This window comes from Pseudophryne corroboree, chromosome 8 (genome assembly GCF_028390025.1).
Source record: "Pseudophryne corroboree isolate aPseCor3 chromosome 8, aPseCor3.hap2, whole genome shotgun sequence".
NCBI lineage: Eukaryota > Metazoa > Chordata > Amphibia > Anura > Myobatrachidae > Pseudophryne > Pseudophryne corroboree.
The window spans coordinates 29636696-29708784 of record NC_086451.1 but is presented as its reverse complement, the minus strand read 5'-3'; the positions used below and the strand labels follow the sequence as shown (position 1 = coordinate 29708784).

The 72089-nt window shown below is 47.8% G+C and overlaps 1 protein-coding gene across 3 annotated transcripts; it reads left to right on the top strand.

The window, feature by feature from the left end:
- Positions 1 to 33218: 33218 nt before the first annotated feature.
- On the top strand, positions 33219 to 62644 carry RNF208 (ring finger protein 208). Of its 3 annotated transcripts, none has more exons than XM_063936161.1 (2): positions 33219 to 33349; positions 60069 to 62644. In XM_063936161.1, the coding sequence occupies exon 2, from the start codon at positions 60828 to 60830 to the stop codon at positions 61623 to 61625; it is 798 nt and encodes a 265-aa protein (XP_063792231.1). In that variant the 5' UTR covers positions 33219 to 33349; positions 60069 to 60827; the 3' UTR covers positions 61626 to 62644. The 3 variants fall into 3 exon arrangements, with proteins under 3 accessions (XP_063792231.1, XP_063792233.1, XP_063792232.1); XM_063936163.1 differs by having other exon boundaries at positions 33219 to 33383; XM_063936162.1 differs by lacking the exon at positions 33219 to 33349 and adding an exon at positions 33487 to 33826.
- The last annotated feature ends 9445 nt before the right edge of the window (positions 62645 to 72089 follow it).

Sequence of the window (72089 nt, the reverse complement as noted above, 5' to 3'; positions counted from 1 at the left end):
ACTGGATGCACTGCAGGGGAGCTCTACTGAGTTTCTCTGAAAAAGCTTTTGTTAGGTTTATTATTTTCAGGGAGCACTGCTGGCAACAGGCTCCCTGCTTCGTGGGACTGAGGGGAGAGAAGCAGACCTACTTAAATGATAGGCTCTGCTTCTTAGGCTACTGGACACCATTAGCTCCAGAGGGAGTCGGAACGCAGGTCTCACCCTCGCCGTTCGTCCCGGAGCCGCGCCGCCGTCCTCCTCACAGAGCCAGAAGATAGAAGCCGGGTGAGTATAAGAAGAAAGAAGACTTAAAAGGCGGCAGAAGACTTCAGATCTTCATGAGGTAACGCGCAGTGGTAACGCTGCGCGCCATTGCTCCCAGCTCACACACACAGGCGCCACAGTAAGGGTGCAGGGCGCAGGGGGGGCGCCCTGTGCAGCATAAATATACCTCAAATAAGACTGGCACAGAGTACTTATATATACTGGGAAGGCTGTATAATTCCAAATCCCCTGCCAGTATAAAGATTTAGAGCGGGACCGAAGCCCGCCGTCGGGGGGCGGAGCTTGATTCTCCAGCACTAACCAGCGCAATTTTTCTCCTCAGCATGCTGCAGAGAAGCTGCCCCGGACTCTCCCCTGCTGTTTGCTAGTACAGAGGGCCAAAACGAGGGGGGGGGGGGGGGCACATTATTTGGCGATAAGTTTGGTGTTTTACACATATATATATCTACAAAGAGCGCTGACAGACTGGGATTTTTTGTCTCAGTGTATAGTGGCGCTGGGTGGGTGCTGGCATTCTCTCTCTCTGTCTCTCCTAAGGGCCTTATTGTGGGTCAGTCCCCATAATATTAGGTATCCCAGTGTGTGTGGGGGTGTCAGTACGTGTGTGTCGACATGTCTGAGGTGGAAGGCTCATCTAGGGAGGAGGCAGAGCAGATGATTGTGGTGTCTCCGTCGGCGCCGCCGACACCTGATTGGATGGATATGTGGAATGTTTAAAATGCCAATGTGACTTATTACACAAAAAGCAGGAAGTCAATCCATAGCTTGACTGTGTCACAGGGCCCTTCGGGGTCTCAGAAACGTCCCCTTTCCCAGGTAGTAGACACTGATTCCGACACGGATTCCGACTCCAGTGTCGACTATGATGATGCTAGGTTGCACCCAAGGGTGGCCAAGAGTATTAAATATATATTGTTGCAATAAAAGATGTTTTGCATATCACTGAGGACCCCTCTGTCTCTGACACGAGGGTCTGCATGTTAGGGAAAGAAACCTGAGGTAACTTTTCCCCCATCTCACGAAGTGAACGCCCTATTTGAAATAGCTTGGGAAACTCCAGACAAGAGACTGCAGGTTCCCAAGAGAATTATTATGGCGTATCCTTTCCCCTCCCAGGACAGGTTACGATGGGAATCCTCACCCACGGTGGACAAGGCTTTGACGCGCTTGTCAAAAAAGGTGGCGCTACCATCCCCTGATACGGCAGCCCTCACTGGTGCCCTACTAAGGCCGGCAGTAACGTCGGCAGGGGTGGGTAGCGCAGTTGCAGCGTGGGCAGATATCTTGTCATCTGACTTTGACACCCTAGATAAAGATGCCATTTTGTCGACCTTGGGTCACATTAAGACGCGGCGTTATATATGGGAGAAGCTGCGAGAGATATTGGGATGTTGGGTTCAAGAGCCAATGCCATGGCAATTTCTGCTAGACGGTCCCTGTGGACCCGCCAATGCACAGATGATGCTGATTCAAAAATATGGAGACTTTGCCTTACAAAGGTGAAGTTTTATTTGGGGAGGGCCTCGTGGTTCTGGTTACCACAGCTACAGCGGGTAAATCTTCTTTTTTGCCTTATGTTCCCCCACAGCAAAAGAAAACACCTCAATATCAGATGCAGTCCTTTCGGTCGCATAAGTTCAGAAAGGGTCGGGGCTCTTCCTTCCTCGCTAGAGGTAGAGGTAGAGGGAAAAGAGCGCCTGCTACGGCTAGTTCCCAGGAACAAAAGTCCTCTCCATCCTCTACAAAATCCACTGCATGACGCTGACGCTCCACTGAGGGAGTCCGCCACGGTGGGAGCACGTCTTCGACTCTTCAGCCAAGTCTGGGTTCAGTCAGACTTAAATCCTTGGATGGTAGAAATTGTGTCCCAGGGATACAAACTGGAATTCGAAGATGTGCCTCCTCACCGATTTTTCAAATCGGCCTTGCCAGTTTTCTCCCCAGAGAGGGAAATAGTGGCAGCTGCCATACAGCAGCTGTAGCATCAGCAAGTGATTATCAAGGTTCCCCTGCTACACCAGCGGAAGGGTTTTTATTAAAGCCTCTTTGTGGTCCCGAAACCGGATGGCTCGGTCAGACCCATTCTGAATCTAAAATCCCTGAACCTGTATCTGAAAAGGTTCAAATTCAAGAGGGAATCTCTCCGGGCAATGATTTCCAGCCTGGAAGTGGGGGATTTTATGGTGTCGCTAGACATAAAGGATGCATACCTTCATGTTCCCATATATCCTCCTCATCAGGAGTACCTGAGATTCGCTGTACAGGATTGTCATTACCAATTTCAGACGTTGCCGTTTGGGCCTTCCACGGCCCCGAGGATTTTCACCAAGGTAATGGCGGAAAGGATGGTGCTCCTGCGCAAGCAAGGGTCACAATTATCCCGTACTTGGACGATCTCCTGATAAAGGCGAGTTAAAAAAAAAAAAAAAATTGTTACAAAGCGTATCTCTCTCCCGGAGAATACTACAACAACACGGCTAGATCCTAAATCTACCAAAGTCACAGTTGGTTCCAACAACTCGACTGTCGTTTTTGGGCATGATTCTGGACATAGAAAACAAAAGGTCTTTCTCCCAGAGGAAAAAGCCCAAGTACTCCAGAACATGAGCAGAGACCTGTTAAAGCCAAAAAGAGTGTCAGTGCATCAATGCACTCGGGTATTAGGAAAGATGGTGACGGCCTACGAGGCCATTCCATTCGGCAGGTTCCATGCAAGGACTTTTCAGTGGGACCTTCTGGACAAGTGGTCAGGGTCCCACCTGCACATGCATCGGAAGATTGCCCTATTCCCCTGGGCCAGGGTCTATCTCCTGTGGTGGCTCCAGAGTACTCACCTTCTAGAGGGTCGCAGATTCGGCATACAAGATTGGGTTCTTGTGACCACGGACGCGAGCCTCCGAGGATGGGGAGCGGTCACACAGGGAAATGGTTTTCAGAGAATATGGTCAAGCCAAAAGGCTTGTCTACACATCAATGTGCTGGAATTGAGGGCCATTTACAACGGCCTCAAACAGGCGGAGAATCTTCTTCACAACCTACCTGTTCTGATACAGTCAGACAACGTCACAGCCGTGGCGCATGTAAACCGCCAAGGCGGGACAGGGAGCTGAGCAGCAATGGCAGAAGCCACCAGGATTCTTCGCTGTGCGGAAAATCAGGTAAGCGCTCTGACAGCGGTCTTCGTTCCAGGAGTGGACAACTGGAAAGCAGACTTCCTTAGCAGACACGATCTCCATCCAGGAGAGTGGGGACTTCATCAGGAAGTCTTTGCAGAGGTGACAAGTCGTTGGGGACTTCCTCAAATAGACATGATGGCTTCACGCCTCAACAGGAAGATTCGGACGTATTGTTACAGGTCGAGGGACCCTCAGGCAGCGGCGGGGGACGCCCTGGTGATGCCGTGGGTGTTTCAGTCGGTCTATGTGTTCCCTCCACTTCCTCTCATCTCAAAATATTGAGAATCATTAGACGAACAGGAGTGCAGACAATACTCATTGTTCCAGATGGGCCTCTAAGGGGCCTAGTATGCAGATCTTCAGGGACGGCTCTCAGAAGATCCGTGGCCCCTTTCCTCTCAAGGAGGACCTGCTTCTACAGGGGCTCTGCGTGTTCCAAGACTTACCGCGGTTACGTTTGACGGCATGGCGGTTGAACACCAAATCCTAGCTAAAAAGGGTGTTCTAGAGGAGGTCATCCCTACTCTTATTAAAGCTAAGAAAAAAAAAAAGATGTTACGGCGAAACACTATCACCGTATCTGGAGAAAATATGTGTCTTGGTGTGAAGTCAAGGATGCTCCTACGGAGGGTTTCCAACTAGGACGTTTTCTCCATTTTCTACAGTCAGGTGTGGATATGGGCCTGAAGTTAGGCTCCATAAAGGTGCAGTTTTCTGCCTTATCCGTATTCTTTCAGAAGGAATTGGCTTCTCTCCCAGAAGTCCAGACTTTTGTAGAAGGAGTGTTGCACATCCAACCTCTTTTTGTGCCCCCAGTGGCACCATGGGACCTTAACGTGGTGTTACGGTTCCTTGAGTCACACTGGTTTGAACCGCTTCACACAGTTGAATTGAAGTTTCTCACTTGGAAAGTGCTGATGCTATTGGCCTTGGCATCTGCGAGGCGGGTGTCCGAATTGACGGCCTTGTCTTACAAGAGCCTATATCTGATTTTCCATGCGGATCTAGCGGAGTTGAGAACTCGTCCTCAATTTCTGCCTAAAGTGGTTTCGTCATTTCATATGAACCAACCCTTTGTGGTGCCTGTGGCTACGGGGGCCTTGGAGAATTCCAAGTTCCTTGATGTAGTCAGGGCCTTAAAGATTTATTTAGCCAGAACGGCTAGGGTTAGGAAAACAGAGGCACTGTTTATCCTGTATGCAGCCAACAAGGTTGGCACTCCTGCATCTAAGCAGACTATTGCTCGCTGGATCTGTAACACGATTCAGCAGGCTCATTCTACGGCTGGATTGCCGGTACCAAATTCAAAAGGCCCATTCCACTAGGAAGGTGGGCTCTTCTGGGGCGGCTGCCTGAGGCGTCTCAGCATTACAGCTTTGCCGAGCAGCTACTTGGTCGGGGTCAAACACCTTTGCTAAGTTCTACAAGTTTGATACCCTGGCTGATGAGGACCTCGTGTTTGCTCAGTCGGTGCTGCAGAGTCATCCGCACTCTCCCGGCCGTTCTGGAGCTTTGGTATAAACCCCATGGTCCTCACGGAGTCCCCAGCATCCTCTAGGACGTAAGAGAAAATAAGATTTTAAACCTACCGGTAAATCTTTTTCTCCTAGTCCGTAGAGGATGCTGGGCGCTCGTCCCAGTGCGGACAATTTCTGCAAGACTGGTATATAGTTATTGCATACTTAAGGGTTAAGTTACAGTTGAGATCGGCCTATGGCTGATGCTGTTTTGTTCATGCTGTTAACTGGTGATTGTATACCATGTTCTATGGTGTGTATGGTGTGGGCTGGTGTGTATCTCGCCCTTAGATAACAAAATCCTTTTCCTCGTACTGTCAGTCTCCTCTGGGCACAGTCCTAACTGAGGTCTGGAGGAGGGGCATAGAGGGAGGAGCCAGTGCACACCCATTCTAAAGCTTTACAGTGCCCATGTTTCCTGCGGAGCCGTCTATACCCCATGGTCCTTACAGAGTCCCCAGCATCCTCTATGGACTAGGAGAAAAAGATTTACCGGTAGGTTTAAAATCTTATTTTCTCTGCGCTCACTCCCTGCTCCGCTGCCCGCCACTCCTCCGTCTGCTTTCTCATCCCCTTCTCCCTTTTCCTCGCCGCCGCGGCCACTGTGTTCTCTGATCGCTGCGCTCCCCCTGGCCGTTTGGCGCATGCGCATCCGGGTTCTGCTTTTCCGGGCATGCGCACACTGGTTCATCAATAAGTCAGTCAGCGCATGCCCGGAAAAGCAGAACCCGGATGCGCATGCGCCAAACGGCCAGGGGGAGCGCAGCGATCAGAGAACACAGTGGCCGCGGCGGTGAGGAAGGGAAGATGAGAAAGCAGACGGGGGGGCAGCGGAGCGGGGAGTGAGCACAGAGAAAAGTGCAGTTATCGTGATGGCGGAGGTTAGTACATCCCGCCCTGTGTTTGAAAAATGACAGTTAGGAGCTGATTGGTTGGTGCCATGCAATTTATCACTCTCCAAGGCTTAATAAATCTGGTCCCATGATCTATTAAGCTTAGTATCATTTAATTGCACCAGGACCATGTACTGAGGTAGTGTCATACTTGCCGATATTTTAACTCTCCTCTCCGGGAGATGACCGGAGAGGAGAAGCAGGTGGGCGTTGATGAGGGAGGAGCCAAGCTGATTACATCTGCAGGCCCCGCCCACCCACCAGGAAAAGACGGTAATTGGATGAAATTTGGTTAGGGGTGGGGCTAAAATGACGCGATTAGCATCTGATCGCGTCATTAGGCTCTGCCCCCCCGCCGGGTCCGTGATTTTATGGTGTTATTCTCCCTATTCTGCCCACTTCACTAGGAAGTGGGCAGAATGCGGGAGGGGTGCCCACTCTTCCGGGGGCTGCGGGGGACTACCCGAAAACCGGGTGTCTCCCGCAGAATCCGGGAGAGTAGGTAAGTATGGGTAGTGTGGGTATTATTGCTTCACACTACTGTACTTCATACAGCAATCTGAAACCAACCTGCCCCTTAGTGTTCAGCTTTCATTAGTTCCCCACCACACATTTTTCTCATATACTCCTCCAAAACATTCCTAGACGGGCAAGAGGTAACAGTGCCTTATTTACAGACTCAGATATCAATAAAGTGAGGAATGTTTGGGAGGACAGATGCGAAACGCAGTATATGAGCCCCTCCCGGTTGCCGGAGACGTGTCAGCCCCCTCAGTAAGCGGAGCTACATTTTGCATTGACAAAAAATTCTGCACATGCAGATAAACGCACAGTACAAAGGAATATTGGTGGTCATTCCGAGTTGATCGCTAGCTGCTTTCGTACGCTGTGCAGCGATCAGGCAAAAAAATGGCACTTCTGCGCATGCGTATGCGGCGCAATGCGCACGCGCAAAGTAATATTACAATGAACGATGTAGTTTCACACAAGGTCTAGCGAAGCTTTTCAGTTGCACTGCTGGCCGCAGAGTGATTGACATGAAGTGGGCGTTTCTGGGTGTCAACAGACTGTTTTCAGGGAGTGTTCGAAAAAACGCAGGCGCGCCAGGAAAACGCTGGCGTGGCTGGGCGAGCGCAGGGCGTGTTCATGACGTCAAAACAGGAACTGAACAGTCTGAAGTAGGTATTGAGCTACTCTAAAACTGGGGTAAATGTAATAGAGTCCGAGTTGCCAGAGGTGCGGGACTTCCAGCGAGAATCCCTGTATTTTTAAAGTGGCAATCATTTTCAATGCAAAACCAAGCCGTGGTCCCACCTCCAACTATGCTAATTCTAATATCAGCCCTTGCCCCGGTGTATAGCTGTGCGTCTGACTGTTCAGGGACTGGGACGCCCACTTTGTGCACCTTTAGCTGCAACAATCCCGGTTGGTGCGTCTGACACAGCCGTCGGGTGCACCATCGAAACTCGTTCCTGCCACGTGCTACAGTAGCTGCAGCATCTCCATCTGAGTTTGCAACCAGTTCTGGGACACTCCCATACACTCAGAGAACACGGAACGCCTGAAAAGCTTCCTCCCAGTCACCACCCAGCCATGCCCCACTCATTTCTGAGACCATGGGGCATATGTAATAGGGTCTGAATTTGCCGGAGGTTTATAAGGCATGTTTTGCCAAGTGACATTCACCATTTGCGCGACATCTGCATTCCTCTTGTCTCAGAATCAGACCCTCACTCTGCATGGAGGAACTATATGCATAAAAAAAGAGTTTCCTCAGCATACTGTAGTAAATCTGGCTGCACTGGCGGCCATGTTGGGCCGATGTAGAATCACTCCCAGAATCCTTTTCTTTATCCTGCTGCATGGAGTATACATTGCTTGCACTTTGGGAAGAGTGCTTGGTGGACCCTCATAGGCTTGGGAAAACTCACAACGGCAGCCATAGATCCTGCATACCAGTGTCCCAAGGATTGGTGTGACTCTTCTCTGCAGTGGCTGGGGTATGACAGATGCCGCACACTGGGGCTAGGCTGTGTCCTATTAGGGATGTTAGGTAATGACAGATATGAATATTCTCCATCACAGTTTCATGCACAGCACCTTGTATTGCAATGGTCACGTGTCACCAAGTCTGATGTAACTCCGGTTTCCCCGAGACACAATGGTACATTGTGAATTAAATATTTACAGGACACAACAAAGCGAGGGATTCCCTGAAAGAGCTGCTTAATATGCCCCTCCAGCCATACTGTGCAAGAAACAAAGAAGGTGTTTATATGAGAGCCCCATCTACGCAGGGACAATCCGCAGACCGTACACCAAGCGTCAGCATTTGGGATTCCCTGAAAAAAGCTGTTTAACATGTCACCTCCAGCCATACTGCATAATGATCATAGATTGTGTTTACTGGAGATCCTCATCTATTCAGAGACAACATTGTCTATTATGCTGGCAACGGGGGAGGCCAAGCTGGCGCTCTGCACGTGAACTGAGCGTCAGATCTTGGGATTCCCCCGAAATACCTGTTCAATAAGTTTCCTTCAGGGATTCTGCGTAATGAACTAAGGTGAGTTTATCTCAGTCAGGGCGGTATGTACTAAGCACCAAAGTGCAGTCAAACCTCCGAAAATTGCCGCTGTCAGAGGTTTGATGCAATCCCCATTTGTATTAGAGTGGTCGGCGGTGGATATCGGATTTATCTGCTGCGGACCGCCAAAACGGCAATTCCCTTATAAATCTATGGGGCTGCAATGTGCCCGTATGTACAAAGCTCTGGATATTGGTAGTCATTCCGAGTTGTTAGCTCGTTGCCGTTTTTCGCAACGGAGCGATTAGGTGGAAAATGCGCATGCGCATGGTACGCAGCGTGCATGCGTTAAGTAATTTAACACAAAACTTTGGAGATTTACACAAGCTCGAGCAACGTTTTTTCTACGCTCGAGTGATCGTAGTGTGGTTGACAGGAAGTGGGTGTGCCTGGGCGGAAACTGTCCGTTTTAGGGAGTGTGCTAAAAAACGCAGGCGTGCCAGGTAAAAACGCAGGAGTGGCAGGAGAAACGGGGGAGTGGCTGGCCGAACGCAGGGCGTGTTTGTGACGTCAAACCAGAAACTAAACGGACTGAGGTGATCGCAGTCTAGGAGTAGGTCTGGAGCTACTCAGAAACTGCAAGGAATTATTTATTAGCAGTTCTGCTAATCTTTCGTTCGCTATTCTGCTAAGCTAAGATACACTCCCAGAGGGCGGCGGCCTAGCGTTTGCAATGCTGCTAAAAGCAGCTAGCGAGCGAACAATTCGGAATGAGGGCCAGGAGCTTGTGTATGATATGCAATGCCAACTATAGGTGCCTATGGGCTTGTTTTCACAGAAATCCCCGGAGAGGGATCGGATCCTTTTCCATGTCTCCTTGGCTTGAGCATTCGCAATGTGATTCCTGGATAATAACCCTGGAAGTCCTCACATTGCAAGGATCAGCTCTTATCGGAAGAGCTGCCCCAGAATAATTACTCATGCATATGGTGTTAATAAGTACCTCAGTCACCTCAGTCACAGGAAACGGCATTAGGGTATGTTTAAAAAAATATATTTTAGCAGTGAATGATGCAGGATAATGCATAATACATGACACATAGGTTGTCATTCAGGTGCGGTTGGATTAGCTATCGCTTCCAGTGATAGCGCTGTATGGTGACGCAGCAGGAGGCGTCTATCCTACTGCAGTAGTGAGCCGACCTGGATCCTACAGAACATACAAGAGAGAGATACCAGGATGCATGATACCCCTCAGCAGGGATGTACATCCATGGGTGCAAATCATTGATAGTTCCCCATGGATGGTTTCATGACATCGATGTCAAGCACCAGAGGCACCATCGATGGTTATCCCACTGACGACTATCCCTAGCTACAGCCACGGCCCGTAACCAGGGGGAGGTGGGAAATTGTCTGCTATGAGATTAGATTATGAGACTATTAATACATTTATATGTGTGCATGTGCGTGTGTAATAAATAGATTTCTCTATCGTCCTAAGTGGATGCTGGGGTTCCTGAAAGGACCATGGGGAATAGCGGCTCCGCAGGAGACAGGGCACAAAAAAGTAAAGCTTTACTAGGTCAGGTGGTGTGCACTGGCTCCTCCCCCTATGACCCTCCTCCAGACTCCAGTTAGATTTTGTGCCCGAACGAGAAGGGTGCAATCTAGGTGGCTCTCCTAAAGAGCTGCTTAGAGAAAGTTTAGTTTAGGTTTTTTTCTTTACAGTGAGTCCTGCTGGCAACAGGATCACTGCAACGTGGGACTTAGGGGGAAAGTAGTAAACTCACCTGCATGCAGAGTGGATTTGCTGCTTGGCTACTGGACACCATTAGCTCCAGAGGGATCGAACACAGGCCCAGCCGTGGAGTCCGGTCCCGGAGCCGCGCCGCCGACCCCCTTGCAGATGCTGAAGCGTGAAGAGGTCCGGAAACCGGCGGCTGAAGACTCCTCAGTCTTCATAAGGTAGCGCACAGCACTGCAGCTGTGCGCCATTTTCCTCTCAGCACACTTCACTGGGCAGTCACTGAGGGTGCAGAGCGCTGGGGGGGGGCGCTCTGAGAGGCAAATATAAACCTTATACAAGGCTAAAAATACCTCACATATAGCCCATAGGGGCTATATGGAGATATTTAACCCCTGCCTGACTGGAAAAATAGCGGGAGAAGAACCCGCCGAAAAAGGGGCGGGGCCTATCTCCTCAGCACACGGCGCCATTTTCTGTCACAGCTCCGCTGGTCAGAACGGCTCCCAGGTCTCTCCCCTGCACTGCACTACAGAAACAGGGTAAAACAGAGAGGGGGGGCACATTAATGGCTATATATATATATATTAAAGCAGCTATAAGGGAGCACTTAATATAAGGATATCCCTTGTATATATAGCGCTTTGTGGTGTGTGCTGGCAGACTCTCCCTCTGTCTCCCCAAAAGGGCTAGTGGGTCCTGTCTTCATTAGAGCATTCCCTGTGAGTTTGCGGTGTGTGTCGGTACGTGGTGTCGACATGTATGAGGACGATATTGGTGTGGAGGCGGAGCAATTGCCAAATATGCAGATGTCACCCCCCAGGGGGTCGACACCAGAATGGATGCCTTTATTTGTGGAATTACGTGATGGTTTATCTTCCCTTAAACAGTCAGTTGAGGACATGAGGCGGCCGGACAATCAATTAATGCCTGTCCAGGCGCCTCAAACACCGTCAGGGGCTGTAAAACGCCCTTTGCCTCAGTCGGTCGACACAGACCCAGACACGGGCACTGATTCCAGTGACGACGGTAGAAATTCAAACGTATTTTCCAGTAGGGCCACACGTTATATGATTTTGGCAATGAAGGAGACGTTACATTTAGCTGATACTACAGATACCGTAAAACAGGGTATTATGTATGGTGTGAAAAAACTACAAACAGTTTTTCCTGAATCAGAAGAATTAAATGACGTGTGTGATGAAGCGTGGGTTGCTCCTGATAAAAAGTTGATAATTTCAAAAAAGTTATTGGCATTATACCCTTTCCCGCCAGAGGTTAGGGCGCGCTGGGAAACACCCCCTAAGGTGGACAAGGCGCTCACACGCTTATCCAAACAAGTGGCGTTACCCTCTCCTGAGACGGCCGCACTTAAGGATCCATCAGATAGAAAGATGGAAGTTATTCAAAAGAATATATACACACATGCAGGTGTTATACTACGACCAGCTATAGCAACTGCCTGGATGTGCAGTGCTGGAGTAGTTTGGTCAGAATCCCTGATTGAAAATATTGATACCCTAGATAGGGACAATGTTTTACTGTCGTTAGAACAAATAAAGGATGCATTTATCTATATGCGTGATGCACAGAGGGATATTTGCACACTGGCATCTCGGGTGAGTGCTATGTCCATTTCAGCCAGAAGAGCCTTATGGACACGACAGTGGACAGGCGATGCGGATTCAAAACGTCACATGGAGGTTTTGCCGTATAAAGGGGAGGAGTTATTTGGAGTTGGTCTATCAGACTTGGTGGCCACGGCTACTGCCGGGAAATCCACTTTTTTACCTCAAGTCACTCCCCAACAGAGAAAGGCACCGACCTTTCAACCGCAGCCTTTTCGCTCCTACAAAAATAAGAGAGCAAAGGGCTTGTCGTACCTGCCACGAGGCAGAGGAAGAGGGAAGAGACACCAACAGGCAGCTCCTTCCCAGGAACAGAAGCCCTCCCCGGCTCCTGCAAAAACCTCAGCATGACGCTGGGGCCTCTCAAGCGGACTCGGGGACAGTGGGGGGCCGTCTCAAAAATTACAGCGCGCAGTGGGCTCACTCGCAGGTAGACCCCTGGATCCTGCAGATAATATCTCAGGGGTACAGGTTGGAATTAGAGACGGATCCTCCTCATCGTTTCCTGAAGTCTGCCTTACCAACCGTCTCTTCCGAAAGGGAGAGGGTGTTGGAAGCCATTCACAAGCTGTACGCTCAGCAGGTGATAGTCAAAGTACCCCTATTACAACAAGGAAAGGGGTATTATTCCACTCTATTTGTGGTACCGAAGCCGGATGGCTCGGTAAGGCCTATTCTAAATCTGAAGTCCTTGAACCTCTACATAAAAAAGTTCAAGTTCAAGATGGAGTCACTCAGAGCAGTGATAGCGAACCTGGAAGAAGGGGACTTTATGGTATCCTTGGACATCAAGGATGCGTATCTACACGTTCCGATTTACCCCGCACACCAGGGGTACCTCAGGTTCATTGTTCAAAACTGTCACTATCAGTTTCAGACGCTGCCGTTCGGATTGTCCACGGCGCCTCGGGTCTTTACCAAGGTAATGGCCGAGATGATGATTCTTCTTCGAAGAAAAGGCGTATTAGTTATCCCATACTTGGACGATCTCCTAATAAGGGCAAGGTCCAGAGAACAGCTGGAGACAGCTTTAGCACTATCTCAAGAGGTGCTAAGACAACACGGGTGGATTCTGAATATTCCAAAATCCCATTTAATCCCGACAACTCGTCTGCTGTTCCTAGGAATGATTCTGGACACGGTTCAGAAAAAGGTTTTCCTTCCAGAGGAAAAAGCCAAGGAGTTATCCGATCTGGTCAGGAACCTCCTAAAACCAGGAAAAGTGTCAGTACATCAATGCACAAGAGTCCTGGGAAAAATGGTGGCTTCTTACGAAGCAATTCCATTCGGCAGATTCCATGCAAGAATATTCCAAAGGGATCTGTTGGACAAATGGTCAGGGTCGCATCTGCAGATGCACCTGCGAATAACCCTGTCACCAAAGACAAGGGTGTCACTTCTGTGGTGGTTGCAGAAGGCTCACCTATTAGAAGGCCGCAGATTCGGCATTCAGGATTGGATCCTGGTGACCACGGACGCCAGCCTGAGAGGCTGGGGAGCAGTCACACAAGGAAGAAACTTCCAGGGAGTATGGACGAGTCTGGAAAAGTCTCTTCACATAAACATTCTGGAACTAAGAGCAATCTACAATGCTCTAAGCCAGGCGGAACTTCTCCTGCAAGGAAAGCCGGTGTTGATTCAGTCGGACAACATCACGGCGGTCGCCCATGTAAACAGGCAGGGCGGCACAAGAAGCAGGAGTGCAATGGCAGAAGCTGCCAAGATTCTTCGCTGGGCGGAGAATCACGTGATAGCACTGTCAGCAGTGTTCATCCCGGGCGTGGACAACTGGGAAGCAGACTTCCTCAGCAGACACGATCTTCATCCGGGAGAGTGGGGTCTACATCCAGAAGTCTTCAACATGTTAATAGACCGTTGGGAAAGACCAATTGTAGACATGATGGCGTCTCGCCTCAACAAGAAACTGGACAAATATTGCGCCAGGTCAAGAGATCCACAGGCAATAGCTGTGGACGCACTGGTAACTCCTTGGGTGTACCAGTCAGTGTATGTGTTTCCTCCTCTGCCGCTCATACCAAAGGTATTGAAGATCATACGGCAAAGAAGAGTAAGAACAATACTAGTGGTTCCGGATTGGCCGAGAAGGACTTGGTATCCGGAACTTCAAGAGATGCTCACGGACGAACCGTGGCCTCTACCTCTGAGAAGGGACCTGCTACAGCAGGGTCCCTGTCTTTTTCAAGACTTACCGCGGCTGCGTTTGACGGCATGGCGGTTGAACGCCAGATCCTAAAAGGGAAAGGCATTCCAGAAGAAGTCATTCCTACCTTGATTAAGGCACGGAAGGAAGTCACCGTGAAACATTATCACCGCATTTGGCGAAAATATGTAGCGTGGTGCGAGGATCGGAGGGTTCCGACGGAGGAATTCCAACTGGGTCGTTTCCTACATTTCCTGCAATCAGGATTATCTATGGGTCTCAAATTGGGATCCATTAAGGTTCAAATTTCGGCCCTGTCAATATTCTTCCAAAAAGAATTGGCCTCTGTCCCTGAGGTCCAGACTTTTGTCAAGGGAGTACTGCATATACAGCCTCCTGTGGTGCCTCCGGTGGCACCGTGGGATCTAAATGTAGTTTTAGATTTCCTCAAATCCCATTGGTTTGAACCATTGAAAAAGGTGGATTTGAAATATCTCACATTGAAAGTGACTATGTTACTAGCCCTGGCCTCTGCCAGGAGAGTATCTGAATTGGCGGCTTTATCTTATAAAAGTCCTTATCTAATCTTCCATTCGGATAGGGCAGAACTGCGGACTCGTCCGCATTTTCTCCCTAAAGTGGTATCAGCATTTCATCTGAACCAACCTATTGTGGTGCCTGCGGCCACTAGCGACTTGGAGGACTCCAAGTTGTTGGACGTTGTCAGAGCCTTAAAAATATACATTGCAAGGACGGCTGGAGTCAGAAAATCTGACTCGCTGTTTATATTGTATGCACCCAACAAGTTGGGCGCACCTGCTTCTAAGCAGTCGATTGCTCGTTGGATTTGTAACACAATTCAACTTGCACATTCTGTGGCAGGCCTGCCACAGCCTAAAACTGTAAAAGCCCACTCCACAAGGAAGGTGGGCTCATCTTGGGCGGCTGCCCGAGGGGTCTCGGCATTACAACTCTGCCGAGCAGCTACGTGGTCGGGGGAGAACACGTTTGTAAAATTTTACAAATTTGATACCCTGGCAAAGGAGGACCTGGAGTTCTCTCATTCGGTGCTGCAGAGTCATCCGCACTCTCCCGCCCGTTTGGGAGCTTTGGTATAATCCCCATGGTCCTTTCAGGAACCCCAGCATCCACTTAGGACGATAGAGAAAATAAGAATTTACTTACCGATAATTCTATTTCTCGGAGTCCGTAGTGGATGCTGGGCGCCCATCCCAAGTGCGGATTATCTGCAATACTTGTACATAGTTATTGTTAACTAATTCGGGTTATTGTTAAGGAGCCATCTTTAAGAGGCCCTTTCTGTTGTCATACTGTTAACTGGGTTTAGATCACAAGTTGTACGGTGTGATTGGTGTGGCTGGTATGAGTCTTACCCGGGATTCAAAATGCCTCCCTTATTGTGTATGCTCGTCCGGGCACAGTACCTAACTGGAGTCTGGAGGAGGGTCATAGGGGGAGGAGCCAGTGCACACCACCTGACCTAGTAAAGCTTTACTTTTTTGTGCCCTGTCTCCTGCGGAGCCGCTATTCCCCATGGTCCTTTCAGGAACCCCAGCATCCACTACGGACTCCGAGAAATAGAATTATCGGTAAGTAAATTCTTATTATAACATAGATAAATAGGGGTCATAAATGAGGTTTGAGATAAATAAACATAAGATTCATAGACAGATAGCTACATATATAGATAGCAGCACAGTTGCAGAGTGGTTAGCAGTGCTGCCTCACAACACTGATTTAATGGTCTCCATTCTGACTTGGGATATTGGGGGTCATTCCGAGTTGATCGCTAGCTGCTTTCATTCGCTGTGAAGCGATCAGGCAAAAGAATGGCGCTTCTGCGCATGCGGCGCAATGCGCACGCGCGTCTTACTATTACAACGAACGTTGTAGTTTCGCACAAGGTCTAGCGAAGCTATTCAGTCGCACTGGTGGTCGCAGAGTGATTGACAGGAAGAGGGCGTTTCTGGGTGTCAACTGACCGTTTTCAGGGAGTGTTAAAAAAAACGCAGGCGTGCCAGGAAAAAACGCAGGCGTGCCAGGAAAAAACGCAGGCATGCCTGGCCGAACGCAGGGCGTGTTTGTGACGTCAAAACAGGAAATGAACAGTCTGAAGTGATCTGAAGCTACTCTGAAACTGCACAAACTTATTTCGGTCGCACTTCTGCTAAGCTAAAATACACTCCCAGTGGGAGGCGGCATAGCGTTTGCATGGCTGCTAAAAACTGCTAGCGAGCGAACAACTCGGAATGACCCCCATTATCTCTATGGCGTACGATGCATGTTCGCCTTGAGTTTGCATGTATGTACTCTCACAGTACTACAGCATGCTGGTAGGTTGGCGGTAATGTACGGTAGATAGTTAGACTGTAAGGGAATGGTGTAAATGATTACAATATCCCGGCTGCTTAGACATAATGAAAGGTTAATAAGAATAAGATGGAGGGAGTTTCCCCTGTCACAGTGTGTGAGAGACTTTCCACTTCACACTGAGGTTTGTTTGTTATATGCACATACGAGTAATGTGGTGAGTGACCTCACGGAAGGAGAGACAGCGGTGTGACATACGGTTACTTGACGCATTTCTTACATTTTCCTATGAGATAAAAGTCGTTTCTTTCTTTAGTCTTGCAATGACTTTGTCAGAGTTGACTCTCGCATGGATTCTCAGCTTGGTATAGAAATACAGGGTGACAGTGCCGTAACTAGACATTTTAGCGCTGTGTGCAAGAAACGGCATCGGTGCCCCCCCTTAACGCAAACCGGCGGCAGTGCGCGCCGTAGACACGCGCCAAAAATATAGGGGCGTGGCTTCAAGGGAAAGGTGTGGCCACAAAATAATACCAATTCATATAATGGTGCACAGTAGTCTTCATTATTAAAATTACGCTGCACAGTAGCGCCACTACACCAGGTAGAGCCCCTTTTACACCTTACGGCAGACAGCGTTCCCTTTTACGGCAAACAGCGTCCTCTTTTTACACATTATGGCAGACAGCATCCCCTTTTTTACACATTACGGCAGACAGAGACCCCTTTTTTTACACATTACGGCAGACAGCGTCCCCTTTTTACACATTACAGCAGACAGCGTCCTCTTTTTACACATTACGGCAGACAGCGTCCCTTTTTTTACACATTACGGCAGACAGAGTCCCTTTTTTTACACATTACGGCAGACAGCGTGCCCTTTTTACACATTACGGAAGACAGGGTGCCCTTCTTACATATTACGGCAGACAGCGTCCTCTTTTTACACATTATGGTAGACAGCGTGCCCTTTTTACACATTACGGCAGACAGCGTACCCCTTTTTTACACATTACAGCAGACAGTGTCCCCTTTTTTACACATTACGGCAGACAGTGTCCCCTTTTTTGCACATTACGGCAGACAGCGTCCCCTTTTTTACACATTACGGCAGACAGTCCCATTTTTTACACATTACGGCAGACAGCGTCCCTCTTTTTTACACATTACGGCAGACAGCGTCCCCCTTTTTTACACATTACGGCAGACAGCGTCCCCTTTTTTACACATTACGGCAGACAGCGTCCCCCTTTTTTACACATTACGGTAGACAGCGTCCCCTTTTTTACACATTTCGGCAAACAGCGTCTCCTTTTTTACACATTACGGCAGACAGCGTCTCCTTTTTTACACATTACGGCAGAGAGCATCCCCTTTTTTACACATTATGGCAGAGAGCATCCACCTTTTACACGTTACGGCAGACAGCGTCCCCCTTTTTTACACATTACGGCAGACAGAGTCCCCTTTTTACACATTACGGCAGACAGCGTCCCCTTTTTTACACATTACGGCAGACAGCGTCCCCTTTTTACACATTACGGCAGACAGCGTCTCCTTTTTTACACATTATGGGAGGGAGCGTCCCATTTTTTACACATTACGGCAGAGAGCATCCACCTTTTACACATTACGGCAGACAGCGTCCCCTTTTACACATTATGGCAGGCAGAGTTCCCCTTTAACACAGTACAGCAGGCGGATTGCCCCTTACAAACCCCCCCCCCCCCTCCTACCCTTAGGGTGTAGTGTAGTGAAGTGTACTGTGGTGTAGTGTAGTGTAGTGTAGTCACTTACGTGCTGTTGCGGATGGGTGGGCGGCGGCGGCTTCACCGGGACACGGGCGGGCTGGTGGCGGCTTCAGCAGCAGGAGTCTTGTGGGCGGCAGCGGCTTTCGAATTGCAGGGGAGGGGGGCCGGGCTGCCGCTGGGCCATTGAGAAGCCTGCCTGTCACACAGACCCCACAGCAGCTTGAAAACTTCCTCTGAACTTGAAGCCGCCCGCCCGTGTCCAGCTGAAGCTGGCGGCTTCAGCTGGACACAGGCGGGCAGGCAGTGGCGGTTTCAAGTTCAGAGGAAGTTGCGGAACACAGGTGGGCGGGTGGCGGCGGCTTCAGCGGGACATGGTTGTGTCCAGGCGGGCGGCGGCTTCAGAGGGACATGGGCGGGTGGCGCCGCCATCAGAGGGACATGGGAGGGCGGCGCCGCCATCAGCGGGACACAGGCGGCGCCACCTTCAGCAGTCTGGGCTCGGAGCTAGCAGGTGTGATGCCCGATGGTGCGCCCTCAGTGCATTTGCGCTGTGGGCAAGGCACCATCGGCACACACCTAGTTACGGCTCTGCAGGGTGATTCAATAGTCGCAGTACACCCTTTTGTTTCAAAAACTGTGCTGGAAATGGGAAAACTGAATACTCCAGTAAGGTATGGGTGAGGTGAGCTATCTTTAAGGGTATGTACCAAATATGGGCGCCATCTTGAAATTGGCCATCTTGAATCTGAGTTAGTTTTTTCAAATGGAAAGGGGGCCGTGTAACATGTCAAACAACATCAGAATTTGCTGAAAATTTTATTGCTGCAAACAGATTTGAAATAGCAGTTATGGTTCAAAAGTTACAACACTAACTTAGATTCAAGATGGCTGATTTCAAGATGACGCCCATGTTCGGTACATACCCTAAAAGATAGCCCACCTTACCCATACCTTACTGGAGTATTCAGTTTTCCCATTTCCTGCACAGTTTTTGAAACAAAAGGGTGTACTGCGACATTTGAATCACCCTGTACAATTCAGAGCTGTAAGTAGGTGTGTGCCGATGGTGCCTTGCCCACAGCGCAACTGCACTGAAGGTGCACCATCAGGCAGCACACCCCCACGTATGAGCATTTTAGTTACGCTGTCCGCCAGCGTCTGTGTCCTGCTGCCGCCTCTGTGACGGATGGGGAGCGGTGGCGCAGGTGCCATTTGGTATTACACAGCACAGCTCCCTCGTGTGGTAACTCATCCTGTGAGACCAGCCGCCGTTGCAAAGGAGAGGGAGTGCTACTGAAGCCGCCTGCTGCCGTATACGAGCCGCCGCAGCCTCAGCTAATTTCTCCTGTGAGACACGCCGCCGCTGCAAAGAAGAAGGAAGAGGAGAGGGAGCGCTACTGAAGCCGCCTGCAGTCCCTGCTGCCGTTTGACCCGCCTCTGCTGATGACGCCTGTTAGACCCACTGCCGCATCAGCAATGGAGTAGGGGTGGGAGTGCCTGTAGAACAGTGTCTGCGCCTGTCAGGTTGCCGGATCGCCCCCACAGGTGACAACACACGCACACTTACACACACTCTCCCTGCCTAATGTGACACACACACACACTTTCCACGACTAATGTGACACACACACACACACACACACACACACACACACACACACACACACACTCTCCCTGCCTAATGTGACACACAGACACACACACACACACACACACTCTCCACGCCTAATGTAACACACACTCCCCGCAGAATGTGACATACAAACACACTCTCTCTGCCTAATGTGAAAAAGGGGGCTCTGTTGCTGTAATATATAGCAAAGGGGACTGCATAATGTGTAAAAAAGGGGGACTCTACTGTCTTAATGTGTAAAAGGGGGACTCTACCTGCCTAATGTGTAAAAGGGGACTCTGCCTGCCGTACTGTGTAAGAGGGGGACTCTGCCTGCCGTACTGTGTAAAAAGGGGACTCTGTGCCGTACTGTGTAAAATGGGGGACTCTACGTGCCGTGCTATGTAAAAGGAGGACTCTACCCGCCTAATGTGTAAAAGGGTAGCTATGTGGCCACACCCCTTCCCCATGAAGCCACAGCTGTATATTTTTGGCACGTGACTACGACGCGCATTGGCCCTGTTTTATATTTGGGGGGGGGGGGGGGGGGGCGCCGATGCTGTTTCTTGCACACAGCGCTAAAATGTCTACTTACGGCACTGGTACAATTCATTTAAATTCATGAACTATTTACGAAGCTCAAGACTAATCGCCTTTCCATTTGCTCTATTCTTGTGGCACATTCTGTTTCACACAGCTAGCTGTGTCACATTTTGTCATTTGTGTTACGCACCTACCTGTGTTGTCCTTTTCTTCATGGCAGCCATTTTGTGGGCTTGAGAGACAATTCCTGAACCGGCTGCCTAAATCTTCACCACGGGAAACACAAAATCGCTGAGGGGCCTATTTATCAATATTCGCAAGTGAAATGCGATTGTAACGTGAAAATACTGATCACATTCGCATTGTGATATTTGCAAATATTGTAAGAATGTACTGAAATCTGCATTCAGGGACAGAGCTTGTGAGACAGCTCTGTCCCTGTGAAACCCCTCCCCGCACATTGGGCGGGATCTACTAAACGGAGAATGCTGTAAACTCCCGTTGACCTCATTTTCCTAATGTACTAACCCCGGCCGGCAGGTCATCACCGCTCAGGGGTTCGCCAGCTTTTGCTGGCGATACCCCATAGAAGCCTATGGGCTTCTCTCCGCAGTGCTTCCCGCACCAAGATCTGCGTCTAACTTCTCACATGCTGGGGGCCGGCCAGCACAGGGCAAGGCCACCCAGCATGTGTGTGGTGCCACCCCACGATGCGTTCGCAATTTAATTGTGGATGCATCAATTTAAGGTCGACCTCGGATCGTCTGCGCGTGATGTCACACAGCCGCCCTGAAAATACTTTCGGGACGCCACCCGTTTTACCCACTATGCTTCGTCGACGCCCCCCTGACGGTCGCCGCTGGCAATCAACTTCCAGGATACAGCCGCAAGGAGAAGGGTCTGCACACGCGCACTGTGACCTGTGTGCGTGCGCAGACCCCCTGAAAGTGCGTTCAGGTCTGAATAGACCCCATTGGCCACCAGCTACCCCTCCGCTGTGCTCCCTCTCCTCCCTAATGAGTCCGCCCAGGATCACCCCTGCTGCCCAGCTGCCCCTGATGTTCCCCTGCTGCCCCTGATTACCTCTGCTGCCCCTGATGTCCCCTTGCTGCTGCTTCTCCCATCTATAATAGAAAATATGCACACTGCATCCAGGGATGGCGATTGGTGAGCTCCTTCTGTGTGACCTGGTCAGCTGATCTGTGCAGTCAGCTGAGGTGCGGTGATAGTCCTACCCGGCATCCCAGCTGACCGCACAGACCAGCTGACCGGGTCAAAGAGGAGGAGATCACCGATCCCTGGGTTCAAGTAAGTTTTATTTTCTCTATATTATATTTTTTTTTTATATTTCTTTTCTCTGTGGTCAGCCAGCCTATGGTCTATTGAATGCATCAAAGCTGATTTTTTGGTCAAACCTCTGAAATCGCAGTTTTCAGTGGTTTTGAGCGCTTTTTGCATATGCCTCATGGTAGAGGCCTATGGGCTACTTTTTGTGTCTTGCACTGAGAGGGATCCGGTTGGAACCCTCCCAGTGTCCCCTGCTGTGTATGTGTCATGAAACGCATGTGCTGAAGGACTGGAAGTCCCCACACCACAAATGATAACTCTTATCGGGAGAGCTGTCTTTTGCTTAAATATTCATGCATATGGCGTTTATAAATGCTAATATGCATACAATGAGTGGTGGGATGCACATAGGCTGATACAAAAGCCTACTCTGGGCTCTGCTCAGTATGCAGGAAGGGGAAATGGAAGGAATCTGAAGATGGCGTTTTTATCGCAAGGCTCCCTCCGTATTATTTTACAATTTGGCTTAAGTAAATATGAACATATCGGCTGAGTTAGGCTGTGGGAGGTCCAGACACATGAGGCTGCGGGGGGAAGGGGGGGGGGGAAGGGGGGAGGACTGAGTTAAATTGTTGGGGGGGGGGTGGCTAAATTCGGTTGCGGGAGGTCTGAATTAGGCTGCGGGAGGTCCGAACACATCGGGTTCTGGGGAGGAGTTAGGCTGCAGGAGGGTTGAGTTCAATTGTGGGAGGGCTGAGTTAGGCTGTGGGAGGGCCGAGTTAGGATATGGGAGGGCTCAGTTAGGCTGCAGAGGTCCCGACACATCAGGCCACAGGGGGGAGTTAGACTGCAGGAGGTCTGGGTTAGGCTGCGGGATGTCCGGACATAACAGGCTGTGTGTGTGCGTGTGTGTGTGTGGGGAGTTAGGATGTGGGAGGGATGAGTTAGAGTTAGGCTGCGGGAGTGCTGAGTTAAGCTATGGGAGGGGTAGAGTTACGCTTCAAGGTAGAGTTAGGCTGCGGGAGCGAGTCAGGCTGTGGGCAGGTTTAGATTTAGGCCTGGGGGGAGGGGAGTTAGCCGTCAGGATGCTGCTGTCACTGTATCACAACGGATGATCTGGAACAGTGCTGGAGTACCTGCAGCTGGGGGGCTGCACGTAGAATACCCCTGATGTATACATTTCAACGTGTTCTCCTGATCTATCATGACAACAGGGAGCGTGCCAGCAATAACAGGGCCTGGACATGCATGAATACGTGCAAACTAGCATCTTGGGGGCATGGTTAGCCTCTGGTGTCCTTTCAATGCTGCATTCACCATGGCAGAGTGCACGGAACCTGCTGACCGCTGAGAATGGGACTAATCACCAATTGCCCGATCTGTACAGGACAATGAGGAAAGCGGACCAGAATTGTAATAGCTGCTTTGCTCAAATTTCCTGGCAGCAGGGTTGGCAAAGTAGTTAGAATTTTTGCCTCACAGCTCTGGGGTCATGACCTCAAGTCCCTGTCACGGATGTTTTGTGTGGCGTTTATATGTCCCCCCATGTTCGCGTACTCTAGTTTCCCCCCAAACTCCAAAGGAAAAAAAATACAAGTAAGCTAATTGGCAGCTAGCAAATAAATGATAGAATAGGAATATAGATTGTAAGCTCCACTGGGGACAGGGACTGAATGAGATTGAACAGCGCTGCAGAATATGCGTGCGCTATATAAATAGCTGTCAACAAATACATTTGTGAAGGTGAGGGACAATGTTTTTCTTACACATGGCTACAGTAGAAGGCACCTCTAAGATATGGAAGTATCTGTGTTATATTAGGAAGAGATGTGTGAGGCGGATATTACAGCACGTGTCACTTCCCTGTCCCTTTATCAGCCATCGGTGACAGGAATAACGGTCTGTACATGTATTGTTCATCTCTGTCATATGCAAAGCGACCCGAGGTGAGAACAAAGTCACATTCAGGTGTAATAGAATAGACTGTGTGTACATTGTGTCTCAGTGATGTCATAGTGATGTCACGGGATTCTGGAGAATGCGTTCTCCTGAGTAAAAGGGTCCTCCACTGTGGCCAGACGTCTCACATTCACTGCTGGGTATCTATCTATCTATCTATCTATCTATCTATCTATCTATCTATCTATCTATCTATCTATCTACACAAAAATACATGATGAACGATCTGCAAGCCCTGCTACATAAGTCCGAAATCCTTATGTCCTGAGAATCCTCAAAGAGAGTATAACAACACATATAAGAAGGTCTTCAATCATTATGCTGTTAACCCGTTGTGTCGCTAAAACTGACCTTTATTATAAACAATGCGTTCCCATAAAGGTTTCTTTCAGAGTTTTTCACAACTTCTTCTATTCACGATATTGTGACATTAATTCTACAAACAGCAGCCCATTAAAACCTGGCTTACCTTTATGACAAGCCCTATATGCATTCAAAGGTATCTTTTATGTCCTTTCCTTCACGGGGATCTTCTGTGTTTTCAAGTACAGCCTTCCATACGGTTTTCTAATAATCAACTCCGAATTCTTTTGTTTAAAAACACAGTATTTTATTTTCACAAAAAGTGTGAAACTTAAGAAGATAAAATTCCAAATACAATTAAAGGTACCCTACTATAGACAGGCAAAGCCACTTCCACTTACACCCCTTAGATGGAATGGGGGATTGGTATAAGTGGGTATCCAAATAGGTGGTAGGGTCAAGCCTGGGATCCTCATATAACAGCACCAACGCGTTTCGGATGTAAATCCTTCCTCAGGGTGTCACACCCTGCGGAAGGATTTACATCAGAAACGCGTTGGTGCTGTTATATGAGGATCCCAGGCTTGACCCTACCACCTATTTGGATACCCACTTCATTGACTGCAATATCTGAATCGATAGTGGCTTATACCAATCCCCTATTCCATCTAAGGGGTGTAAGTGGAAGTGGCTTTGTCTGTCTATATTAGGGTACCTTTAATTGTATTTGGAATTTTATCTTTTTAAGTTTCACACTTTTTGTGAAAATAAAATACTATAACAGAAAAAAGGATAATTGCGCAATACTCCAATCAGTCCAATGTACTTAAGAACGTCCAGTATTTGTATGATCTTGATCAGAGTCTTTGTATCCACCGCTGCTTCCTCCAAAGAAAGCTGTACCAAGGCTTAATAGAGACCATTATGAGTATGAGATGAAAACCTTTTTCTTGCAGAACAAGCTGATTTTAGTCCGTGGTAGGCAGATATAATGAGCGATTGATTGCAGCTGCTTGGTGATATGGCCGCGGCCCAGTGAGATGAATAAAGATTTATAAATGTTAAAGTTTTTACAAATATTTTTCTGCAAACTATTTAAATGATTGTATATATATATATATATATATATATATACATTAATGTTATGGCATATATGTTTGGTCAATAATGATTATGAGCGATAATGTGGAAGTCGGCAATTTAATATGCAAATGAATATGACGGGTATAAAAAGTGAGGTCCGACTTTGGGTAGCCACACCCCCTGATGAAGTCCTCGTGACGAAACGCGTTGGCGTGGTAATTGGACACTGGATGTAATTACATCGCTGCTGACTTGATCCTGTGAGGTCCCGAGAGGGATCGGTTGATGAGCTGTGACCGGCGGCCGCTCCACTGGTGCTATCCGGAGGCGCCGTGTGTGTGATAACATCGTGCTGCTTATCTCTTTCTGAGATGTATGTATATGTATACTTCTTTTTATTAAATGCTCACAACTTTTACTGATATCTGCGCTCCTCATTTGTTCTTTTACAAATAAAATACTATGTTTAAAAAAAAAAGAATACAGAGTTGATTATTAGAAAACCGTATGGAAGGCTGTACTTGAAAACTCAGAAGATCCCCGTGAAGGAAAGGACATAAAAGATACCATTGAATGCACATAGGGCTTGTCATAAAGGTAAGCCATGTTTTAATGGGCTGCTGTTTGTAGAATTAATGTCACAATATCGTGAATAGAAGAAGTTGTGAAAAACTGTGAAAGAAACCTTTATGGGAACGCATTGTTTATAATAAAGGTCAGTTTTAGCGACACAACGGGTTAACAGCATAAAGATTGAAGACTTTCTCATATGTGGTGTTACACTCTGTTTCTTTGAGGATTCTCAGGACATAAGGATTTCGGACTTAAGTAGCAGCGCTTGGAGATCGTTCATCATGTATTTCTCTAATGTCCTAGTGGATGCTGGGGACTCCGTAAGGACCATGGGGAATAGACGGGCTCCGCAGGAGACATGGGCACTTTAAGAAAGAATTTAGATTCTGGTGTGCTCTGGCTCCTCCCTCTATGTCCCTCCTCCAGACCTCAGTTTGAATATGTGCCCGGACGAGCTGGGTGCTGTTCAGTGAGCTCTCCTGAGCTTGCTGTAAGAAAGTATTTTGATAGGTTTTTTTATTTTCAGGGAGCACTGCTGGCAACAGACTCCCTGCATCGTGGGACTGAGGGGAGACAAGCAGCCCTACTCTCTGCAGATAGGTCCTGCTTCTTAGGCTACTGGACACCATTAGCTCCAGAGGGATCGTACACAGGATCTCACCCTCGTCGTCCGATCCCAGAGCCGCGCCGCCGTTCCCCTCGCAGAGTCGGAAGACAGAAGCCGGGTGAGCATAAGAAGCAAGAAGACTTTGAAATCGGCGGCAGAAGACTCCAGTCTTCACTGAGGTAGCGCACAGCACTGCAGCTGTGCGCCATTGCTCCCACACACACCCACATACTCTGGTCACTGTAAGGGTGCAGGGCGCCATTTTTTCTCCACAGCTCCGCTGAGAGGAAGCTCCCCAGGCTCTCCCCTGCAGATACACGGTAGAAGAGGGTAAAAAGAGAGGGGGGGCACATAATTAGGCGCAAAAATCAATATAACAGCGGCTACTGGGTTAACATTAAGTTACTGTGTTATTCCTGGGTTATATAGCGCTGGGGTGTGTGCTGGCATACTCTCTCTCTGTCTCTCCAAAGGGCCTTGTGGGGGAACTGTCTTCACAAAGAGCATTCCCTGTGTGTGTGGTGTGTCGGTACGCTTGTGTTGACATGTTTGACGAGGAAGGCTATGTGGAAACAGAGCGGGAGCAAATGAATGTGGTGTCTCCGCCGACGGCGCCGACACCTGATTGGATGGATATGTGGAAGGTTTTAAATGATAATGTTAATTCCTTGCATAAAAGGTTGGATAAAGCTGAAGCCTTAGGACAGTCAGGGTCTCAGCCCGTGCCTGATCCTATGTCGCAGAGGCCGTCAGGGTCTCAGAAGCGCCCACTATCCCAAATTGTTGACACAGATACCGACTTGGATTCTGACTCCAGTGTCGATTACGATGATGCAAAGTTACAGCCTAAATTGGCCAAATCCATCCGTTATATGATTATAGCAATTAAGGATGTGTTGCACATCACAGAGGAAACCCCAGTCCCTGACAAGAGGGTTCATATGTATGGGGAAAAAAGGCAGGTGGTGACCTTTCCCCCTTCACACGAGCTAAATGAGTTATGTGAAAAGGCTTGGGAATCTCCAGATAAAAAACTGCAGATTTCCAAACGGATGCTTATGGCGTATCCTTTCCCGCCAATGGACAGGTTACGCTGGGAATCCTCCCCTAGGGTGGACAAAGCTTTAACACGCTTATCCAAGAGGGTAGCCCTGCCGTCACAGGATACTGCCACCCTAAAAGATGCTGCGGATAGAAAGGAAGAGGGTACCCTGAAGTCCATTTATACACATTCAGGTACCTTACTGAGGCCAGCGATCGCGTCGGCCTGGGTGTGTAGTGCTGTAGCAGCATGGACGGACACCCTGTCTGAGGAACTTGATACCTTAGACAAGGATACTATATTAATGACCCTGGGGCATATAAAAGACGCTGTCCTATATATGAGAGATGCTCAAAGAGACATTAGTCTACTGGGCTCTAGAATAAATGCTATGTCGATTTCTGCCAGAAGGGTCCTGTGGACTCGGCAATGGACAGGTGATGCCGACTCAAAAGGCACATGGAGGTTTTACCTTACAAGGGTGAGGAATTGTTTGGGGAGGGTCTCTCGGACCTGGTCTCCACAGCTACTGCTGGAAAGTCAAATTTTTTGCCATATGTTTCCTCACAACCTAAGAAAGTACCATATTACCAAATGCAGTCATTTCGATCACAAAAAGGCAAGAAAGTCCGAGGTGCGTCCTTTCTTGCCAGAGGCAGGGGCAGAGGAAGGAAGCTGCACAACGCAGCTAGTTCCCAGGAACAGAAGTCCTCCCCAGCTTCCACTAAATCCACCGCATGACGCTGGGGCTCCACAGGCGGAGCTAGGCCCGGTGGGAGCGCGTCTCCGAAATTTCAGCCACAAGTGGGTTCACTCCCAGTTGGATCCCTGGGCAATAGAGATTGTGTCTCAGGGATACAAGCTGGAATTCAAAGAGATGCCCCCTCACCGATACTTCAAATCGGCCCTGCCAGCTTCCCCCTTAGAGAGGGAATAGTGTTAACTGCAATTCACAAATTGTATCTTCAACAGGTGGTGGTCAAGGTTCCCCTCCTTCAACAAGGAAAGAGTTATTATTCGACCATGTTTGTGGTACCGAAACCGGACGGTTCGGTCAGACCCATATTGAATTTAAAATCCCTGACAATATACCTGAAAAGGTTCAAGTTCAAGATGGAATCGCTCAGAGCGGTCAACGCAAGCCTGGAAGGGGGGGATTTTATGGTGTCTCTGGACATAAAGGATGCATACCTTCATGTTCCCATTTATCCACCTCATCAGGCGTACCTCAGATTTATGGTACAGGATTGTCATTACCAATTTCAGACGTTGCCGTTTGGTCTCTCCACGGAACCGAGAATATTTACCAAGGTAATGGCGGAAATGATGGTACTCCTGCGGAAGCAAGGGGTCACAATTATCCCATACTTGGACGATCTCCTCATAAAAGCGAGGTGGAGAGAGCAGTTGCTGATCAGCGTAGCACGCTCTCTGGAAGTGTTGCGATAACACGGCTGGATTCTAAATATTCCAAAGTCGCAGTTGATTCCTACGACTCATCTGCCTTTCCTGGGCATGATTCTGGACACAGACCAGAAGAGGGTTTATCTCCCAATGGAGAAGGCTCAGGAACTCATGACACTGGTCAGAAACCTATTAAAACCAAAACAGGTGTCGGTGCATCACTGCACGCGAGTCCTGGGAAAGATGGTGGCATCATACGAGGCCATTCCCTTCGGCAGGTTCCATGCGAGGACCTTTCAATGGGATCTACTGGACAAATGGTCCGGATCACATCTTCAGATGCATCGGTTAATCACCCTATCCCCCAGGGCCAGGGTGTCTCTCCTGTGGTGGCTGCAGAGTGCTCACCTTCTGGAGGGCCGCAGATTCGGCATTCAGGACTGGGTCCTGGTGACCACGGATGCAAGCCTCCGAGGGGGGGGGGCAGTCACACAGGGAAGAAATTTCCAAGGTCTGTGGTCAAGTCAGGAGACTTGCCTTCACATCAGCATCCTGGAACTAAGGGCCATATACAACGCCCTACGTCAAGCGGAGTCCCTGCTTCGCGACCAACCGGTTCTGATTCAGTCAGACAACATCACCGCAGTGGCTCATGTAAACCGCCAAGGCGGCACAAGGAGCAGGGTGGCGATGGTAGAAGCTACCAGAATTCTTCGCTGTGCGGAGAATCACGTAAGCGCAGTGTCAGCAGTGTTCATTCCGGGAGTGGACAACTGGGAAGCAGACTTCCTCAGCAGGCACGACCTCCACCCGGGAGAGTGGGGACTTCATCAAGAAGTCTTCACGCAGATTGCAAGTCGGTGGGAACTGCCACAGGTGGACATGATGGCATCCCGCCTCAACAAAAAGCTACAGAGGTATTGCGCCAGGTCAAGCGATAGCTGTGGATGCACTGGTGACGCCGTGGGTGTTCCAGTCGGTCTATGTATTTCCTCCTCTTCCTCTCATACCCAAGGTGCTGAGAATCATAAGAAAAAGAGGAGTGAGAACAATACTCATTGTTCCGGATTGGCCAAGAAGGACTTGGTATCCAGATCTGCAAGAAATGCTCACAGAGGACCCGTGGCCTCTGCCTCTAAGATAGGACTTGTTGCAACAGGGGCCCTGTCTGTTCCAAGACTTACCGCGGCTGCGTTTGACGGCATGGCGGTTGAACGCCGGATCCTAGCAGAAAAAGGCATTCCGGATGAGGTCATTCCCACGCTGATAAATGCTAGGAAGGACGTGACGGCTCAACATTATCACCGTATATGGCGAAAATATGTTGCTTGGTGTGAGGCCAGGAATGCCCCTATGGAGGAATTCCAGCTGGGCCGTTTCCTTCACTTCCTACAGTCGGGAGTGACTTTGGGCCTAAAATTGGGTTCCATTAAGTTCCAGATTTTGGCCCTATCCATTTTCTTTCAAAAAGAACTGGCTTCTCTGCCTGAAGTTCAGACGTTTGTAAAGGGAGTGCTGCATATTCAGACCCCTTTTGTGCCTCCAGTGGCACCGTGGGATCTTAACGTGGTGTTGAGTTTCCTGAAATCACACTGGTTTGAACCACTCAAAACGGTGGAACTGAAATATCTCACGTGGAAGGTGGTCATGCTACTAGCCTTGGCTTCGGCTAGGCGTGTGTCAGAATTGGCGGCTTTGTCACATAAAAGCCCTTATCTGGTTTTCCATGCGGATAGAGCAGAATTGCGGACCCGCCCACAATTTCTGCCGAAAGTGGTTTCATCCTATCATATAAAGCAACCTATTGTGGTGCCTCTGGCTACTACTGACTTGGAGGATTCCGAGTTACTTGATGTGGTCAGGGCTTTGAAGGTTTATGTAGCCAGAATGGCTAGCGTCAGGAAAACAGAATCTTTGTTTATCCTGTATGCTTCCAACAAGCTTGGGGCGCCTGCTTCAAAGCAAACTATTGCTCGCTGGATCTGTAACACGATTCAGCAGGCTCATTCTGCGGCTGGATTGCCGCTGCCTAAATCGGTTAAGGCCCATTCCACAAGGAAGGTGGGCTCTTCTTGGGTGGCTGCCCAAGGGGTCTCGGCATTACAGCTTTGCCGAGCGGCTACTTGGTCAGGTTCAAACACTTTTGCAAAGTTCTACAAGTTTGATACCCTGGCTGAGGAGGACCTTGTGTTTGCTCAATCGGTGCTGCAGAGTCATCCGCACTCTCCCGCCCGTTTGGGAGCTTTGGTATAATCCCCATGGTCCTTACGGAGTCCCCAGCATCCACTAGGACGTTAGAGAAAATAAGATTTTACTTACCGGTAAATCTATTTCTCGTAGTCCGTAGTGGATGCTGGGTGCCCGTCCCAAGTGCGGACTTCTTCTGCAATGCTTGTATATAGTTATTGCTTAAATAAGGGTTATGTTATAGTTGCATCAGGGTTGATCTGATGCTCTGTTGTTGTTCATACTGTTAACTGGGTAAAGTTATCACAAGTTATACGGTGTGATTGGTGTGGCTGGTATGAGTCTTGCCCTGGATTTCCAAAATCCTTTCCTTGTACTGTCAGCTCTTCCGGGCACAGTTTCTCTAACTGAGGTCTGGAGGAGGGACATAGAGGGAGGAGCCAGTGCACACCAGTAGTCCTAATTCTTTCTTAAAGTGCCCTGTCTCCTGCGGAGCCCGTCTATTCCCCATGGTCCTTACAGAGTCCCCAGCATCCACTACGGACTACGAGAAATAGATTTACCGGTAAGTAAAATCTTGTTTTTTGTGTATCTAAGAGAGAAGTGGTGTTCTATTGGACGAGTGCCAAGCTGCAGCTAGGGCGCAAGTCATTGTTTCATTTTTCTTGTTGAATCTATCTATCTATCTATCTATCTATCTATCTATCTATCTATCTATCTATCTATCTATCTATCTATCTATCTATCATCTATCTACCATACTTATCTATCTATCTATCTATCTATCTATCTATCTATCTATCTATCTATCTACTATACTTATTTTTTATCTATCTATCTCTTTATCTTTCAATGTTATATGTATCACTATCTACCTCATCTATTTACTTAATATCTGTTTGTCTACCTACATACCTAATATCTATCTATCTATCTATCTATCTATCTATCTATCTATCTATCTATCTATCTATCTATCTACTGTATCTCTATCTATCTATCTATCTATCTATCTACTACACTTATTTATTATCTATCTATCTCTTTATCTTTCAATGTTATATGTATCACTATCTACCTCATCTATTTACTTAATGTCTGTTTGTCTACCTACGTACCTAATATCTATCTATCTATCTATCTATCTATCTATCTATCTATCTATCTACCTACTGTATCTCTATCTATCTATATCATATCTATCTATCTATCTATCTATCTATCTATCTATCTATCTATCTATCTATCTATCTATCTGTCTTACAGTGTTATATGTATCTACCTCGTCTATTTACTTAATGTCTGTTTGTCTACTTACCTAATATCATCTGTCTATCTATCTATCTATCTATCTATCTATCTATCTATCTATCTATCTATCTATCTATCTATCTATCTTTATTATCTATCTATCTCTTTATCTTTCAATGTTAAATGTATCACTATCTACCTCATCTATTTACTTAATGTCTGTTTGTCTACCTACCTACCTAATATCTATCTATCTATCTATCTATCTATCTATCTATCTATCTATCTATCTATCTATCTATCTGTATCTATTGTCTAGATATCTCATATCTTCTAACCATCTATCTCATATCTTTTATATATATATCTCACATCTATATGTGTCTTTATCTGTCTAGCTATTGTCTATTTCATCTATTAACAATCTATATCATATCTATCAATCTATCTTATATCTATTATCAATATTTAGTTATCTATCGATGCTAAATATATCTACCTCATCTATCTATCTATCTATCTATCTATCTATCTATCTATCTATCTATCTATCTATCTATCTATCTATCTATCTGTATCTATTGTCTAGATATCTCATATCTTCTAACCATCTATCTCATATCTTTTATATATATATCTCACATCTATATGTGTCTTTATCTGTCTAGCTATTGTCTATTTCATCTATTAACAATCTATATCATATCTATCAATCTATCTTATATCTATTATCAATATTTAGTTATCTATCGATGCTAAATATATCTACCTCATCTATCTATCTATCTATCTATCTATCTATCTATCTATCTATCTATCTATCTATCTATCTATCTATCTATCTATCTATCTATCTATCTATCTATCTATCAAGCTGTCTATCTAAATCACGAAAACCTAGTATCCTCGATGCCTCAGGAATCCCAATTTCACAATCTGGAAATAATGTCACTTCCTCCAGCTATTGTCCTGTGTTTGTTTTCACTCCTCCTGTACACGTGTGTTGTATATGGCTGTATACAGTGTACATGTGTGTTGTATATGCCTGCATGTGTTCACAAGTGTGTTGTCATCCCAGCAGTAGAGTGGGGGATGTATTAGGGTGTATTGTCTGCACCCCCTCCCCCCCTTCCTCTGACATATATAAGCAGGGGATGAATGGAAGGGGGTGTAAGGTAATGGGGGGATATAATATGCAGTGTCTGCCCCCCAGTCATCACCCAGCAGCTGGAGGCAGGATGGGGGGTGTACTGGGCTGACATATAGGTAGGGGATGAATGGAAGGGGGTGTGAGAGGGGAGGGGGCTGTACACTGACAGCTCGCCCTGTAGGGGGCGGGCTCTCAGCTGCTGCAGCCCACTGGGCTTGTGCTAGCTGATTGAGAGAAACAGGAGCAGCCAGCCCTTACCACTGCAGAGCCCACTGCAGACAGCCAGGCAGAGGGAGGACCGGGGGGAAGAAAGCTCATTGCTCTGCAAGGAGGAGGAAGTGCTGCAGCTGGTATGCTTTATGCTTCATCTGCTGGGAGTGCAGGGTGAGGGCTCTGCAGGCTGGGGCTGTGGGGTGTGTGTGGGGGCTCTGCAGGTTGGTGATGGGAAGGGGAGGTGTGTGGGGGGGCACTGACTCCTCATTGCTCCTGTGTTGCATCAGGGATGAGGTCTTCATTGTTGCCTTGCTTGGGATCCAGGACCCTCCATCCATCAGCCCAGATCATTCTGCTGCCTAATGCTAGAGGAGCATCTGACCACCCACCCTGCCCTCCCTGGGAGCAATCAGCCCTGCTAATATCCCTGGGCACAGTCCAAGCAGGCATCTTCCCTGCCCAGCTACACAGAGGAAACGTTTTCCCTGGAAACTTCCCAATTTCAGGCGGATTATTCCTGGATGCATGGGCTCCTGGTGCATTCTCTGTTGTGCCCACCCAGCATCTGCCAAGCATCCTGTGCCAAGCGGAGGTGACTGCCATGGCTTGCAAATGTAAATAGGGGGCACCCTGGGGGGGTTGGTGGAGGAGGGGGACAGTCTGCATCTAATCTGCCTTTCAGATAACCTTTGTAGGATCTGGTCTCCTAAAATCCTGACAAGCCTGCAGACAGCCTCTAGGGGTTCAGTGCCCACTGAGCAGGGGGTTCTGCACTGTGCCCTGCTGCCAATGGTGCCCGGGCAGGTATGCCACCCCATACAGGAGGTGTGTGCCACATTGCATTCTGCTTCTGCAAGATGAGCAGATGGCAGATACTGGTGCAAATTGCCAATAAGCTGAGATCTACAAATGTTTCTTATTCATTCTTTGACGCTTTGTGCTGTATAATATTGATATGTGTGCGATCTGTAAGAGCCTATTGTTTGCTGGTTCCTATTGAATCGCCTTGATGGGCATTGGAAATATGGCTTACCCCTGGCATTTTGTGAATTGTGCACCCAATCAGCTCCTCGGTGCTCAAAATGGACAGGGCCGAGGCATCAGCAATTGTTCTGTCAGCCGAATCTGCAGGCGTGATGTGTGTGGCTTTTATTTGCTGTGTTTTTCGGTTGTTTAAGGGTTAACGTTTTATATTTGTGCGGAATTCTAGCAATATAGTGTATATACCTTCCTGTCATCACCAGCTATGTGCGCCAGGCTGTATTTGTTGTGCTGTGGGTAGGCGGTGTAGGCACAGTTTGTTGGGTGGCAGTGTTGCCTAGATGTGAAAATATTAATTACTGACAGTTCTATACAAATTTCCTGACGGGCTACAATTTGTACATTTACGGATGTCGTCAAATGCGGTTGTGGTGTGTGGAGAGGGTGGAGGGGGGGTTACCTTTGTTTATAGTAGCTACAATGAGGATATTATAGAGAATTGGAGAAGTTAAATAGGTCATTCTGAAGCAAACAGGAAGGTACCAGGCTCAGGAAATGCTATTACTTCATTAAGGTGGTTCTGTGGCAAAGTGATAACACCATATGACACAATACAGGCGATACTAGGGGGGCTTATTCACTAACCTGTTGCGGTAGCCGTAATCTGAAATGACGAACCAGGGCTCGCACGTGGCTTGGCGTAAGCCCAGGCCATACCGTCCACCCCGTCCTTCCTTTTAGGTCCCAAATAAGGTAACACAGTTCTCGGAACTTGTCCCTAGTCCCTGTATATTTACTAGCATCCAAGCTTTTAATTATGGGAAAATCTTGTGAGTTACAGATTTGATTCGGGAGGAAAAGGGGGCTGTATGCAAAAAAATCAGGCCCGAACTTTAATGCGATTGGTCGTTGTGCGTTATTTGTTCCAAAATAAGCCTCAGACTATTTAAAAAGGGGGTTTTCCCGAAACTGTTACTCATATTCTTCCTGTAATGGTGTGTTGTCACTGATTAGCTATTCCCCTATTGTCAGGACTGGGCAGTCAGCAGGCTAGAAACTCAGCGATATAGAATTTATCTCCCATTAAACGAAAAATCGGCTTCCCCCACACTCTGTCTCTCTTCCTTTCCTACTGGAAACCATTGTTTCCCCATCACTCTATTGTCTCTAGATGTATAGCGCAGGCTGTCATGGGTAGCAGCTAAGCTTGCAGAGACAGGCACGAATAAAGAGAAAGTACTAATCCCTGGAGAGTGATAAAGTAAGTGAGATAAAGTTCCAGCCAATCAGCTCCTGTCATGTTACAGACGGTGTTTGAAAAATGGCAGGAGCTGATTGGTTGATCGTTTATCTCTCTCCGCTTTTACAGGCTGTGTTTGAAAAATGACAGGAGCTGATTGGTTGATCGTTTATCTCTCTACACCTTAGCACTCTCCAAGGTTTGGTACATCGATTTTATCTAGGTTGGCCTGAAGTAGGTGGCCTATGGTTATCCATCTGCTTTTGAACTACAAATCCCAGGATAACCTGCCAGGCACAGGGCATGCAAGCCAAAACCCAGCAGGCTGACACGTTATGCTGGTTCTTGTAGTTCGGTAACAAGCAGAGAGAGAGAGAAAAGCCGCCTATGCATGCCTTTCTACAAAAATAGGGACAGTTTGAAAGAAAAGAGGGACAAAGAGCTGAGATGTAAAAGAAGAGCGGTTGGTCGGTATCCATGGATCATAGAGAGAGGACGATGACAGGCTGAGAGGTGTTACCTGATTGGACGCAGAACACTCCGCTCGCACACTGCAGGCAGCTGACTTGTTGATCACACAATCTCTCACACGTGTGTAGTGACGGTTACTGGGGACAGTAGGCGACAATGTTAGAATACGTTTTGTTTACATATAGTGGTCGAGATGCATCATCGCTTGGAGAGTGATAAAATAGAGAGAGATAAACATGGATATTCAATTTGGCCTGAAGCTGGTGGGTGATAAGTCTCGCCGCCAGGGGCTATTTAATTGGCCCCGATAAGCCGGCGCGTGCTGCGACTTATCGGGGGTTTTGCTTCACCTGCCTCCAGCAGGCGAAGCAAAATGCCCGATAACAGCCCCGTTTTCATCCGAAAATGGGGCTATTTCACCCGAAAACACACAGGTTTCACTGAACCTGTGTGTTTACGGGTGTAAAAGGACTTGTTACCGGCCAAGCTAATTAAATAGCCCGGCCGCAGCACCCGAAGGAACATCGTGGGTTTTGACTTCCGATGTCTCTTCGGGCCGAATTGAATATCCCAAAAAGTATCAGACAATCAGCTCCTAATTGTCATTTTTCAAACACAGTCTGTAACATGGCAGTTAAGAGCTGATTGGCTGGTACTTTATCTCTCTCCAAGCAATGATGCATCTAGCCCAGTATATCCTAGATCACAGATTCTCAAACTCAGTCCTCAGAATCCCGCACAGTTCATGTTTTCCAACTCACAAGTGCAATTTTAAAAAGTGACAGTTGGTCATACACAGAGCACCTGCTGGGTGACCTGGAAAACATGACCTGTGTGGGGTCCTGAGGACCGAGTTTGAGAACCACTGTCCTAGATCATTCAGAGGGTAATGCTGCCTCTACACCCTGGTTTGCAGGGAATGTTTAATTATAGCAGAATTGCTCCTGGATTTAGGGGGAGATGTATCAAGACCTCTAAGGAGGACAACTGTAGACGTTGCCCATAACACCAATAAGATTCTAGCTACTGTATATGCATTCTATAAAATAATAGCTAAAAGCTGATTGGTTGCAGAATAGCTCCTGTGTGGCAGTAGCGTTCGCTGTTCACATCAATATATGCGCATAAGCAATTTGAAGACTATGGGCCTCAGTCTGGGTCGGAAGCAACAGCGAAGCCGGATGCAGTGGAGCAATGTTTTTTGTGCATGCATCCGATTTGCACCGGGAATGCGTCCTGATGTTGTTCGTACAGAGTCGCGGTGCAGATTTGGGCACACGGTAGCAGAAATGTGAGGGACGTTTCTGGAGGTAACGGGGGTTGGCTAAGAACACGCTGGGAGCTGTCGCGTCTTATTGGAGTGTCGCCACGTGCATGGACCAGGGAGGGGCTTTGTAGCTGCATTAGCACAAAGCCGCAGATGCGACTGTGGCAAAGACGCAAGGACGACTGCGTCCTACTCAGAATCCGGCCCTGTGAACGCAGTACTTTTCTAGCTTATTATTATAACTTTTCTGCAGCCTTCTGGTGGACACATAATAGTACATTCTAACCAACCCTCTTGTGAGCTGGAGAGTATAGCTCTTGTGTGTCTTCCCTTTCCCATTTATTTGGCAGCAGGTTGCAACAAGCATTTTTCTGATTACTTTTTTTGCAACGTTTCTGTGCAATGGTTACAATTTAGCGCTGCAGAGAAGCTGATCTGCTCCAATACCTTTTGATAATAAGGCGCAATACTACGGAACAGCACTGCTGGAACATTCACATGTGATCAGCAAATTTCCCTTGACTACTTTTTGACCGCCTAGCGTAGAAGCCAGGCTTCTACGCTGCTTGAACTGCTATTTATAAACGGCGCTGAAAGCTGGCGCTCTCCCCCACTAGCGCTAGAATCAGGCGGGGATGTGTTAGTGCAGAAGAGAGGGTTTCCATTTCGTTGCAGAGATGCAGGGATAGTGTGGACTATGGGACTGATTCAGTAAGGATAGCAAATTCTGGCACCTTCCCCCCATTCAACAAGCAGAAACTGCGATCGCATCGCAACTTCTGCTTGTTAGCAGAACTAGAGGAAGCCTACTGCCGGCGCAGTTTAGCTGTGCCTGCAGGAGACCCACCGCCATCTTCCCGTTCACGCCTCCAATCACGCGGCACCGTACCCCTTCATCCAGCTCCGCCCCCGCAACGCTTCGTCTCCTCAATGGAAACGGAATCTAGCCCCACCCTTCCCCCTCACGACTGCCTCTGCCCGATTGACAGCCAGAGGCGATTGCATTCTCTGCTGCTTCCGCAGAAAATGCGGGTTCGTGCGCAGGACGGGCGCTACGTATGCGCCCGCATCTTTTTCTCAAAAATTCTGGTTGGATCACAATATAACAGAAACATAATATGAAAAAAACAAAACTTGGACAGATTAAAAAATTGCTCCGGTCATTAAATTCTGTAGTTATTACCGTAAGTTATTTAACATGAAAAAAAAAAAATCAGAGTATTTGATTTACGTCACATGGTCTTCACGGAGTGCTGCGGGATGTTCGGGAGCCATTGCCTCTGATATATACGGCGATTTGTAACTCACCCAAATACACGCCGAATCCCGTTGACCAAATCGCTGCTGGATAAGTTCCAACCTGAGCGTTGTTTACATGTAATTGCGTGCAAAATAAATTCCACGTAGAAGGAAATTGTAGAAGTCAGTTGTTGGACAGGATGGCATCTATTTCGTCTTGTTGCACCATGTTTACACAAGTGCCCGGCAGGTTTTCACAATATCCTCTTACTCTTCCTTCTCGCATTTACCAATATGTATATTTCATATTTACACAGGTTTTACAGCTGGCTTGGTATCTATGAATATAATGTTTTTTCGGATGTAGTATAGAAGCTCTGTAGTGTCTTGGGTGACAGGCAATAGACAAACACCATATGGTCAATATACAAGGCTACTATTCCCAATCGTAGTCCAAGTGGATAGAAAACCAATCAAATGTTGGGAAAACATGTTAAAAAAACCCATATGTCGACCATTTGTGTGTCAACCATTGTTATTTGACCCTTTAAACCTGTTGATATCAAGCACTGCCAACCATTTACCTGTCAACCTTCGTACCTGTCGACCATATGGTATCGACCTACTGACTGTCGACCTATATCTATCTATAATCTGGATACTGATTTTTCTATAGGTCAGATATAATAGTACATGCATCACAGCAGAATTTCCCATACTACAACAGTCCAGTCCAGGTTTTAAGGATAGCCATGCTTGAGTCCAGATAATTACATCAAATTGACTGAAGTACTAATTAAGTCACCTCTGCTCAAACATGGATATCCCTAAAACATGGACTGCAATGGCAGTGTTTCTGAAACTCTGCATTACAGTGAATACTTCCCACAACACGGAAACATTCTGCAAGTGGCGTTGTAACGTTATTCTGTTCTCTGGTTACACATCTCCCAACGTGACCCACCTCACCTCTCGCACACACTCCGAGACTCCTGCTTTTTACTGCTTCATTTACAATTCCAGTAACAGAGACTTGTTTTATTGATGTCAAGGGCACAGGAATGTTTTGTCGTTGTTTTTGCTCTTACCATTTTTTTTTTACAGCATTTTTTTTTTTATTACTTTGTTTTTAAGCCCAATATTTAAATGAGCAGAAGACCCCAGGGCGGCCGAGGACAGTCTCTTACTGAACAAAAAAAAAAACACTTATCAAAAACACAAACAAAAACTAAATACACAAAAAACAACAAAAAAAAGAAAACAAAAAAATAACAGTTTTTACTGTTTTTGGGACATCGCAATCTTTTGATATTTCGTTGAAACAATAGAGCTTTGTTACCGTTAGGAAGATTGGAAGCAAGACAATACCTAAATAAATGCCACGGTTCCCAATCGTGGTCCTGAAGGAACCCCAACAGTCCTGGTTTTAGGGATATACCTGCTTGTGCACAGACGGTACAATCAAACTTACTGAAGTACTAATTAAGTCACCTGTGCCTAAGCATGGATATCCTTAAAACCTGAACTGTTGGGGTACCTCCAGCACCGTGCCTTAATAGGTGCGGTGGGTGATGATGTAAAGCAGCAGTTCACATATGGGGTCCTCGAGGAACCCGGGTGTGGTATTGAAAGTCGACAGTAACTAGGTCGACCACTATTGGTCGACAGTATCTAGATCGACAGGGTGTCTAGGTCGACATGGTCTTTAGGTCGACATGTTCTAGGTCGACAGGGCAAAAGGTCGACATAAGTTTTTAATGTTATTTTGGTGTCGTTTTCTTCGTAGAGTGACCGGGAACCCCAATTAGTGCACCGCGTCCCCTCGCATGGCTCGCTTCGCTCGCCATGCTTCGGGCATGGTGCCTTCGCTCCGCTACCGCTTCGCTCGGCACAGATTACCGTTCCAATCGTAGTCCACGTGGATCGTTAAGTATGAAAAGGTTCAAAAAAAGAAAAAAATTGTGAAAAACTCATGTCGACCTTTTGACCTGTCGACCTAGAACATGTCGACCTAAAGACCCCGTCGACCTAGACACCCTGTCGACCTAGTTAATGTCGACCAATAGTGGTCGACCTAGACATTGTCGACCTAGTTACTGTCGACTTTCAGTCCGGATCCCGAGGAACCCTAACAGTCCAGGTTTTAAGGATAACCAAGCTTGGGCACAGGTGACTTAAATCTGTGCTCAGCCATGGATATCCTTAAAACCTGGACCGTTAGGGTGGGAACCTATGATGTAAAGCGTTCTATTTTTAGCAGACTTTCTTCTCTCCCAGGATGCCCAGACAGATTTCTGGCAGTACACACTGATTCCCAGGAGAGTAAGGAATCAGCGAACCGTAAATAGCAACCTATCTTTATATTCATATTGCAAAACTGTGATGGGACATTGATGGTGGCAAAAAAATAAATGATCATACGTGATTAGGTCACATTATTATTTTGCCCCTTTCTTGGTGGATGAATGGTACAGATAAGGGGTGCCATTTGTTGTGCAGGACAAGAGGGAATGTCACTTTCAGTTGCACTGCTAAATGCCGCGTAAGGGTTGCAGAGATTGTTCGATAAATTTGTCTTCCTATGCGAGTCTATAAATAGTTCTATACCTCCAGCACAACGCTTTTATATCCATGTGAAAACAGAGAGTGCATAGGTCTACAGAAATACCTCACTGCTCTCTTTGTCTAGATTATATCATATATCATTGGAGTCATTCATAAGGATATACAAAATGTACACATATATCTACATTTATTAACCACTTATTCGTTTAACTCCAATCTCGTTGTGGTCATTTGAATTGTGTTAGGATCTGTACCTACTACCAATTCCTGCACCTTCTGGTACTGAGAGTCATTCACTCACCTGTCTGTGCCACCAATTCCTGCACCTTCTGGTACTGAGAGTCATTCACTCACCTGCCTGTGCCACCAATTCCTGTACCTTCTGGTACTGAGGGTCATTCACTCACCTGCCTGTGCCACCAATTCCTGCACCTACTGGTACTGAGGGTCATTCACTCACCTGCCTGTGCCACCAATTCCTGCACCTTCTGGTACTGGGAGTCATTCACTCACCTGCCTGTGCCAGCAATTCCTGCACCTACTAGTACTGGGAGTCATTCACTCACCTGCCTGTGCCACCAATTCCTACACCTACTGGTACTGAGGGTCATTCACTCACATGCCCGTGCCACCAATTCCTGCACCTTCTGGTACTGAGAGTCATTCACTCACCTGCCTGTGTCACCAATTCCTGTACCTTCTGGTACTGAGGGTCATTCACTCACCTGCCTGTGCCACCAATTCCTGCACCTACTGGTACTGAGGGTCATTCACTCACCTGCCTGTGCCACCAATTCCTGCACCTACTGGTACTGAGGGTCATTCACTCACCTGCCTGTGGTACCAATTCCTGCACCTTCTGGTACTGAGGGTCATTCACTCACCTGCCTGTGCCACCAATTCCTGCACCTACTGGTACTGAGGGTCATTCACTCACCTGCCTGTGCCACCAATTCCTGCACCTTCTGGTACTGAGGGTCATTCACTCACCTGCCTGTGCCACCAATTCCTACACCTACTGGTACTGAGAGTCATTCACTCACCTGCCTGTGCCACTAATTCCTGCACCTACTGGTACTGAGAGTCATTCACTCACCTGCCTGTGCCACCAATTCCTGCACCTTCTGGTACTGAGGGTCATTCACTCACCTGCCTGTGCCACCAATTCCTGCACCTTCTGGTACTGAGGGTCATTCACTCACCTGCCTGTGCCACTAATTCCTGCACCTTCTGGTACTGAGGGTCATTCACTCATCTGCCTGTGCCACCAATTCCTGCACCTTCTGGTACTGAGGGTCATTCACTCAGCTGCCTGTGCCACGAATTCCTGTACCTTCTGGTACTGAGGGTCATTCACTCACCTGCCTGTGCCACTAATTCCTGCACCTTCTGGTACTGAGGGTCATTCACTCACCTGCCTGTGCCACCAATTCCTGCACCTACTGGTACTGAGGGTCACTCACTCATCTGCCTTTGCCACCAATTCCTGCACCTTCTGGCACTGAGGGTCATTCACTTACCTGCCTGTGCCACCAATTCCTGCACCTTCTGATACTGAGGGTCACTCACTCACTTGCCTGTGCCACCAGTTCCTGCACCTTCTGGTACTGAGGGTGACTCACTCACCTGCCTGTGCCACCAGTTCCTGCACCTACTGGTACTGAGGGTCATTCACTCACCTGCCTGTGCCACCAATTCCTGCACCTTCTGATACTGAGGGTCATTCACTCACCTGCCTGTGCCACCAATTCCTGCACCTTCTGGTACTGAGGGTCATTCACTCAGATGCCTGTGCCACCAATTCCTGCACCTACTGGTACTGAGGGTCACTCACTCATCTGCCTGTGCCACCAATTCCTGCACCTACTGGTACTGAGGGTCACTCACTCATCTGCCTGTGCCACCAATTCCTGTACCTTCTGGTACTGAGGGTCATTCACTCACCTGCCTGTACCACCAATTCCTGCACCTTCTGGTACTGAGGGTCATTCACTCAGATGTCTGTGCCACCAATTCCTGTACCTTCTGATACTGAGGGTCATTCACTCACCTGCCTGTGCCACCAATTCCTGCACCTACTGGTACTGAGGGTCACTCACTCATCTGCCTTTGCCACCAAATCCTGCACCTTCTGGTACTGAGAGTCATTCACTCACCTGCCTGTGCCACCAATTCCTACACCTACTGGTACTGAGAGTCATTCACTCACCTGTTTGTACCACCAATTCCTGCACCTTCTGATACTGAGGGTCATTCACTCACCTGTCTGTACCACCAATTCCTGCACCTTCTGATACTGAGAGTCATTCACTCACCTGCCTGTGCCAACAATTCCTGCACCTTCTGGTACTGCGGGTCATTCACTCAACTGCCTGTGTCACCAATTCCTGCACCTTCTGATACTGAGGGTCATTCACTCACCTGCATGTGCCACCAATTACTGCACCTACTGGTACTGAGGGTCACTCACTCATCTGCCTTTGCCACCAAATCCTGCACCTTCTAGTACTGAGGGTCATTCACTCACCTGCCTGTGCCACCAATTCCTGCACCTTCTGATACTGAGGGTCATTCACTCACCTGCATGTGCCACCAATTCCTGCACCTTCTGATACTGAGGGTCATTCATTCACCTGCCTGTGCCACCAATTCCTGCACTTACTGGTACTGAGGGTCATTCAGTCACTCATCTGCCTGTGCCACCAATTCCTGCACCTACTGGTACTGAGGGTCATTCACTCACTCATCTGCCTGTGCCACCAATTCCTGCACCTACTGGTACTGAGGGTCATTCACTCACTCATCTGCCTGTGCCACCAATTCCTGCACCTTCTGGTACTGAGGGTCATTCACTCACCTGCCTGTGCCACCAATTCCTGCACCTACTGGTACTGAGGGTCACTCACTCATCTGCCTTTGCCTCCAAATCCTGCAACTTCTGGTACTGAGTGTCATTCACTCACCTGCCTGTGCCACCAATTCCTGCACCTTCTGATACTGAGAGTCATTCACTCACCTGCCTGTGCCAACAATTCCTGCACCTTCTGGTACTGCGGGTCATTCACTCAGCTGCCTGTGCCACCAATTCCTGCTACTACTGGTACTGAGGGTCATTCACTCACCTGCCTGTGCCACCAATTCCTGCACCTACTGGTACTGAGGGTCATTCACTCACCTGCCTGTGGTACCAATTCCTGCACCTTCTGGTACCGAGGGTCATTCACTCACCTGCCTGTGCCACCAATTCCTGCACCTACTGGTACTGAGGGTCATTCACTCACCTGCCTGTGCCACCAATTCCTGCACCTACTGGTACTGAGGGTCATTCACTCACCTACCTGTGCCACCAAATCCTGCACCTTCTCATACTGAGAGTCATTCACTCACCTGCCTGTGCCAAGAATTCCTGCACCTACTAGTACTGAGGGTCACTCACTCACCTGCCTGTGCCACCAATTCCTGCACCTACTGGTACTGAGGGTCATTCACTCACCTGCCTGTGCCACCAATTCCTGCACCTACTGGTACTGAGGGTCATTCACTCACCTGCCTGTGCCACCAATTCCTGCACCTACTGGTACTGAGGGTCATTCACTCACCTGCCTGTGCCACCAATTCCTGCACCTACTGGTACTGAGGGTCATTCACTCACCTGCCTGTGCCACCAATTCCTGCACCTACTGGTACTGAGGGTCATTCACTCACCTGCCTGTGCCACCAATTCCTGCACATTCTGGTACTGAGGGTCACTCACTCACCTGCCTGTGCCACCAATTCCTGCACCTTCTGATACTGAGGGTCACTCACTCACCTGCCTGTGCCACCAATTCCTGCACCTACTGGTACTGAGGGTCATTCACTCACTCACCTGTCTGTGCCACCAATTCCTGCACCTTCTGGTACTGAGGGTCATTCACTCATCTGCCTGTGCCACCAATTCCTGCACCTACTGGTACTGAGGGTCACTCACTCATCTGCCTGTGCCACCAATTCCTGCATCTTCTGGTACTGAGGGTCATTCACTCACCTGCCTGTGCCACCAATTCCTGCACCTACTGCTACTGAGGGTCATTCACTCACCTGCCTGTGCCACCAATTCCTGCACCTTCTGGTACCGAGGGTCATTCACTCACCTGCCTGTGCCACCAATTCCTGCACCTACTGGTACTGAGGGTCACTCACTCACCTGCCTGTGCCACCAATTCCTGCACCTACTGGTACTGAGGGTCATTCACTCACCTGTCTGTGCCAACAATTCATGCACTTACTGGTACTGAGGGTCATTCACTCACCTGCCTGTGCCACCAATTCCTGCACCTACTGGTACTGAGGGTCATTCACTCACCTGCCTGTGCCACCAGTTCCTGCACCTTCTGGTACCGAGGGTCATTCACTCACCTGCCTGTGCCACCAATTCCTGCACCTACTGGTACTGAGGGTCATTCACTCATCTGCCTGTGCCACCAGTTCCTGCACCTTCTGGTACTGAGGGTCATTCACTCACCTGCCTGTGCCACCAATTCCTGCACCTTCTGGTACCGAGGGTCACTCACTCACCTGCCTGTACCACCAATTCCTGCACCTTAGGTAGTACCGATTACACAGTCAGAATATGCCTAATCTGTGTTTAATGTAAAATTAAGTTACCCTGATTTACACAACTGTTGCCGTACAGTGTAGCCTGCCCACAATAAAGAACCTATATACAGAGAGACCAGCGGGTATATTTCCTAACAGTCGATTTTGTGTTTCAGTCGATTTTCAGTCAATTTTGAGTGACCTTCTATACCAGCGGTTGCCAACCCGTTGCTCACGAGCGACGGGTAGCTCGCCGCTGTAATCAGCGTAGCTCCCGGCATATAGACATGAATGAGGACTCGGGGAGTGGGTGGTGTGCATGCGCAGCTATGCACGTCCGGGCGTGGCTGTGCGTGGCCAGGCGTGGCTGTGCGCGGCCGTACACTGGAGAGATGGCAGCGCCATTACAGTACCTCCTCCATCTTTGCCCCTGAGCAGCCGCACGGATCCCGCACCCCACACCATCCGGACCTTCCAAACGGGGAGTGCTAGCAGCATTTAGTCTGGGTTAGTCTGTGATAGTGATAATACATTGCTTATGTGTGTGTGGTGTGTATGTGGTGACAGCCACAATAATCAGCAGAAATGCACGTGTATATTATTGATGAAGCATAATGTGGCTGTGCCACAACCTCATTATGCTCCAATATGGTCCATCAGTATACACCTGCATTGTGCTGATTATTGCAGCCATCACCTCACCTATTTACAGTCTAAATATATGTGGCAATGGCTGCAACAATCAGCACAATGCAGGTGTATACTGATGGAGCATATTGGAGCATAGTGTGACTGTACAGTTTCTTTTGGCTCTGCTGGGGGGCATTATTTGTATCTTGCACTGCTGGGGGCATTATTTGTGTATCTGGCAGTGCTGGGGGGCATTATTTGTGTATCTGGCACTGCTGGGGGCATTATTTGTGTATCTGGCAGTGCTGGGGGGCATTATTTGTGTATCTGGCACTGCTGGGGGCATTATTTGTGTATCTGGCACTGCTGGGGGCATTATTTGTGTATCTGGCACTGCTGGGGGGCATTATTTGTGTATCTGGCACTGCTGGGGGCATTATTTGTGTATCTGGCAGTGCTGGGGGGCATTATTTGTGTATCTGGCAGTGCTGGAGGGCATTATTTGTGTATCTTGCACTGCTGGGGGCATTATTTGTGTATCTGGCACTGCTGGGGGGCATTATTTGTGTATCTGGCACTGCTGGGGGGCATTATTTGTGTATCTGGCACTACTGGGGGGCATTATTTGTGTATCTGGCACTGCTGGGGCGCATTATTTGTGTATCTGGCAGTGCTGGAGGGCATTATTTGTGTATCTGGCACTGCTGGGGGGGCATTATTTGTGTATCTGGCACTGCTGGGGGCATTATATGTGTATCTGGCAGTGCTGGGGGGCATTATTTGTGTATCTGGCACCTGCTGGGGGGCATTATTTGTGTATCTGGCACTGCTGGGAGGCATTATTTGTATCTTGCACTGCTGGGGGGCATTATTTGTGTATCTGGCACTGCTGGGGGCATTATTTGTGTATCTGGCACTGCTGGGGGGCATTATTTGTGTATCTGGCACTGCTGGGGGGGCATTATTTGTGTATCTGGCACTGCTGGGGGCATTATTTGTGTATCTGGCACTGCTGGGGGGGCATTATTTATGTATCTGGCACTGCTGGGGGCATTATTTGTGTATCTGGCACTGCTGGGGGGCATTATTTGTGTATCTGGCACTGCTGGGGGGGCATTATTTGTGTATCTGGCACTGCTTGGGGGGGGGGGGCATTATTTGTGTATCTGGCACTGCTGGGGGGGGCATTATTTGTGTATCTAGCACTGCTGAGGGGCATTATTTGTGTATCTGGCACTGCTGGGGGGGGGGGGGCATTATTTGTATCTTGCACTGCTGGGGGGGCATTATTTGTGTATCTGGCACTGCTGGGGGGGGGCATTATTTGTGTATCTGGCACTGCTGGGGGGGCATTAGGCATTATTTGTGTATCTGGCACTGCTGGGGGCATTATTTGTGTATCTGGCAGTGCTGGGGGGCATTATTTGTGTATCTGGCAGTGCTGGGGGGCATTATTTGTGTATCTGGCAGTGCTGGGGGGCATTATTTGTGTATCTGGCACTGCTGGGGGCATTATTTGTGTATCTGGCAGTGCTGGGGGGCATTATTTGTATCTTGCACTGCTGGGGGGCATTATTTGTGTATCTGGCACTGCTTGGGGGGGGGGGGCATTATTTGTGTATCTGGCACTGCTGAGGGGCATTATTTGTGTATCTGGCACTGCTGAGGGGCATTATTTGTGTATCTGGCACTGCTGAGGGGCATTATTTGTGTATCTAGCACTGCTGGGGGCATTATTTGTATCTGGCACTGCTGAAGGGCATTATTTGTGTATCTGGCACTGCTGGGGGCATTATTTGTGTATCTGGCACTGCTGGGGGCATTATTTGTATCTGGCACTGCTGAAGGGCACTATTTGTGTATCTGGCACTGCTGGGGGGGGGGGGGCATTATTTGTATCTTGCACTGCTGGGGGGGCATTATTTGTGTATCTGGCACTGCTGGGGGGGGCATTATTTGTGTATCTGGCACTGCTGGGGGGGCATTAGGCATTATTTGTGTATCTGGCACTGCTGGGGGGCATTATTTGTGTATCTGGCACTACTGCGGGGGGACATTATTTGTATCTTGCACTGCTGGAGGGCATTATTTGTGTATCTGGCACTGCTGGGGGGGCATTAGGCATTATTTGTGTATCTGGCACTGCTGGGGGCATTATTTGTGTATCTGGCACTGTTGAGGGGCATTATTTGTGTATCTGGCACTACTGGGGGGGGGGCATTATTTGTATCTTGCACTGCTGGGGGGCATTATTTGTGTATCTGGCACTGCTTGGGGGGGGCATTATTTGTGTATATGGCACTGCTGGGGGCATTATTTGTGTATCTGGCACTGCTGGGGGGCATTATTTGTGTATCTGGCACTGCTTGGGGGGGGGGGCATTATTTGTGTATCTGGCACTGCTGAGGGGCATTATTTGTGTATCTGGCACTGCTGGGGGCATTATTTGTATCTGGCACTGCTGAAGGGCATTATTTGTGTATCTGGCACTGCTGGGGGCATTATTTGTGTATCTGGCACTGCTGGGGGGGCATTATTTGTGTATCTGGCACTACTGGGGGGCATTATTTGTGTATCTGGCACTACTGGGGGGCATTATTTGTGTATCTGGCACTGCTGAAGGGCATTATTTGTGTATCTGGCACTATGCAGGGGGCATTACTATTGCAAGGCCACACCCACTTTTGTGAGACCACACCCACTTTTCTAAGGTCACACCCACTTTCACAGGCATTTCACAGAGGTTTTATTTTCCGAAAGCTCACACCCCTATTAAAGTTGGAGACCACTGTTCTATACTTTAACGTAGAGTTAAATTCCTAACCCATATTTACTAATAGTCGATTTGAAAATCGACACAAAATCACCATTTTCAATAGAACCACCAGAAATAGTTCTATTTTTTTCATGTAGAATTGTCTGAAACCTCGATATGATGGATAAAACATGGCAGAGAAGCACGTGGGACACTCTGGCTTCATAAACGACGATGCTGAAAGGCACAGCAATGATTTTAAAAATGACGTGGATATGCCAATTAGCCCGGGAATGAAGGTGTTTGTGGGAAATACAGTGCATGTGACCTGTTCTGACCAATAGAATTTTTTTTTGTCTGTTTTGGGTCGATGTATGATCGATGTTATTGATTTTGGGTCGATTGTTGATGAATCAAACACTTTTAGAACTTCAAAATAGAACTCGCATCACACAGCAATTTTTTGTAGGATTTAAATATCGGCTTTTAGTAAATGAGCTATTTGGAATAGAACCACTGTAGTCGATTTTGTGGGGATGTTGTTTCTAATCTGGTCGATTTTAATTAGAACCAAAATGGACTTTTAGTTACTATACCCCCAGTGGTGCATGTACTAGGAATGAGAACGGACAACTTCTTATTTGCTGGAACAATAGGATGTTCTGCAATATATCAGTATATGTCAAGATAATGACCTCTCACCCTGCAAGGGCTGATAACTAATAATCATCCACTTATCATTGCACAGGGCAAACAGCAGCTCTGCCAAAGAGGATCTGCGATGTTCTGCTCGTCTGTGTCTCTGTATGGTCATCTGCTATAAGGGAAAGTGATGAGAGACTGACTGGAGCTGTGGAGATTACATGACAGGACAGGACCAGCTGTAAGGATGGAGTTACACAGTGCTTATGTTCTTATAGAAGTACATATATACTGTATGTTACATGTATGTACTGTGTATGTGTCTTTAGATGAGCACTGTGCAGCTCCATCCTTACATCGTCACCAGGCACGGACAGGTACGTGTCCAGGATCTTACTAGTGATCTTTCAGCAGCAGGTGGGTCATTGTACCAAAATAGGGGGCACCGTTACTGTTACAGGTGGGGTTATTGTACCATACGGGGGGTACTGTTACTAATACAGGTGGGTCATTATACCATACAGGGAGTACTGTTACTAATACAGGTGGGGTTATTGTACCATACAGGGGGTACTGGTACTGTTACTAATACAGGTGGGTCATTATACCATACAGGGGGTACTGTTACTAATACAGGTGGGTCATTATACCATACAGGGGGTACTGGTACTGTTACTAATACAGGTGGGTCATTATACCATACAGGGGGTACTGTTACTAATACAGGTGGGTCATTATACCATACAGGGGGTACTGTTACTAATACAGGTGGGTCATTATACCATACAGGGGGTACTGTTACTAATACAGGTGGGTCATTATACCATACAGGGGGTACTGGTACTGTTACTAATACAGGTGGGTCATTATACCATACAGGGGGTACTGTTACTAATACAGGTGGGTCATTATACCATACAGGGGGTACTGGTACTGTTACTAATACAGGTGGGTCATTATACCATACAGGGGGTACTGGTACTGTTACTAATACAGGTGGGTCATTATACCATACAGGGGGTACTGTTACTAATACAGGTGGGTCATTATACCATACGGGGGGTACTGTTACTAATACAGGTGGGTCATTATACCATACGGGGGGTACTGTTACTAATACAGGTGGGTCATTATACCATACAGGGGGTACTGTTACTAATACAGGTGGGTCATTATACCATACAGGGGGTACTGTTACTAATACAGGTGGGTCATTATACCATACAGGGGGTACTGTTACTAATACAGGTGGGTCATTATACCATACAGGGGGTACTGTTACTAATACAGGTGGGTCATTATACCATACAGGGGGCACTGTTACTAATACAGGTGGGTCATTATACCATACAGGGGGTACTGTTACTAATACAGGTGGGTCATTATACCATACAGGGGGTACTGTTACTGTTACAGGTGGGTCATTATACCATACAGGGGGCACTGTTACTAATACAGGTGGGTCATTATACCATACAGGGGGCACTGTTACTAATACAGGTGGGTCATTATACCATACAGGGGGTACTGTTACTAATACAGGTGGGTCATTGTACCAAAATAGGGGGCACCGTTACTGTTACATGTGGGGTTATTGTACCATACAGGGGGTACTGTTACTAATACAGGTGGGTCATTATACCATACAGGGGGTACTGTTACTAATACAGGTGGGTCATTATACCATACAGGGGGTACTGTTACTAATACAGGTGGGTCATTATACCATACAGGGGGTACTGTTACTAATACAGGTGGGTCATTATACCATACAGGGGGTACTGTTACTAATACAGGTGGGTCATTATACCATACTGGGGGTACTGTTACTAATACAGGTGGGTCATTATACCATACAGGGGGCACTGTTACTAATACAGGTGGGTCATTATACCATACAGGGGGTACTGTTACTAATACAGGTGGGTCATTATACCATACAGGGGGTACTGTTACTAATACAGGTGGGTCATTATACCATACAGGGGGCACTGTTACTAATACAGGTGGGTCATTATACCATACAGGGGGTACTGTTACTAATACAGGTGGGTCATTATACCATACAGGGGGTACTGTTACTGTTACAGGTGGGTCATTATACCATACAGGGGGCACTGTTACTAATACAGGTGGGTCATTATACCATACAGGGGATACTGTTACTAATACAGGTGGGTCATTATACCATACAGGGGGTACTGTTACTAATACAGGTGGGTCATTGTACCAAAATAGGGGGCACCGTTACTGTTACATGTGGGGTTATTGTACCATACAGGGGGTACTGTTACTAATACAGGTGGGTCATTATACCATACAGGGGGTACTGTTACTAATACAGGTGGGTCATTATACCATACAGGGGGTACTGTTACTAATACAGGTGGGTCATTATACCATACAGGGGGTACTGTTACTAATACAGGTGGGTCATTATACCATACAGGGGGTACTGTTACTAATACAGGTGGGTCATTATACCATACAGGGGGTACTGTTACTAATACAGGTGGGTCATTATACCATACAGGGGGCACTGTTACTAATACAGGTGGGTCATTATACCATACAGGGGGTACTGTTACTAATACAGGTGGGTCATTATACCATACAGGGGGTACTGTTACTAATACAGGTGGGTCATTATACCATACAGGGGGTACTGTTACTAATACAGGTGGGTCATTATACCATACAGGGGGCACTGTTACTAATACTGGTGGGTCATTATACCATACAGGGGGTACTGTTACTAATACAGGTGGGTCATTATACCATACAGGGGGTACTGTTACTGTTACAGGTGGGTCATTATACCATACAGGGGGCACTGTTACTAATACAGGTGGGTCATTATACCATACAGGGGGTACTGTTACTAATACAGGTGGGTCATTATACCATACAGGGGGCACTGTTACTAATACAGGTGGGTCATTATACCATACAGGGGGTACTGTTACTAATACAGGTGGGTCATTATACCATACAGGGGGTACTGTTACTAATACAGGTGGGTCATTATACCATACAGGGGGTACTGTTACTAATACAGGTGGGTCATTATACCATACAGGGGGTACTGTTACTAATACAGGTGGGTCATTATACCATACAGGGGGCACTGTTACTACTACAGGTGGGTCATTATACCATACAGGGGGTACTGTTACTAATACAGGTGGGTCATTATACCATACAGGGGGTACTGTTACTGTTACAGGTGGGTCATTATACCATACAGGGGGCACTGTTACTAATACAGGTGGGTCATTATACCATACAGGGGGTACTGTTACTAATACAGGTGGGTCATTATACCATACAGGGGGTACTGTTACTAATACAGGTGGGTCATTATACCATACAGGGGGTACTGTTACTAATACAGGTGGGTCATTATACCATACAGGGGGTACTGTTACTAATACAGGTGGGTCATTATACCATACAGGGGGTACTGTTACTAATACAGGTGGGTCATTATACCATACAGGGGGCACTGTTACTAATACAGGTGGGTCATTATACCATACAGGGGGTACTGCTACTAATACAGGTGGGTCATTATACCATACAGGGGGTACTGTTACTAATACAGGTGGGTCATTATACCATACAGGGGGTACTGTTACTAATACAGGTGGGTCATTATACCATACAGGGGGCACTGTTACTAATACAGGTGGGTCATTATACCATACAGGGGGTACTGTTACTAATACAGGTGGGTCATTATACCATACAGGGGGTACTGTTACTGTTACAGGTGGGTCATTATACCATACAGGGGGCACTGTTACTAATACAGGTGGGTCATTATACCATACAGGGGGTACTGTTACTAATACAGGTGGGTCATTATACCATACAGGGGGTACTGTTACTAATACAGGTGGGTCATTATACCATACAGGGGGTACTGTTACTAATACAGGTGGGTCATTATACCATACAGGGGGTACTGTTACTAATACAGGTGGGTCATTATACCATACAGGGGGCACTGTTACTAATACAGGTGGGTCATTATACCATACAGGGGGTACTGTTACTAATACAGGTGGGTCATTATACCATACAGGGGGTACTGTTACTGTTACAGGTGGGTCATTATACCATACAGGGGGCACTGTTACTAATACAGGTGGGTCATTATACCATACAGGGGGTACTGTTACTAATACAGGTGGGTCATTATACCATACAGTGGGTACTGTTACTAATACAGGTGGGTCATTATACCATACAGGGGGTACTGTTACAAATACAGGTGGGTCATTATACCATACAGGGGGTACTGTTACTAATACAGGTGGGTCATTATACCATACAGGGGGTACTGGTACTGTTACATGTTGGGTTATTGCACCATACAGGGGGCACAGTTACTAATACAGGTGGGTCATTATACAATACAGGGGGTACTGTTACTAATACAGGTGGGTCATTATACCATACAGGGGGTACTGGTACTAATACAGGTGGGTCGTTATACCATACAGGGGGTACTGTTACTAATACAGGTGGGTCATTGTACCAAAATAGGGGGTACTGTTACTAATACAGGTGGGTCATTATACCATACAGGGGGTACTGTTACTAATACAGGTGGGTCATTATACCATACAGGGGGTACTGTTACTGTTACATGTTGGGTTATTGCACCATACAGGGGGTACTGTTACTGTTACAGGTAGGTCATTATACCATACAGGGGGTACTGTTACTAATACAGGTGGGTCATTATACCATACAGGGGGTACTGGTACTAATACAGGTGGGTCGTTATACCATACAGGGGGTACTGTTACTAATACAGGTGGGTCATTGTACCAAAATAGGGGGCACTGTTACTGTTACATGTGGGGTTATTGTACCATACAGGGGGCACTGTTACTAATACAGGTGGGTCATTATACCATACAGGGGGTACTGTTACTAATACAGGTGGGTAGTTATACCATACAGGGGGTACTGTTACTGTTACAGGTGGGTCATTATACCATACAGGGGGTACTGTTACTGTTACAGGTGGGTCATTATACCATACAGGGGGTACTGGTACTAATACAGGTGGGTCGTTATACCATACAGGGGGTACTGGTACTGTTACTGTTACAGGTAGGTCATTGTACCATACAGGGAGTACTGTTACTGTTACAGGTGGGTCATTATACCATACAGGGGGTACTGTTACTGTTACAGGTGGGTCATTATACCATACAGGGGTACTGTTACTAATACAGGTGGGTCATTATACCATACAGGGGGTACTGTTACTAATACAGGTGGGTCGTTATACCATACAGGGGGTACTGTTACTAATACAGGTGGGTCGTTATACCGTACAGGGGGTACTGTTACTAATACAGGTGGGTCATTATACCATACAGGGGGTACTGTTACTGTTACAGGTGGGTCATTATACCATACAGGGGGTACCGTTACTGTTACAGGTGGGGTTATTGTACCATACAGGGGGTACTGTTACTAATACAGGTGGGTCATTATACCATACAGGGGGTACTGTTACTAATCCAGGTGGGTCGTTATACCATACAGGGGGTACTGTTACTAATACAGGTGGGTCGTTATACCATACAGGGGGTACTGTTACTGTTACAGGTGGGTCATTATACCATACAGGGGGTACTGTTACTAATACAGGTGGGTCATTATACCATACAGGGGGTACTGGTACTGTTACTGTTACAGGTAGGTCATTGTACCATACAGGGGGTACTGTTACTAATACAGGTGGGTCATTATACCATACAGGGGGTACTGTTACTGTTACAGGTGGGTCCTTATACCATACAGGGGGTACTGTTACAGGTGGGTCCTTATACCATACAGGGGGTACTGTTACTGTTACAGGTGGGTCCTTATACCATACAGGGGGTACTGTTACTAATACTGGTGTGTCATTATACCATACAGGGGGTACTGTTACTAATACAGGTGGGTCATTATACCATACAGGGGGTACTGTTACTGTTACAGGTGGGTCCTTATACCATACAGGGGTTACTGTTACTAATACAGGTGGGTCATTATACCATACAGGGGGTACTGTTACTAATACAGGTGGGTCGTTATACCATACAGGGGGTACTGTTACTGTTACAGGTGGGTCATTATACCATACAGGGGGTACTGTTACTAATACAGGTGGGTCATTATACCATACAGGGGGTACTGGTACTGTTACTGTTACAGGTAGGTCATTGTACCATACAGGGGGTACTGTTACTAATACAGGTGGGTCATTATACCATACAGGGGGTACTGTTACTAATACAGGTGGGTCGTTATACCATACAGGGGGTACTGTTACTAATACAGGTGGGTCGTTATACCATACAGGGGGTACTGTTACTGTTACAGGTGGGTCATTATACCATACAGGGGGTACTGTTACAGGTGGGTCATTATACCATACAGGGGGTACTGTTACTAATACAGGTGGGTCATTATACCATACAGGGGGTACTGGTACTGTTACTGTTACAGGTAGGTCATTGTACCATACAGGGGGTACTGTTACTAATACAGGTGGGTCATTATACCATACAGGGGGTACTGTTACTAATACAGGTGGGTCATTATACCATACAGGGGGTACTGTTACTAATACAGGTGGGTCATTATACCATACAGGGGGTACTGTTACTGTTACAGGTGGGTCCTTATACCATACAGGGGGTACTGTTACTAATACAGGTGGGTCATTATACCATACAGGTGGGTCATTATACCATACGGGGGGCACTGTTACTAATACAGGTGGGTCATTATACCATACAGGGGGTACTGTTACTAATACAGGTGGGTCATTATACCATACAGGGGGTACTGTTACTAATACAGGTGGGTCATTATACCATACAGGGGGTACCGTTACTGTTACAGGTGGGTCCTTATACCATACAGGGGGTACTGTTACTGTTACAGGTGGGCCATTATACCATACAGGGGGTACTGTTACTAATACAGGTGGGTCATTATACCATACAGGGGGTACTGTAACTGTTACAGGTGGATCGTTATACCATACAGGGGGTACTGTTACTGTTACTGGTGGGTCGTTATACCATACAGGGGGTACTGTTACTGTTACTGGTGGGTCGTTATACCATACAGGGGGTACTGTTACTAATACAGGTGGGTCGTTATACCATACAGGGGGTACTGGTACTGTTACTGTTACAGGTAGGTCATTGTACCATACAGGGGGTACTGTTACTAATACACATGGGTCATTATACCATACAGGGGGTACTGTTACAGGTGTGTCATTATACCATACAGGGGGTACTGTTACTAATACAGGTGGGTCGTTATACCATACAGGGGGTACTGTTACTAATACAGGTGGGTCGTTATACCATACAGGGGGTACTGTTACTAATACAGGTGGGTCGTTATACCATACAGGGGGTACTGTTACTAATACAGGTGGGTCATTATACCATACAGGGGGTACTGTTACTAATACAGGTGGGTCGTTATACCATACAGGGGGTACTGTTACTAATACAGGTGGGTCGTTATACCATACAGGGGGTACTGGTACTGTTACTGTTACAGGTAGGTCATTGTACCATACAGGGGGTACTGTTACTAATACACATGGGTCATTATACCATACAGGGGGTACTGTTACTGTTACAGGTGGGTCCTTATACCATACAGGGGGTACTGTTACTAATACAGGTGGGTCATTGTACCATACAGGGGGTACTGTTACTAATACAGGTGGGTCATTGTACCATACAGGGGGTACTGTTACTAATACAGGTGGGTCATTGTACCATACAGGGGTTACTGTTACAGGTGGGGTTGCTATGCTACACAGGGGGTACTGTTACTAATACTGGTGGGTCATTATACCATACGGGGGGTACTGTAACTGTTACAAGTGGGTCATTATACCATACAGGGAGCACTCTAACTGTTACAGGTAGGTCATTATACCATACAGGGGTTACTGTCACAGGTGGGTAGTTATACCATACAGGGGGTACTGTTACTGTTACAGGTGGGTCGTTATACCATACAGGGGGTACTGTTACTGTTACAGGTGGGTCCTTGTACCATACAGGGGGTACTGTTACAGGTGGGGTTGCTATGCCACACAAGGGTACCCTTTCGGTTGCCATGATAAATGCTTGTTTATGGATGTAAGCTAATACATAAAGTATTCTTCCCCAGTGACATGAGTAATGTCTCTGGACTGGGAACAGGCTGGTACATTTCCTGCAGCATTTGTGTAAGCTCAGGATGTCCCAGCTCACACACCCATTGTTACATGGCATGCACACTGTGTTCTGTCTGAGAGCCGCAGCAGGGATATGCCTCCTGACCTCTGACCCCTGCCCTCTTCTTGTCCCTGCTCTCCCTGTGTGTGAGTGGGTGACTCTTCTCAGTGCGTGTTGCTCTTACACACCTATAGACCGGGGAGAGTGCTGCCAGCAGTTTAGTTACCACACCTACGATCAGCGTTGTTCCCTGGAATAGGGCTTAATGCCGCTCATTTCTGCTTGCACCTCCTCGTGGGGCATTCAGTCTCTTTTGGCTGTCCGTGTTACAGTGTTCACCAGTGTAAAATGACGCACATCTGTGTCCTGCTGGAGGTCATGACTGTTGGGTTCCGTTAACGGAGGGCCCAATGTGCAAGATAAATCGTAAGACGAAGGCTGTGTCGGCCTTGCCTCTTGCCGACGTCATTGGGGCAGTCCAGGTTGATGGCGATTGACTTGCAGCCATAGTAATGCCATCTGCCTGAGGTGGGTCTATGACATGACCGGAAGCAGAGACAACATAAGACTTGTGGCTCCTTAGCACTTTGGGCCCGCCATTAAGCATACCATAGTTGTTTCTATAGTAGGAGCACTCGGTGTCGGACTGGGGCATGTAGGGCCCACCGGGGGAATGCAGTGGTAGGGACCCATGTTTAGTGGTGTGGCCAGTATCTAGAGGGGGTGTGCCCAGCCACCACTTTGGTTTGCCTAACCATTTTGCAAGTGTTGGTCCCCTAGATAAATATATACAGTAAATACTGTAGTGCATGCAAGATAATGTACTAGATTAATAACAGCACAGTCTGGAACCTGATCCCTAGAGGAGGGGGTGGGCCCCCAAGCAAGTAGGGCCCACCGGTGGTTTCCCCTGTACCCCTGTGGGCCAGTCCAACCCTGGGTGCACTGTGTGTGGTGCACGGGCCCCTAGGTCCGGGGGGGCCCACACAATGTACACACTGCACCCATAAAGTATACTTACCCCTCCGGAGTCCCGCAGCGGGCGCCATCTTCCCGGAGTGGGGCCGATATGTATACAACAAGCCTACAGCAATATAAAGATGAAATAAAGACTGTCCTTTTAATTAATACAACCTGGGTTATTGCAATTTAACAATAAGAGGAAAACAGGAAGTGGGTCTCACACTGTGAAAGTGAGAGGAGCGGGAGGGCGCCCTGTCTGCAGTAACATAGGAAGTGAAACTCAGTCTTGGTTTATTGATGTTTTAGAATACGTTTCAGTTTTTTTTTTTAAGTGTAAATAATTACAAGCCGGGCATTATTTATATTTTACTGTGAAAGATCCCTTTTATATTAGATTTTGTTAGTGAGGACAGGGCTGCATGTGACAGGGGCAGTGACATGAAGTGAGGAGGGGAATGGAGGCAGCAGGAAGCCACAGACTGAAAGGTATATAGTGGAAGGAGCAGGCTCCCCAGCAGCACAGAGTATATCAGGAGATGAGAGGTGTGTCAGTGAGGACAGGGCTGCATGTGACAGGGGCAGTGACATTATATGAGGAGGGGAATGGGAGCAGCAATAAGCCACAGACTGAGAGTTATATAGTGGGAGGAGCAGGGTCCCCAGCAGCACAGAGTATATCAGGAGATGAGTGATGTGTCAGTGAGGGCAGGGCTGCATGTGACAGGGGCAGTGACATGATGTGAGGAGGGGAATGGAGGCAGCAGGAAGCCACAGACTGAGAGTTATATAGTGGGAGGAGCAGGGTCCCCAGCAGCACAGAGTATATCAGGAGATGAGTGATGTGTCAGTGAGGACAGGGCTGCATGTGACAGGGGCAGTGGCATGATGTGAGGAGGGGAATGGAGGCAGCAGGAAGCTGCATACTGATACAGTGGAAGAAGCAGGACCCCCAGCAGCACAGAGTATATCAGGAGATGAGTAATGTTCTTGGAAACGAATAAATTCATATTTTCTCACTGTTCAAACCCCCTTTAATGCATATAGGTTGTGTATAGTTTTACATAGTAGAATCTGTACGTAGTCCTCTCTCATATTTGGAGAAAAAAGAAAGGTCTGTATGGACGATAATCTATTTCCATTAGTTTTTACAGAACATGCACAGAATGCTAAAGTGAAAATCACTGCTGCTTTTGCATAGGGTACATTTTCTCTTTCAGTTGCTAACGTGCTTATTGTTTTCTCTTTTTCTGGTACACAGGTGCTTAGAGAAACAGGGGGTCCATCAGGTGAGCACCGTGCAGCAGCAGCAGAGGTAATGATTGATGGAGCTAAACTGGGCTCCCTTGTTACTTTCAGCCACAGAGTAGCCGAGCCAGTTCCAAGACTCCACCCCCCTCCAGTAACGAGTCCTCATTAAAGCAGGATGTCTGGATATACATCTGACCCACGCCAGCCTAGCACAGAGATCATCAGTCTCCAGGAATGCATCTGACCTGTTAGTGGGAGAGACTGGCATTCAAGAGAAAGGAATTTGCTGAGACATTCTTCAACCTGGCTGCAGCCTCACAGCACAAACGGCAATAAAACCGAAAGAGGTGGAGCACCTGTGCGGAAGGTACACAATGCCCTTCATGTGCTGTTATTGTAAACCCAAACTCATCTGCGTGGATTGTACCACGTTCCTGTGAAACCTGCCTTTTCTCCGTCCTCCGCAGCTCCCAAGTTGAACGGTTGCGATACCCAAAAAGTTCCATGGAAAACACCTTTGGGAGCACCGTGGTATAATATCAAAGTTTTAAGCATTCCCAATATTTGAATAAAAACATCCTAAGGAATTTGATTTCCCCCCCCGAGCTGCCTGGGTAGAATCCACGAGATCATGTAACATCCAGCGGAGGATTTCAGAAAGACCATGGACATCTCTAGTGGACAGCCTGCTCTGCTTTACTCCACCGACATTGCGGTCTTGCCAAACAAGTATTTCTAGGTGTGAGAGTTGCAATCTTTCTCTAGCCACATGCAGGGGGCGCTGGGAGAAAACAAAGTGGCGGACAGTAATGTGAAAAAAATCCTTATGTCGTGTCTGAAAGGGCAGCAGGTCATCATCAAGATGGAGGCCATGAAAATCATACAGGCGGAGAAGTTCTCCGAGTGCCAGAACGTTCAACAGCGGTATGGGCCTCCGTCACGAAGGGAACCTCCTTTAGTTGCCAAACGTGCCTGGCCCTCAGACTCCGAAATTATTGTCAACCAGGCCTGCGGGGAAATGCCCACTTTGGAAAACGCTCCGAGCACTTTGGGGCTTCCAAGGACACCTCCTCCGCCGCGGCGGGAAAAGATCTACCCTGGCCAACGGAAAGCTAGCACAGAGATTTGTTACCATCGCAAAACCCCTTCCGACGAAGTTATAGTAAACCAATACGTGCTGCATCCTTCCACTCCCTGTGAACCTTTAGAGTGTCCAACCTGTGGCCACATGTACAATTTTACGAACAAGAGGCCTCGGATCTTATCCTGTCTCCATTCTGTGTGTGAGGAGTGCCTGCAGATCCTCTACGAGTCATGCCCCAAGTACAAATTCATTTCGTGCCCCACCTGCAAGAGGGAAACTGTGCTGTTTACAGACTATGGCCTGGCAGCCCTGGCTGTGAACACCAGCATTCTCAACAGGCTGCCAACGGAGGCCCTTTCAGCCAACCCGGTACAATGGAGCAGCGAAGCAGACCGCAGTTGCTACCAGACCTTTCGCCAGTACTGTGGTGCAGCTTGCAGTTGCCAGATCCGTAATCCACTATCTTCCTGTACCATCATGTAGCTGTATTGTAGCTTTTGTGACTGGGGTTGCCCTGGGGAACTGTTATTTAATGTTCAGTATTATCTCGGTTGGTGTCAGAAGTGGGACCCAGGGCAGCTAACTGCAGATATCTACTTCTTTCTAAGCTCCATATCAGTGAAATAGACTGTGATTGACAGTGATATCTCAACTGACATCGTTTACATCTTCCTTCCATTTGTCTCGATGAGTCCTTGCATCTCTCTGTAGTTTGTCTGTTCGAGCACTTTCTTGTCCACCTCAATTTCTTCCCTTCTCTCTCTCTTACTTTGTGTCTCTCCCCTTCCACTGTACATACGCATGGATGGACAGGTATAGGCAATGACTTTAACCATATCAGTGGACAGTTGTCCAGCTCATATCAGCTGTGTCACCTAAGACCGACACCAAGCACAACTTATCCTCTGGCCGTGACGGTGGAGAGCAAAGCCAAGGGTTGTTGACGGAGGCTTTTGGTCATTGTGGATTATTTAACACACCCCTGGCAATCTAGGGGCTGTCAGACACCTCTCTCTCTGTCTAATTTGTTTTTGCCAAAGCTATAAATTCATTTGCTGAACTTAAAAAAAAGAGAATTGAAACAGAAAATTATATATTTTAAATTATTGTATCTATTTGAAAAAAGTAAAAAAACAACAAAAAAAACAAACAAAAAAAAAACGGGTCACTTCGTTAACCACTTTGCAAATCCCTCTCAGCCATGAACATTTTAACCATCTCCCTGCCAGAGAGGTCTGCAGTAGATTGCAGTGCGATGTATTGACAGCCTTTTTTTTTTTTTTTTCTGGCGGCCTTAAGGGTCATTTTGCAACATACGGGCTCTGACGGGAGAATCTTGATGGGAGGCGTCTCTCTTGTTTATGTTAAATGGGATGCAATGATGTCTTTTTAAAAGGAACCCTGCTATTTAATAGCTTGCTGTCAAGAGAAAGTTGTTGCCGTACCTTGGCTTCTTCTATAGCTAAAATAACCATCAGCTGCATAAATGGCTTCAACACACACTCAATTGTTCTGTTTTGTCTTCTTTTATTGTTATTATGTGATTGTGAGAGGATGAAAAGGTCGACGTGGCAAAATGTGTTTTTTTTTGTGTCTTTTCACCTGTTTTCCCAACATTTGCTGGATTTACTATCCACGTGGACATCTGTTGGGAATAGTAACCTGATGGTGGTAACATAACAAGAAATATACAAGATTTTGCCCGAAATGCACGCTGACCATATTGACTGTGGGTGTGGTTCGTTTTATCGACAGTATCTAGGTCGACAATGTTTAGGTCGACCACTATAGGTCGACAGTCACTAGGTCGACATGGATGGAAGGTCGACAGGGTTTCTAGGTCGACATGTGCTAGGTCGACAGGTCTAAAGGTCGACGTGAGGATATATATTTTTTTGTGTCGTTTTCTTCGTAAAGTGACCGGGATCCCAAATTAGTGCACCACGTCCCCTCGCATGGCGAGCGAGGGCATGGTACCTTCGCTCCGCTACCGCTTCGCTTGGCACACTTTACCGTTCCAATCGTAGTCCACGTGGATCGTTAAGTATGAAAAAATCCAAAAAAAAATGTGAAAAACTCATGTCGACCTTTAGACCTGTCGACCTAGCACATGTCGACCTAGAAACCCTGTCGACCTTCCATCCATGTCGACCTAGTGACTGTCGACCTATAGTGGTCGACCTAAAAATTGTCGACCTAGACACTGTCGATCTTCAGACCGGATCCCATTGACTGTCTACCTGAACATTGCTGATCTGTTATAACACACCTGTTCAGTTTTGGGTAGGGTAGGCAAAGCATGAAAGCAAAATATTACGGATGTGTGAATGCTGTCGGCATCTGCGGCAGTGGGGGCCATCCTTGCTTCTTTCACAGAGCATATCGGTCTATTTACTAAGCCTTGGATGGAGGTAAAGTGGACAGAGATAAAGTACCAGCCAATCAGCTCCTAACTGTCATTTTTCAATCCCAGCCTGTGACATGACAGTTAGGAGCTGGTTGGCTGCTACTTTATCTCCATCTAAGGCTTTAGTAAATAGACCCCATAATGTCTTGTTTGGAGAAAAAAAAACAGGTTCTCCAGAATGTCGAAAAAAGTAAATTTTTTGGTGGAATTACCCAAAAAGAACCTCACTACCCGCACGTAATGTTCCCCTCGTTTTGCCGACTGTCAGGGGCAGACACAAGACCTGATTCCTAGATGGAGGCAATGTTGTACGCAGTGGGGCAACTTATTATCACTGCGCTTATGAATAAGTCGCACTTCGCATGAACCACGAAGGTCTTGTGACTGCGTTTGCGGTGTAGATTTTTTTGATAAACTGATTGACAGGCAGGGAGTTTTTGTGGAAGGCAGTGTAGGAGTGGGGACGCAAATGCAGGCGTGTCGGCGGGAGTGTGACAGTTTGCGACTGCGTATGCAGTAAACGGGATCCGGTCTCTAGGTCGACACTATCTAGGTCGACCACTATTGGTCGACAGGGTCTCTATGTCGACATGTTCTAGGTCGACAGGTCAAAAGGTCGACATGAGTTTTTCACGATTTTTTTCTTTTTTTGAACTTTTTTATACTTAACGATCCACGTGGACTACGATTGGAACGGTAATCTGTGCCGAGCGAAGCGGTAGCAGAGCGAAGCACCTTCGCTCGCCATGCGAGGGGACGCGGTGCACTAAATGGGATTCCCGGTCACTCTATGAAGAAAACGACACCAAAAAACATAAAAAACTCTTGTCGATCTTTTGACCTGTCGACCTAGACCCTGTCGACCTAAAGACCCTGTCGACCTAGTTACTGTCGACCAATAGTGGTCGACCTAGACACTGTCGACCTAGTTACTATCTACCTTCCACACCACACCCGCAGTAAACATGGCTCCAACGTCTTACTTCTGCATGGTGCATGACCATAGGGTTACTCTGAAGGTTGGTTATTGACAGATGTGCGTCCGATGGTTGCATCGTCGTACACAAGTGGTGGAACTGAGACGCCTCCAGTGCGGGTCTCAGTACAAATCCCAGCAGCTGCGACAGCACGTGCGTCCATCTCTGGCCCACAGTTCGGCTGGCCCCAAGCCTATATGGGTTTCTCTAGCATGCCTTGTATAAGTAAAACACAGATAAGATCATTTATTACTTTGTAATACTACAGCAGCAATAACTAAAAGTCCAAATAGTGGATTATATGGTATACATGGTATGACATATTAGTGGGTGCTACATAAAATATATTTCTCTGACGTCCTAAGTGGATGCTGGGACTCCGTAAGGACCATGGGGATTAGCGGCTCCGCAGGAGACTGGGCACAACTAAAGAAAGCTTTAGGACTACCTGGTGTGCACTGGCTCCTCCCACTAAGACCCTCCTCCAGACCCCAGTTAGATTCTTGTGCCCGGCTGAGCTGGATGCACACTAGGGGCTCTCCTGAGCTCCTAGAAAGAAAGTATATTTAGGTTTTTTATTTTCAGTGAGATCTGCTGGCAACAGACTCACTGCAGCGAGGGACTAAGGGGGGAAGAAGCGAACCTACCTAACTGGTGGTAGCTTGGGCTTCTTAGGCTACTGGACACCATTAGCTCCAGAGGGATCGACCGCATGGAACCGGCCATTGATGTTCGGTCCCGGAGCCGCGCCGCCGGCCCCCTTACAGAGCCAGAAGCAAGAAGTGTTCCGCAAAATCGGCGGCAGAAGACTTCAGTCTTCACCAAGGTAGCGCACAGCACTGCAGCTGTGCGCCATTGCTCCTCATGCACACCTCACACTCCGGTCACTGATGGGTGCAGGGCGCTGGGGGGGGGGGGGGGGGGGCGCCCTGAGCAGCAATATAAACACCTTGCCTGGCAAAATCATCACAATATATAGCCCCAGAGGCTATATATGTGATAAATACCCCTGCCAGAATCCATAAAAAAGCGGGAGAAAAGTCTGCGAAAAAGGGGCGGAGCTATCTCCCTCAGCACACTGGCGCCATTTTCTCTTCACAGTGCAGCTGGAAGACAGCTCCCAGGCTCTCCCCTGTAGTTTTCAGGCTCAAAGGGTTAAAAAGAGAGGGGGGGCACTAAATTTAGGCGCAATATTGTTTATACAAGCAGCTATTGGGGGAAAAATCACGCAGTTATAGTGTTAATCCCTGCATTATATAGCGCTCTGGTGTGTGCTGGAATACTCTCTCTCTGTCTCCCCAAAGGACTTTGTGGGGTCCTGTCCTCAGTCAGAGCATTCCCTGTGTGTGTGCTGTGTGTCGGTACGGCTGTGTCGACATGTGGGATGAGGAAGGTGAGGTGGAGCAGAGGCCGATAAATGGGATGTCGCCCCCTGTGGGGCCGACACCAGAGTGGATGGATAGGTGGAAGGTATTAACCGACAATGTCATCTCCTTACATAAAAGGCTGGATGACGTAAAACAGCTGTGGGACAGCCGGCTTCTCAGCCCGCGTCTGCCCAGGCGTCTCAAAGGCCATCAGGGGCTCAAAAAAGCGCCCGCTACCTCAGATGGCAGACACAGATGTCGACACGGAGTCTGACTCCAGTGTCGACGAGGTTGAGACATATACACAATCCACTAGGAACATCCGTTACATGATCTCGGCAATGAAAAATGTGTTACGCATTTCTGACATGAACCCAAGTACCACATAAAAGGGGTTTTATTTTTGGGGAGAAAAAGCAGCCAGTGTTTTGTTCCCCCATCAGATGAGTGAATGAAGTGTGTAAAGAGCGTGGGTTCCCCCGATAAGAAACTGGTAATTTCTAAAAAGTTACTGATGGCGTACCCTTTCCCGCCAGAGGATAGGTCACGCTGGGAGATATCCCTTAGGGTGGATAAGGCGCTCACACGTTTGTCAAAAAAGGTGGCACTGCCGTCTTAGGATACGGCCACCTTGAAGGAGCCTGCTGATAAAAAGCAGGAGGCTATCCTGAAGTCTGTATATACACACTCAGGTTATATACTGAGACCTGCAATTGCCTCAGCATAAATAGTGCTGCTGCAGCGTGGTCTGATACCCAGTCAGATAATATTAATACTCTAAGACAGGGATAATAGTTTGCTAACATAGAGCATATTAAAGACGTCGTCTTAGATATAAAGGATGCACAGAGGGATATTTGCCGGCTGGCATCCAGAATTAATGCAATGTCCATTCTGCCAGGAGGGTATTAGAAACCTGGCAGTGGACAGGTGATGCTGCCTATAAAAGGCACATGGAGATTCTGCCTTATAAGGGTGAGGAATTGTTTGGGGATGGTCTCTGGGACCTCGTATCCACAGCAACAGCTGGGAAGGAAAATTTTGGCCTCAGGTTTCCTCACAGCCTAAGAAAGCACCGTATTTTCAGGTACAGTCCTTTCGCCTTCAGAAAAGCAAGCGGGTCAAAGGCGCTTCCTTTCTGCACAGAGGCAAGGGAAGAAGGAAAAAGCTGCACCAGCAGCCAGTTCCCAGGATCAAAAATCTTCCCCCGCTTCCTCTGAGTCCACAGCATGACGCTGGGGCTCCACAGGTGGAGACAGGTGCGGTAAGGGCGCGTCTCGGGAACTTCAGGGACCAGTGGGCTTGCCCACAGGTGGATCCCTAGGTTCTGCAAATAGTATCACAGGGATACAGGCTGGAGTTCGAGGCGACTCCCCCTCGCCGTTACCTCACATCAGCCTTGCCTGCTGCCCTCGGAGAAAGGTAGTACTGGCGGCAATTCACAAGCTGTACTTCCAGCAGGTGAAATCAAGGTACCCCTCCTTCAACAAGGCCGGGGTTACTATTCCAAAATGTTGTGGTACCGAAACCAGACGGTTCGGTGAGACCCATTCTAAAATTGAAAGCCTTGAACACTTATATACGAAGGTTTAAGTTCAAAATGGAATCGCTCAGGGCGATTATTGCAAGCCTGGAGAATTTCATGGTATCACTGGACATCAAGGATGCTTACCTGCATGTCCCTATTTACCCTCTTCACCAGGAGTACCTCAAAATTGTGGTACAGGATTGTCATTACCAATTCCAGACGTTGCCGTTGGTCTGTCCCCGGCACCGAGGTATTTACCAAGGTAATGGCCGAAATAATTATCCCGTACTTGGACGATCTCCTTATAAAGGCGAGGTCCAGGGAGCAGTTGTTCGGCGGAGTAGCACTATCTCTGGAAGTGCTACAACAGCACGGCTGGATTCTGAATATTCCAAAGTCGCAGCTGGTTCCTACGACGCGTCTACTGTTCCTGGGTATGGTTCTGGACACATAACAGGATAAAAAGGGTTTCTCCCGGAGGAGAAGTCCAAGGAGTTGTTGTCTCTAGACAGAGACCTCCTAATACGTATACAGGTGTCGGTGCATCAATGCACGCGAGCCCTGGGAAGGATGGTAGCTTCTTACGAAGAAATTCCATTCGCCAGGTCCCATGCAAGGATTTTCCAGTGGGATCTGTTGGACAAGTGGTCCGGGTCGCATCTTCAGATGCATCGGCGGATAACCCTGTCTCCAAGGGCCAGGGTGTCGCTGTTGTGGTGGCTGCAGAGTGCTCATCTTCTAGGGGGCCGCAGATTCGGCATACAGGACTGGGTCCTGGTGACCACGGATGCCAGCCTTCGAGGCTGGGGGGCAGTCACACAGGGAAGAAACTTCCAAGGCTATGGAAAAGTCAGGAGACTTCCCTACACATAAATATTCTGGAACTAAGGGCCATTTACAATGCCCTAAGTCAGGCTAGACCCCTGCTTCAACACCGGCCGGTGCTGATCCAGTCAGACAACATCACGGCGGTCGCTCATGTAAACCGACAGGGCGGCACAAGAAGCAGGATGGCGATGGCAGAAGCCACAAGGATTCTCCGATGGGCGGAAAATCATGTGTTAGCACTGTCAGCAGTGTTCATTCCCGGAGTGGACAACTGAGAAGCAGACTTTCTCAGAAGACACGACCTCCACCCGGGAGAGTGGGGACTTCATCCAGAAGTTTTCCAAATGATTGTACACCGTTGGGAAAGGCCACAGGTGGACATGATGGCGTCCCGCCTCAACAAAAAGCTACAAAGATATTGCGCCAGGTCAAGGGACCCTCCGGCGATAGCTGTGGACGCTCTGGTAACACCGTGGGTGTACCAGTCGGTGTATGTGTTCCCTTCTCTGCCTCTCTTACCCAGGGTAATGAGAATAATAAGAAGGAGAGGAGTAAGAACTATACTCATTGTTCCGGGTTGGCCAAGAAGAGCTTGGTAACCAGAACTCCAAGAAATGATCTCAGAGGACCCATGGCCTCTGCCGCTCAGACAGGACCTGCTGCAGCAGGGGGCCTGTCTGTTCCAAGACGTACCGCGGCTGCGTTTGACGGCATGGCGGTTGAACGCCGGATCCTGAAGGAAAAGGGCATTCCGGAGGAAGTTATCCCTACGCTATTTAAAGCTAGGAAAGAAGTGAACGCAAACCGTTATCACCGCATAAGGTGGAAATATGTTGCGTGCTGTGAGGCCAGGAAGGCCCCAAAGGAGAAATTTCAGCTAGGTTGATTTCTGCACTTCCTACAGTCAGAGGTGACTATGGGCCTAAAATTGGGTTCCATGAAGGTCCAGGTTTCGGCTCTATCGATTTTCTTCCAAAATAGAACTGGCTTCACTGCCTGAAGTTCGGACTTTTGTTAAGGGAGTGCTGCATAGTCAGCCCCCGTTTGTGCCTCAAGTGGCACCGTGGGATCTCAACGTGGTGTTAAATTTCCTGAAGTCGCATTGGGTTGAGCCACTTAAATCCGTGGAGCTACAATACCTCACGTGGAAAGTGGTCATGCTGTGGGCCGTGGCGTCGGCTAGGCGTGTATCAGAATTGGCGGCTTTGTCATACAAAAGCCCTTATCTGTATTTAATATGGTTAAGGCGGAATTGAGGACTCGTTCCCAATTCCTTCCTAAGGTGGTATCAGTTTTCATGTGAACCAACCTATTGTGGTGCCTGCAGCTACTTGGGACTTGGAGGATTCCAAGTTACTGGACGTAGTCAGGGCCCTGAAAAGTATATGTTTCCAGGACGGCTGGAGTCAGGAAAACTGACTCGCTATTTATCCTGTATGCACCCAACAAGCTGGGTGCTCCTGCTTCTAAGCAGACTATTGCTCGCTGGATCTGTAGCAGGATTCAACTTGCACATGCTGCGGCTGGACTGCCGCACCCTAAATCTGTAAAAGCCCATTCCACGAGGAAAGTGGGCTCTTCTTGGGCGGCTGCCCGAGGGGTCTCGGCTTTACAACTTTGCCGAGCTGTTACTTGGTCGGGTTCAAACATTTGTGCAACAGTTTACAAGTTTGATACCCTGGCTGAGGAGGACCTAGAGTTTGCTCATTCGGTGCTGCAGAGTCATCCGCACTCTCCCGCCCGTTAGGGAGCTTTGGTATAATCCCCATGGTCCTTACGGAGTCCCAGCATCCACTTAGGACGTCAGAGAAAATAAGATTTTACTCACCGGTAAATCTATTTCTCGTAGTCCGTAGTGGATGCTGGGCGCCCATCCCAAGTGCGGATTGTCTGCAATACTTGTTTATAGTTATTGCCTAACTAAAGGGTTATTGTTGAGCCATCTGTTGAGAGGCTCAGTTATATTTCATACTGTTAACTGGGTATAGTATCACGAGTTATACTGTGTGATTGGTGTGGCTGGTATGAGTCTTACCCGGGATTCAAAATCCTTCCTTATTGTGTCAGCTCTTCCGGGCACAGTATCCTAACTGAGGTCTGGAGGAGGGTCTTAGTGGGAGGAGCCAGTGCACACCAGGTAGTCCTAAAGCTTTCTTTAGTTGTGCCCAGTCTCCTGCGGAGCCGCTAATCCCCATGGTCCTTACGGAGTCCCAGCATCCACTACGGACTACGAGAAATAGATTTACCGGTGAGTAAAATCTTATTTATTATTACTACAGTAGACCCTTGAAACTGGGCCCAGTCCGCCTCCGTTGTATTGGATTAATCTCAAAGTGGACACCTTTCTTATTGGGGGTTTTGACATGGTTGCAAGTTGTCAGTAAACAGACGGACTGTTGGAGTATTCATACAAATATGAACCATACGGCAGCCATATTGCTGTAGCCACGTCTAACACTGACAACAAGTAAAACTCTATTCTAAAGATCTCATTCGCCAGTAATAAAATAGATGAGCGAAAATTTGACACCCACCTGCATCGATGTACGTGGCACAGCCCAATTCACCTGTGATTCGTGCCGGTGACAAAACGTGGAAAGATTTCAATAACGTTCACGTTATTTAATGTTTTAACATTTTTCTCAACTTTTTCATTATTTATCATCCTTGTGGACTAAATTTGTGAACGTCTTGCCCGAAGCGTGGCGAGAAAACCAAGCCCGCAGGGTACACGTTTCCACTCATTTGGCTCCAAAATGACACAAACAGCCCGCAAAAGGCTGGCGTCAACAATTCTTGACCTTTTGCACCTGTCGACTTTTTGTACTGTCTACTTTTTCCATGTCGACTTTTTGACCCTATTGACCTACTGCATGCCGTATGGTGTCGACCCATTCATTATTGATGCTTTAATCCACACCTACAATCCTGGAGGATTATTCAGAGTTTTAAGCAAACCAAAAAAGTTAGCAATTGGGCAAAACCAATGTTGAACTGCAGGTGGGGCAGATGTAACATGTGCAGAGAGAGTTAGATTTGGGGGGGGGGGGTTATTTTGTTTCTGTACAGGGTAAATACTGGCTGCTTTATTTCTACACTGCAATTTAGATTTCAGATTGAACACACCCCGCCCAAATCTAACTCTCTCTGCACATGTTACATCTGCACCCCTACAATGCAGCATGGATTTGACCAACTGCTAACTTTTTTGGTGTGCTAAGAACTCTGAATAACCCCCCTGGTTTGGGAACATTCTAAAGGTCCGCATGACATGTTTACAAAACAGTGTTATTCTCTGTGCCGTGTCTTCTGGCAGTTTCCAGGTACGGTCCCTGTGGTACCCAGTGTACACTGTCCCTCTCCCTACACACAGTAAGATACACTCCCCTTATCCCAAGCGCAGAATTCCACTCGCTGGATACACTCAAATGTCTTATCTGCAGTAACGTTATCAATGGAGGTTGTCCTGCTAAACGCCCACATAATAAACTTGGCACAGTGGGGCAACAACCTCATTCTGCTACCCGTAGCCCAGATACAAGGGGTCTATTCATGAAGCAGTGAAAAGTGTGGCGAAGGGACCCAGTGGAGAAGTTGCCCATGGCAACCAATCAGCTGCTACGTATAATTTTATAGACTGCACTTTATAAATGTTACCTCAACACTGATTGGTTGGACAACTTCTCCACTGGCTCACTTTTCAGTAGCGGCTCTTGCCGCAGGCAAGCAGGCTTTTTGCCCGGAGCGCCGCTACCCTGTGGGCGCCACCGCCGCCGTGGCAAGAGCCGCTACTAATCCAACCTCCCTCCCACCCTCCCCGGCCCCCTGCTGCAGCGAGCG

What these genes read in the sequence shown, in the direction of transcription:
- RNF208 (XM_063936161.1), top strand. Translation starts at nt 60,828, where the DNA reads ATGCAGGGGGCGCTGGGAGAAAACAAAGTGGCGGACAGTAATGTGAAA.